The sequence below is a fragment of the Rattus norvegicus genome, chromosome 2 (assembly GCF_036323735.1).
Source record: "Rattus norvegicus strain BN/NHsdMcwi chromosome 2, GRCr8, whole genome shotgun sequence".
Taxonomy (NCBI): Eukaryota; Metazoa; Chordata; class Mammalia; order Rodentia; family Muridae; genus Rattus; species Rattus norvegicus.
In genome coordinates this window covers 57,238,001-57,300,151 of record NC_086020.1, presented here as the reverse complement: position 1 = coordinate 57,300,151, position 62,151 = coordinate 57,238,001, and the positions used below count along the sequence as shown (strand labels likewise).

The 62,151-nt window shown below is 41.7% G+C and overlaps 1 protein-coding gene across 6 annotated transcripts; it reads right to left on the bottom strand.

Annotated features, from left to right (window-relative positions):
- Positions 1-5,258: 5,258 nt before the first annotated feature.
- Dab2 (DAB adaptor protein 2) lies at positions 5,259-58,205 on the bottom strand. 6 transcript variants are annotated; one of them, XM_039103192.2, is made up of 15 exons: positions 57,823-58,205; positions 27,756-27,944; positions 26,681-26,820; positions 25,280-25,378; positions 22,186-22,317; positions 21,597-21,677; positions 20,813-20,839; positions 20,513-20,566; positions 20,057-20,119; positions 14,880-15,533; positions 13,720-13,879; positions 8,965-9,600; positions 8,382-8,488; positions 7,821-7,892; positions 5,259-7,193 (listed from the first exon to the last, which is right to left on the bottom strand). In XM_039103192.2, the coding sequence occupies exons 2-14, from the start codon at positions 27,844-27,846 to the stop codon at positions 7,830-7,832; spliced, it is 2,307 nt and encodes a 768-aa protein (XP_038959120.1). In that variant the 5' UTR covers positions 27,847-27,944; positions 57,823-58,205; the 3' UTR covers positions 5,259-7,193; positions 7,821-7,829. The 6 variants fall into 6 exon arrangements, with proteins under 6 accessions (XP_038959120.1, XP_038959121.1, XP_063138679.1 ...); XM_039103193.2 differs by lacking the exon at positions 14,880-15,533; XM_063282609.1 differs by lacking the exon at positions 14,880-15,533 and having other exon boundaries at positions 58,084-58,205.
- Between the last annotated feature and the right edge of the window lie 3,946 nt (positions 58,206-62,151).

The window sequence follows — 62,151 nt, the reverse complement described above, 5'->3', positions numbered from 1 at the left end:
CTTAGGTGGGGACATATGTATCTTTTTTATATGTATATTCTTCTGAAAAATACAAAGTAAGTGCCACAAGGCTTTAGCAATAGCTACCAAAAAGGTAGGAATTTCCCTGCCACGAAGAATGCTGCTTGCCGGACATCTCCACATTTTCCAGGGCCTTGGAGAGGGAGAGGTTCTGGAAGCACTGAAGAATGTGGACCATGCGACCTTTCTGAGAACATTGGTTGCACCAGAGAATGACCTGTGGATGTTGCAAACATGGAAGTCTTTCACTTTCTATCTCACTCAAATTTAACGGGCGGGGCTTCTCAAATCTTTCCATGTGTGGCCAGGGTTGGGACTTAGCATACACAATGGGGTGGGGGGTGGGGAGAGCAGAGAGGTGGGTAATGTTTTATGACTTTATGATGTCTCATGACACTACTCTTATTTATTGTGTTGTTTGTCTGGGGCAGGGTCCGACAAGGCAGTTCAGGCTAGCCTGAAACTTGCTGCAGCCCTTCTGCCTAAACCCAATTACTGCAGTTACAGGTATGAATGCACATCCGGCCATTCCTAACAGTTTTGTTTCGTGGAGACAGGTTTGCCTCAGACCTTCCCATGGCACAGCTGAGAATGACGATGAACTCCGGGTTGGTCTGCATTTCCCAAGGGCAGAGATCTCAGGCTTTCAACACTGCATGGCTTCACAGCACAGTTCTTACAAGATATTCACAGAAAATTATTAATTACAACAGAGCAAATCCCAAACGTTAGCAAAGGTAAAACAGATGTCTGGTTGGTGAGATGACAGAGCTGTTTGGTTAGTTTAGGACCATATTACCCGTGCCACTGATGTTAAAGTCTCTAATCTCCGCCTTTTCTTAATACTCTTCCTTTTCCCATGCAAAGCTTGAGAACTAGTTGAACTAATTCCACTGACTTCTCGGCTTGTTGTGGAGACCACGGGCTTGCTTGACATTTAAGCCATACAGAATCATCAGGTAATGAGACTGATTCTTAAAAGTCACAGCTATGTCATTGAGGGAATCCATGCCACAGGGACACTTTCCATTCACCTTAGATAGTGACATGTGAGTGGCATCTGGACTCAGTCCAGTTCTGCCGGCTTTGTCACAGTACATGCGAGACTCTTCTTTGGTCTCTGTGGATACTCTCAGGATGTCTTTGGACCCAAGGACATGAACTAAGTTAGCACGGGACACTGTTTTATGTTACTGAGATGATGATAGTTGATTAGGCTGTGAGTCTTTCATTTGGTAAGTTGTCACAATTGGACATGGCAGAATCACCTTTCTCCTGGGAGACTGTCTTGAGGAGTGGAGGGAAGGACATTTTAGTTGGGATGGGAGGATATTCTAAATTGCTACTTAATTTAATCATCAGGCTACACAATGCAACAGTATGAATAGAATATAATAACAGTTCTACAAGTTGATACTGTATACTCTATAATGTATACACTCTATGAATAACATGGCTTTTACTTTTACCCTGTCTTTAACTCTTCTAGGCTCCTGACTTCTATCATGTATCTGACACGTTTGCAAGTGAGGCTTGTGCTTTGTGTGTATCTTGGAGAAAGAGAGGGTGAGGATGAATTAAGCTGGAGGAGCAAAAACAGCATCTTTATTGGGATAACACACAAAAGCCACCAGAGGTGAAAGTGGGAACTTTACAACATGCCGGCTCCTCTGTAGAGGCCAAAACATTTAATTCTCGATGGCTCTATCACGGAGCTGAAGAAATGCTGGATATGGAGGTCTACTATCTGCTCATCCCATCCAAGCGTGAGGCGCGTAGTGTGTAGGTTTTCCCACCACTCTTTTGAGTGCTGCCGTTAATATTTTAATCAGCTCATGCTGTTTCCGTGGTGCTCTGTGTAGCTGACTACCCCATCTGCTCGCTCTAGCACAGGACCCCAGTGGAAGGCAGCAAACTGGCCCATTCTTAGTTCTAGGGGTTTCTGCCTTGAAGACACCTCTTGGTTTTCTATCAGTAAAAATTTACTTTTTCTTTTTCTTAAATCTCATGTTGCTGAATTATACTTTCACATAATAATATAACACCTTTCCTTTGCCCATTTGGAATGGTAGAGACTCTGACCAGGAGCATGAAGAGGTTTTGTTCTTGTTCTTGTTTCGTTTTTCTTTTGTTGTTGTGTTTTTCCTAATGTGGAAAAAAAGAATGTGGTTCAGGGTCATTTCCATTTGGTACTTTTAAGGGTATATAAGACAGTTCTTTTCAAAGAACTTTTTATTGGTAATAATGGGCTCTCTTGAATGCCCAGGAATCTCAGGTTGGGGATCCTTGGTTCATTCTAAAGCTTCTCCTCAGCGACCCCCCTCACTGACCTCTCAAACTCTTCTCCTTCCCTTGCAGCACTTGCCTGGGATAAGGTGGGGTGGATCAAATCACTGAATACAGAGAACCTGGGGCCACCATGAAGTTCAGGTTTTAGGTACGCCTGTGTGTTGTGGTTCTCAAGGCCTAACAAATGTAGCACACCTGTGAGCAACAGGAATTAACAGATGAATGAACGACTACAGAGCCATAGGGCTGCATTTTGTACATTAAAGTCAGCTTCCCTCAACTCTGTCCGTCAAGAACTGCATTCTGTTCCTTTGTTGTCGGTTCATCTTCCCTTATTATCACACAGACGCTCACACTTCAGCGAGCCGGCTTGTTCTCGCTAATTATTTTATTTTCTCTTAAGAATGTTCATTCCTTCAGATGAAGGCATCTCAGAGTGTGGCACATTGAACCCCCTTTCCCAGAATCTGCTTCTTATTTTAAAGATAGATCCTTCAAAGTGGCAACTGATTATATACATACATTCACACAGGTGTGTGTGTGTATGTGTGTGTGTGTGTGTGTTTGCCTGTGTGTATGCATGTGTGTATGTGCATTTGTGTGTTTACATGTGTGTGGGGGTGTGTGTGAAAATTACTTTCCCCCTTGACGACCCTGGCCCTGAGGTCAAGATGCTATTCCTGTAGCTTCTGTGCACTTTTCCATTCCTGTAGCCCGTCATCCCCGATGGAGGTTGAGAATTGCCACCCAGCTCCCAGAGTGTTTACTCTCTTATTAAAACAGATATCTTCTCCAGTTTCTAGCTTTGTCATGTCCTACCCACTTGTGTCCCAAACCAATCTCTTAGGTCAGTGAAGGAAGCAGGAGGCAACTGTCAGGTCTACCTCTCCAGTCTCTTCCTTTCCCTCCCTTTTATCTCCTATGTCTAATACCCTCACCTCCCAGACTGTAAGTGAAAATGTCCGTAGTACTCAGGAAATAAAAGGGACAGAGGTACTTAAACATACTCTAAACATCTCTGTGACTCTACTCCAGCGGACTTGGGTTACCCTTTACCCTATTCTTCTTAAAACAACAACAGCAACAACAACAACAAGAAGCTAAGCTAATAACTGAAGTCAACCATTGTAAATACTTGACCTGAGGGAGGATTGATATACACCTATATAAACAGCCCTATAAGGAAAATATAGTCATGAAGACTTTCATAATTTGTCTTTTGTTTGTTTGTTTCCCCTTTACCTATTGCAAGCTTCTTGGTTACTGAGAAGCCCACAGTGTGTTCTCTGTAGAGACGAGTCCTCGTGACTTCTGTCTAAGGTGGAAGTTTGTTTGTAACTGGGCATACTACTCCAGCAAGGCAAGGTCAAACTATCTGGGGTACTCGTGAAGTAAGATGACAAGTGGTTGGCCCGGGTCCATCGGTGTCACTGTAATGAGGACATGTTAACAGATCTGCTGCTAGTGTATGGCTTTGTTCATATCCATGTGTGTCAGATAGATTTAGGACATGAGTTCTGGTTATTTTTAGTGGAAAAGAATTAGTTAAAAACATGCCATTTCCCAGAACACATTAGGGGATCTGTTGTTGAGCAATCTCATTAAATGGTGATAGCTTAAATATTTACCAGGCACTTGTGGGCAACCCCCATCTTTCAGCCAAAGACTTTATTTTGAGCAAATGCCAGGCACTGGGGTCAGAGTCCTCACTCATCAGGTAATTCCAGGGTCAGCCACATTCCTGAGTTGGCTATGCCCAGTCATTTCCCACCCTGCTTTCAGCACAGGAAGACAGAGCAACGCTGCTGGCTTGATGGGAGGGTCTGAAGTTGAGGGAGAAGAGACTGAAGTACAGCAGTAGGAAAACACACCACATTTTAAAACCTGGAGACCAACCTCACATGAGCGGTGATGGTTACTGAGTTCTCTCATTGGGTTATATAGAGCGGAACTATTGTTTTCTAACTACTTCCCCAAAGAGAGGTGTTACCTTAAGAAAACCCTCACCTTTTCTCTTTCTGTTGCATTCGTGTAAGAAACCTTAGGGTTGTCTGGCTGCTAACATTCAACTCTTTGCTTAGATACATTTGATGCTTAAATGAAGCTCTAGGGTTCTCACAAAATATAAAACTTTCGGGATAGGTAGAAATACCATGTCTACTAAAGAGTGTATGGGATAGATTTATTCCCACTTTTTAGGGCTACTTCAGTAAGCACACACCTTTTTGTCCCACAGCGGTTCTTACTGCATCTACATGATGACTTCTTAGACATGAGCAGTAGTTAACCCTCCGCACGTGCTTACATATTGAGCCACACGGAAAGAGAACCAAACATCTCATGACAGTGTGCACCAAAAAAGATGGCTCCTCCCCGGTAGCTTATCTTTAGAGTTGTTAGGTTTGACATTCAGTCTTTTGTATTTTCTAGAACCTGCTTTAGGATTTGTCCCAGGCCTTGTTGAAATGAGATTCCCAAATGTAAACAAGAGTACTATGACAGAGAGTGTATTTAGCTGACCACTGACGTGCCTGTGTGTCACTGAAGGTCCTTGAAGTGGCTAGTACCCACCCAGACTGACCCCCTACATGTTTGTTGTGTGGGGTCAAAACATGACTGAATAAGAGAAGCAAAAGACAAAAGGCATGAACCAATACCGTCCAGTGGCCATCATCTGACAGGATCTGGAGCAACTCCTATCTACCAAGTCCTTTAAAGTCACAGACAGGGAATGTGTGCTATGGGCATGAGAGGGACTGACATTGAAAGAGGCTGGACATTAACTTGTGTTTTTATATCACAGATTTCCACTTTCTCTTATCATTGTGACAACCCAAGACGTGTATCATTAGCAGTTTCTCTCCTTCTACCTGATGCATTTTATACCTTGCAATAATCAATTCAAAAGCAGGAGTCAAATATGAGAATGAGCTAACAGCGACACGAGATTTTTGTCATTCCAGTTTATTGAATGAGTAAATTTCTAGCTTTATTCGCATACAGAAAAGTGCACAAGAAGACAAGTACGTACAAAACAGTCGTGTGGCTGATCATCACTTTCAAAAATTCGACTATTTTTTTCAATAGAAGAGTTACCTCCAGTTTAGCACATCTTTAGGCATTTGGAATTTTAAAGTATGATTTCAAGTCTGTGTTTATAATGACTGAGTAGGAAGTCAGACAGGAAAAAGAAACATATATCATAGATAATTAACGATTATCATTAAACAGAAGCCCACATTACTTCAGCTTGGATTACTTGGGGCTAATCAACAGAGGCTCAGAAGGCTAGCTCCTTGTTTACAACCTGAGCAGTCATTCTCTTCAGCGAAAGGTAAGATTGTACTAACACCCATGAGAACCTGAGCATTTTGGGTCAAGAGATAACATTAAAAAAATACTCAACAGAAGCTAAAGAAAACACAACTTGTCAGGAACAAACCCTTCAGTCCTGTACAGCAAAAGGCCTGAAAATGAAAATGTACTGCGTAGGCTTCCAAGGTTATGAGGAAAATATTGCAGATTTTTCAATGATAACTCCAAATACTTGTCCATGATTGTGGCTTCAAGAAAGTTTTCCAGTTGCTTGATAAAGGCCTGGCATGACATCCAGTAAGGACCCAGTGCGTTTGGCAGTCATATTTAGCTTTCAGAATATAGTCCTTCATTGCTGAGCAGAGTCCAGTTCCTCTACTGTGTTAAATTGCTCTATGAAACTTCAGTCTGAGAGAATGGTCCCCCAAGCCATAGGGAGGATGAAGATAGTGCACCTTCCAGAAGTCTGACCCCTGGACTAATAATGCTTGGAGTGGGTGTGTGCCCTTCAGATTTGTGAGTCACTGTGAAAAAATCTGTTCCTGGTAAAAGGGACGTATTGTTTATATAATCCCAGGAGCAAAATGGACTGAAAGAGAAAGACAGGAAGAGATAAACAATGCTTTCCCCTCGTTTAAAATAGCCAGCAAGAGATTAAAAATGGGATAGCCTAGGTCCTGGGAGAAATAACCAGAATAAAGAGAAATTATACTTTTCTTTCTTTTTTTTGTTTGTTTGTTTAGTAATGCACACAATAATCATCTTTATTGAGAAAAAAGAATCACATGAAATAAAATCAGAATCTTCAAGGAAAATGTAGGGCATAATATCATCAGGGTCAAACAGCTGCAAAGTGTCTGGAATGAAAACAATGTGGGGCCCCAGGGAGAAATTGTTTTATTAGCTTTGAATAATGCCTTATGTTTTGAGTTAGACCTTTCTCCTTTTCAAGTCAAATGTAAACACCACTTGGAGTAGGATTGGTAAATGATGCAATTAGCTGAGAAAGACCATCTCGAAATGGTCCTTGGGTGGATTCGAGAAGTTAGTCTTGCTTTCATTTTATCATAAAAAAACTTGTCTGAGTGGGAATGGGAAGCAAGGTGTCTTGCTTTCCTATTAATGTTAATATTAATGTTTAGATTTATGATGCACACCAGGAATCACAAATGACCTTGAGAGCTACAAGGATTTGGACATTTACTCAAGGCAGTGTGATATTAAGGGTAAAGGTGGCCACACCTCCCAAATTGAGGGTAAAACGGAGAATATTCTGGAAGGTTCTAGGAGCACGACAGACAAGGATTTGGTAGGGAAGCTACTTCATTTATATTGGAGCTAGAGAGCTTAGGAGTTTAATTTATGTAAAGCCATTGTTTCAGTGTAGCTTTAGCCTAGAGAGAGTGAAAGGCTTTTTACAAGTACATGAGGCAAAGACAAGTAGGGTAACAGGTAATACATCAAAGCTGGAGCAAGGACAGAGGTCAGCACGTTTCTGGCTATCTGCTTAATCCTTGACCAAAGCCAGCCTTTTGCTCATCTGGATAGTCAGTCAGCATTACAACTTCCTAGAGAAACATGGAAAAGAATGATTAGAATTTTGGGGTTGACTATCAATCTTTGACACATTAAACTATTATTTTCAGACCTTAGTGATACTATATCCCAGAGCTGATCTGAAGATTGAACGAGGCAGTAATATACACCAGCTATGATAGCACCTATTGATGACCTCAACATTCAGAAGGCCTGGACTACAGAAAACAGGGTATGGTGGTCCAGGTCTGTAATCCTAGCACTTAGGAGGTGGAGGGAGGAAGATCAGAACAAGGTCGTTCCCCATTACAGAGAGAACTTGAGGCCAATTACAGATAAGTGAAACCTTGTCACAAAAATTAAAACAAACAAACAGACAAAAACCCTAAAAGGTTAAAAATATGTGTTGTATTGAATTTGTTTCCATATAGAACTGAAGTATCAACAACACAAGCTAAAAATTTATATATTCTAGCTAGACTATTGTTTGTAAAAATTAGTTTTTAAATAATTTATTATTAAATTATCAGAGTATTGATTTCCATGTCTATTGCTCTTAAATTACACATACTTAGCCTCTTCAAAAATCCTAAACATAAAATCTCACACTTTCCCTTCTCCATCACCATCTCTCACCATCCACCCACTCTTCCACTTACAGAAAGAAGTTAGGCAAAAGGATTTCCAAAAGGGCTCCTGTGGGCATCAGAAGATGCAGGCTGAGAGACCACCTAAGAGATGAAGCCAATAGAACAAACACTATTACAGCCATAACAGTACACATGATAGAACTTCAGTTTCCTTTAAGCATCAGATGATGAGTCAATCAGACAAACACTGTTTGTTCAAAGTCAAGGCTTGGGAGAATTGCATTTGTCACCCTCAACTTGAAAGAATTGTTTTCGATGAACGATCAATGGGAGATTAAGACAGTTTTTAGGAGACTATTTTGATTCAGTTTCTCCCATTGTGTTTCCATAAGACAGAGTAAGTGGAGCACAAAGGAATGGTTTTGATGGTATTATTCCTCAAGTTCAGGGGGTGACAGTGCCTGTGAAACATAATCTCACCCCAGCTTGATGGGATGTCTACTCTGTGAAGTTTCCTAAGAACACATCATACCCAAACAGGCACTCTCATCAAAGAATTAATGTATAGCAAAGGTAGATTCAGGAAGCTATAAGTGGATGTGGCGTGTGCTTCTAGGATTTGATACTTACGGAGGGGTTTGTTGAGCTGAACCCTTTAGAGAAAGGGTTCTCGAGTGAATTGTCAGCAGATTTGGTACCCGAGAGGACACCTTGTCTGGGGGCTGGCTTTGGTGGTTCTGGAAGGCAAAGATCCCAAGTAGTTAGTAGACAAGCTTCGCTTGCATGTGGCACATGTTCCCTGGCAGGCTTAGCTTTGAAACCTAGTTTTTTACACCAGTGAGCTAGCACTCACCACATATACCTGGATTCTGTCTATTCATTACAGAACAGAAAGCTTTATCTGAAATGGAAGATGCTCACAAGTCTTTCCTTGTATATGGGTTAGATTATCATTCAACACTCCAGAAGTCACAATCCATGCTTCTGTAGCTCTTGGAGGCCCTTTTGAGAATAGCCACTAGAGGGCAGTATTGGGCCAGTCCCTGGGATTGACTAAGGGCTCTAAGGTGAATGGTTAAATTATCTCCCTGGTCCTGAATGCCAGAAGCAGCAGGAGATAAGACTATTGATGAACATAGAAGGTTCCTCTGAGCTCCCCAAGCGACTGTATGAAGGCTGAAATGTTAATTGGCAGGTAATTGAGCAAACTTACCATTAATCTTGTTCAACAGTTGATTGGCATCAAAATCATCATGGTCTACATGCTCCTGAGGAATGCCAACTTTATTGTTGAAGTAACTGGAGAAGGCGCTTGAGGTCCCAGAGGAAGGTGTCTCCCCCTTCCTCGAGGGTACAAGAGGTGGCTGCCGCAGCTGGAAGTCCTTAAACATTTCTTTCACTTCCTTGACCTCTTTATCCCCAAGTGGGTCTAAGCCAGTGAAGGCATCACTAAGAGTGTCCTTTAGTGGGCCATTTCGGGGAGGTGGTTGGGGAGGTGTGACCAGAACAGAGGACATCATAGGCTGAGGAAAGGACTGAGTGGATATGGTGGAAGGTGGAAAGATATTACTACTCTGAAAAGGATTCCCCAGGGGACTTGTGGATGACCAAGTGTTGGGTGCCACAGATGTGGTAGGACACCAAACTGCCGGGGGTGGAGGGGAAGCTGCAGTTGCAAATGATGAAGGCTGATTCCAAACTTGCACTGCTGGGGTTGTACCAAAGACGAGTGGCTGACCAAAACCGGAAGGCTGGCCACTTATTATGGCTCCTGGGACCACAGTTGTAGAAGGAGTGAAGACAACAGGTGTCCAAGGTCCTGCTTGGGGGGGTGTTACTGGGACAGTACCTGAAGGAAGGGGGAGAAAGAAGTTATCAGGAGACAAGTTGGAAGAGGATTCTTTTTTATTTTTATGATAACGAGCTAATTGTATAAAATAATGGGTTTAATTGTGGCATTTTCAAAGATCCGTATAACATACTTGGGCTGTATTCACCTCTTTGACAAGGATTCTTAAATTCTCAAAAAAGCATGATTTTCTAGGCGTATTTGTAGAGCACTCCAAAGGCAAAACACTTTATGAAGGTTTGGAGCTGGCTAAGAAACATTAAATCCCTCAGAAGCTGAACTCCTCAGCAGTGTCTAGCTAGCCTTCAAATGCCTGGTGCATATTCTTTCTTCCAGTCCTTTTTACTTTCCTTCTTAAGAAGAGTAACACCCCCCATAAGGTCCCAATCATGAAAGACAAAAATATTTATCAAACATGTATTGATGTGCCCTGAATAGAATTTGCAAAGTGGACTAGGACCTGCCCAGAGCAAGAACTGATTTGTCAAGCGGACAGATTTAAATATGCAAATTACAATGACTATTAAGTAGTCAATTAAGATAATCCCCTATGCCCAGTCTTTATTTTGTATTTACATTTAACAGCTGGTTCCTGCTGAGGACTTATGGAAACCAGCTGTCATGGATGGACATGGGGGCCTCCAAAAAAGCATCTCTCCTGTTTCCAAGACTTCCCACTTTTTAACACTACCAGAGCTGACACAGCTATATAAAGGAAAGATGAAATTTAGTTGAGGCTAGTGGTTTTAGCCTTTTACATATAAAAATGGAGGAAAGGCTATTATCCTGGAAGCACTGTTTCAAATAAAAGTGCTTCCTGCTGTGTGTCGCTCACTATGCTTTGCCAGAAGTTAGGGCAGAGCAGTTATAAGAAATGTGGAGGAGAAAAAGCAGCAGAAAGCAGAGCCCGTTCCTGGGGAATGGTGACCCGAGTCAGGGAATATTATCTCCAGGGCTTGCCTCCCTGTCATGATCTCCAGGACGTAGATACTTTGTGAGAACCAGGCCTCTCCCACCTCTGTTCTTTAGACAGATTCACAGCGCGCATCCTGTTCTGACACACAGGACATTCTCTCTGCTCTCTCTACCCAAGTGCATTAACGAATCAGTGAAACATCACCATGCAGCAAGACCAAAGCACAAAGCATCCCTCGAACCAAACCGAACCGCAGTCCAGCCCCGTCCTCAGTCACGGAGGCTGCTGTTGTGCTCTTGAAACCTCCTTGTTCTGAGGGTTAAAGCACTGCATTCATTCAAGATCCATTTCAACTTCTTCAATGAGAAAAGGCTTCAAACTGGGGATAGGAGAGATTGGTTGCTGTGGGTTCACTTTTTATTTTCCAGAATGAGGAGAACTTTAAAGTGGGGTTTAGGAGATCTCTCTCTCTCTCTCTCTCTCTCTCTCTCTCTCTCTCTCTCTCTCTCTCTCAATCTTTTGGCAATTGATTCTTTTACTGTCATGAATTGCTGGCAACTAGCTAGAAACACATTTGCTCCATTCACACAGAAGGGGTGCCTCCCTTGCTCAACATGTCTGTTTCTCAGTGAGGGAACTGAATCAAGAACATAATCAAATCGGGAAGCCCCCAGTCCATGCCTAGAGAGGCAAACTCATGCACCTTGGCCCTGACTCTGGCACCTTATTCTCCCATTTTGACTTCTTCATAGCAAGGCTCAAGACACGTTACTGTGTGAGGATAAGTTAATCCACATCCTAACTACACAGACACAGGAGCCAGGACTTGTTTGCAATACAGAGTACAGTCATAAAGACCAAGACATGGCTTCATTTTCTAAGAGAAGCCTTAAAAGTGGGTTTCATTTGTTTCAAAAACAAATTAATATTGTAACTGGAAGGAAGGGTCATTCACGAATAAGTTCAGCCATTTAGATGTAAATAAATACATAAGCTGGGCAGTGGTGGCTCACGCCTTTAGTCTCAGTGCTTATGAGGCAGAGGCAGGAAGTTCTCTGGGAGTCTGAGGCCAGCCTGGGCTACAGAGTGAGTTCCAGGACAGCCAGGGCTACACACAGAAACCTTGTCTCAAAAATAATAAGATAAAATACTATAATAAATAAGAGGAAACACTCATTCATCATCCTTCACCCTGAACTGCTCGCCTTTCCTTGTGAAACCTTGCTTAAGTTTAGACATAGATCATGTCAACGGGAGTGCCACTCTGACTAAAGAAAAATATTACATTTGCCAGGAAGTAAGTGTTTGGCCAATCTGCATTTTTGCCAGCCTTCATTCCCATCTCCCAGACTCAACCCATTATGCTACTAAGACATTTATGGCCCAGCTAGAGAAAGTACGGGCAAAGCCTGAGGGAAAGGGGAGTATGGGCATACAGCACTGATTTTACTACCTTCTGACGCTGGATCAAAACACAGGGTACAAGTCAAAGCCGAGGGCTCAGCTTCCTGTAAGCCTTTTACCCACCCCCACGATCTCCAGAGGAGACAGTTCCCCAGCTGGGTCCAGCGGAAGCCAGACCTACAACCTTCCATGGTTTGGCTGAGGATCACTGCCAATGGACAGGGGCTACACTGTGGGGCTCAGTTTGACTTCCATGTCCAAACTTGGAAGAATCATCAGTATTCTGCAGTTGTATACCCCAAGGCCTCAACAGGGGCACCTCGCCAAAAAGCTTCACTTCGTCTGAATAAATTAACAGTTATAAGGTCCAGCTGTATCTTCAGGCTGACTTGTTAAATATTGGCTGTAAGAATTTTTCAAGGCATTGCTGTTAGACTATAAAGCTCTGGGATGCGGTCTAGTCACAGGCCCTGCATGCAAGTCCTCTGCCTTTCTATGAAGGAAAGATACTAGCTGTTTCACTGTGGGTATGGGGAAAAGAACAGTGCCCAAAAAGAGACCTCCAAAAGGTTCAAAGCATTTAAAGAAGAGTCTCCTGGTGCTGTGGCATCCAGAAGAAGCCTGCAATCTACTGGCTTCTCACCTGGATTTCAGTCACTCAGCAGTTGTAACATCTCCTTATCCCTACTCCTGACATGATTAGACAGACTTATTCTGGCAAATAGAAAGAAACTGCCCTCCTTTGCGGAAAAATAGCAGAGAGAACAAAAGAAATAAAGGAAGAGAAAAGATCATGGCGACTGATTGTGTAGAGCCCATGGAAAGCTGTGATCTCCATTCCAATTTTACCAAAGAGCCAGAGAGTCCGTCTTAATCTATGGTCCCCCACCTCCCAAGTCGGATTCTGTTTGAGGTTGCACAGGTGCCAAGAAGCCAGCAAACAAAGGGAATCCCCAGCAGGATGGCAGAGACTGTTGTTAGGGTTTCTGAAAACTGAACTACAGGGCCTGAAAAGAGCCAGAGGCTGTGGAGAAAGAGTAACAGGACCAGACTTCAATCAATGTTCCTTCCTCAGTATCCTGAGGCAGAGGCTCAGTGGCTCTGGCAAGCCGGAAATAACACGTCAAACCCAGCACATCCCATTGTCTAATAAAACTCTACCTAGGCTCCTTCTAGATTTAGTTTCTTTTTCTAGTACTTTACCTTCTATCTCTACATAGATGCTCTTCTAGAAAAATTATTGGTTATTGCTAAGATACAAGTATTCAAAGCCAGATAGGCTTACTCAGACCTAGGCAGGGAGCAGAGCCCAGAAGTCAGACGGACTTTTTCCTTTATGACTTAGCCTTGCTTCAAGCTTAACCGACACCCACTCTGGGGCTCATAAGAGGGTCTGAGAGGAGACAAACCTTTATCTATCGTGACAAATGGCATAGAAAGTATAGATATTCCTACGTTTGCTACTCAGACATCCCCCAAGGCTCTCTCAGTTTATCTCCTTTTCACCACTGAAGCCAGACAAACTTCAGAATTCTTTACAAACTGTCCTCTGAAAGCCACTGCCAACTGTTCGGGGACACGCAATACTGAGAATGGACTTGCTGGCACATGGCAGCTCAGAGAGCTGGATTTCAGCAGGAACAACACAGGGCGTGTAGGCTGCGCAGGTATCAAAGTGAGGGGTATTGCTCGACCTCTCCCATGTTTGCCCACCAACATAGGAAGTGCCTTCCTCCCCTGCATCATCACTATGGGTGACGGTAGGAGCATCACGTTGAATTCCAACCCTAGGAACATACCTAGACCTACGAGGGGCCCCGACCCCATTGGGGCAGGAGCACTGGTTTTGAAGAGATCCATAAAGTTCGCCTGTGGGACTGCAGGTTGTCCTGTGGGGGACATCTGGCCTGGAGGTTCTGAGGCAAAGATATCTGAAGCAAGCAGGTCGTTTGCTGAAGACTGACAAAAGGAAGGAGGGAGAAGAGTTATTCAGCAAGAGGGAAAACACAGCTTCTGTCTCACTCCTACTAACAACCCAAAGCTAACAGCCATGGAAAGGAAAACCTTCTGCTCTCACTGGCAGGTGATTACTTCTATCAAAGTAAATAGCAGACCAAAGGTGAGGTGGGGGTTGGGGGTGAGAGGGATCAAGACACATGGCCGCAGTGGGTAGCCTAGTGGATACCACCTTGGACTTGCAGAATGAAATCTATTTTTCTCATTTTATCCTTTTGTGTCAGTCTGGTCTCCGTATGGGCTAAAACTTGAAGCTAGGAAAGAAAGGGCATCGTAAGCTTCCTAAATAATTTCAATCGTTCCATTCGATCAGTTTCAATAGAGAGGACACTCCCTTCATCATTAGGGAAATCTGCACATTCCTATGAGAGCTTTTAAAAATCTCCGACAGATGCTGCGCTTGGAGTCACTTTTTTGAATGAAGTTGGTAATAGTGGTCGTGTAAGTTCCTAAGTCAATGGGTTGGTTATTCGGTCGACATTTACGTTTAAAAGAGGAGACAGACTTGCGAATTTTACACCACCACCATGGACATCAGTGATGAGGGGTGTGTGGGACGTGTGTTAGTGTGGGGACAGGACCAAGGGAATCACGAGAACTCTTACCCTCCCATCCCGAGACGTGACAATTAAACTTACCAGAGGAACAGAAGCATAGCAGCATTAACAATGGAAAAAAAAACAAAACAACAACTTGTGTTTAGTTTAGTATTAAGTGACAAGACATGCAAACGGAAAGCAGGTGTGGCAAACGCTGCTTGGAAGCTTAGGAAGAATGTTGGCTAGAGGGGCATAGCTCTGAAGGATCGTTGTGCCTCATCCCACCTTCTACTTCACAGCCACACAGGAAACTAAAAAAGCAGCAAGGAAGAGCGCTCACGTCACACCGCCCTTTGGTACCGAGCATGCACTCTGCTAATGGATATGTGGAAAAGACACTTCACCTTAGCGGTCCTCCTGCCTCTTCCTGGTTTGGTACTTTGTGGAGGTGGGATAATGGCTATGGAGTCATGCGCTGAGGACTGGACAGAGCTTTCCAAGTCCTGCTTTACGCCATTCGGTACCGATAGTCCTTTGGGAGGGCTTCCCACAAAAGGGTTCGGGGAAGATTTGATATGGAAGCCGTTCTGTTCTTTTTCAGATACCCCATTTTGAGTTCTCACTGCTTGCTGGGTTTGCGAACTTGGATAGGGCCATGGGCCTCCCTGAGCTTCCTGTTTGCCAGTCCGGTTAGAGATCTGGTCAAATTGCTGACCAAAGTAATCAGTATCACCGTTCAAGGGCCCTTTACTCTGTGGAGTAGACAAGCTACCCGGATTCGCTTTCTTCTGATCTGCAGATGTGAGAGAATGAAACGAAGAGGGTGCCGATTGGTCTGGCTGTGCGAAAGGATCATCACGGAAAGGATCAGGATTAGGGGTGGGAAAGAAGTTGAGATTGGCAGAAAAGGCACTTTCAGGCAAGAAGGATGCCTGAGGCTTTGGTCGAGGGAGAGAACAGGAGGTGACTCCATTTGTTAAGAATGGATTTTCTCTTAAAGAGTTCTGATTGGTGTCGATTTCAGAGTTTAGATCCACTAACAGGATATCTCTGCTTTCCTAGCACATTCGGGGGAAAAAAAGAGAGAAAGAGAGAGAAAGCGTTAGTCCATGTTATAATTCAAATGAGAAAACTACATCAAAATGACAAGGATTACCGGGTTTCCTATTAGAATTTGGAACTATTACCATCTCCCATCAACTCCCTACGTATTTACTAGCTGAGTTAGTGTCTCAGTCAGCTTGCGAGATGTAAGTTTCCATGGGCCTGCCCTTCCTTGATGAAATCGTGTTAAATTCATGTTCTTTTTAGTTCATACGTTCAAATGGGTTGGGCTCATTATCCACATTGGTCCACCTGATATCTTTGAATTAATTAAGATTTGCGCTAAATGGTATGAATACACTGTTTGGAGATATGAACTGACATCAGAATCCTAGTCCAGCTTCCTACCTGAGACACACAGTACACAGTTCTTTGGGTTGCACTTCCAGAAGTCTCTAACTGGTTAATACTCACATGTACATCGTGTGTGTATGTGTATGGTGCTGGGAATTGAACCCAGGGCTTTGAATATGCTAGGTAAGCATTCTACCACTGAATTATATTTCAGAGTTCTAGAGTTCATAGTTATGGTTGGGATGAAATTTAAAGTCAGGTGTCTTTCCTTCCTCTTCGAGAAAACAAGATTCTCCATTTTTATCTTGGTCTGTAGGTCTGACTCTCTGAATAGACAAATACCTTACTAAAGGTACTAGCCAAGTTGGACCTCACATGTTTACTATCCTCATTTGGTCTTGGACATACCTGTTCTTCTGAACATGACAGTCAAAATAGGGATCACATCCAATCAATCACACACTAACCTCACATTGTTGTGCATATTTTTAATACATAGCTCCTGTTTCCTCAGTTGTGGCAATGGTCTCACCTGGTTAGCATTAAAGCCAGCTAATAACTAAGAAAAAATAATGGTGTTAGGGTGGAATCTTCAAAGCATGCAAAATGCATAACTGGACTAATTCTATTTCTTCTCTATTACACGAGAAGAATATCGATGTTAATTATTTGGTTTCTCCATTTGTCCTATGAAAATTGTTAGCATCAAAGCTACCAATTTAATCAATTTGACATGTTTTTATTCCAATTCATAACTAATTACCACTTAGCCTGGGAAAGACCTTTTCGACTGACTTTGATCCATTAAATACTTAACCATGTCAGCCATAGATTATAAACAATAAACCATGTCCAGCTGGAAAGGAAGCTCAAGGAAGACATCTAGCATTAACCTGGGTGGAGCACTATTTTGATCACTGGGACAAGAACAACTTAAAAGAAATCAGAACCTTTTAAACTAATAAGGACAAAAAAGGGTTCAAAAGTCTCTGTCTTTTAAACAAAGAAAATGTTCCATTTCTTTTTTGTGACCATAGAAGAGGCAACAAAATCAGTCCCAAATCATTGTCTCTCCTTTTAATCAATTTGACTTTCTTTACTGGAAAATATAAAATCAGTTTTTCTTTCCATTTTTTTTTTAAAGCTGGTTTCCGTTTTACAACTAACTAGAAGAATTCATCAGAAGAAAGAGCTTAAATTTAAAAGCTTTTAATCAAACGAATGGGAGACTTCTTAATGAGGGGATTTTTAAGCAATCAAAAGGTGGGAGAAGATGCATTCGGGAAGCTTGATTTCAGTATTTATTTGTTTTGAGCCACCTCTCAGTTAGCACAGTTGGGTTTTCACAGCTGGCAGAGTTCTCCTTTCCAGATACTTCAGAAGAAGTTCTTAGAACACCAAACAGGAGCCACAATGTTAGACTTCTGAATAGTCACCCTACAAGCAAAATGTATAAGGCTCTCCTCAGGTTAGGGCTGTTGTCAATCCAAATTTAAGAGTCTAATTAAAAGACTAGAGTGGATGGACAGAAGACTCTTTTGTCTATTCCTGAGGTCAGAGCTTCATCAGGGTTTCCTTGGACTGTCTGGACCTTTGGCACGCTTGGCTACCATGGAGTACCTTTGGACAGCTGTGAAAGTGAATCAAGTCACTTCTGCAAGGGGGTCTGAAGGGGATAGCTAGCTTCCCAGAAATGGTTATTAGCCCAGGCCTCAACCCCACTGTTGGCTTTCTGTATTCCTTATGCAAATTAAAACCAGCTTCTCAAGATGGTTTTTTCAGACTGCTACATGGTAGGACCCCACTTGCTTTTACCCTAGATACTACATCGTGTCCTGTATACTTAAATCACCCAGCTCAAATTCACATTTTTCTTTATGCTTTTCTTATTGATACTTCTATTTCTGGTATAGCTGTGTCTACCTCCATGCCATGTTATGGGGGTATACAACATGTATTTCGATATCCTATTTACAATTTTACCCTAATCGAATCCTCTCATGTCACGTTTAATCTCTGTGATGATGGATTATTTCTTGTAGTCTTTGAAGTGGTCAGGTTTTTAAAGTTCAAGATCAAACACCTTCTATCTTTCTGCTCTCCCTCCTTACTCTTTGCCTGTCTTTGTGTCTCTGTGCCGTCTTCTCTATCTCTTAAACAGCATGAAACATAATGCTTCCCTCACTTTACAAAAAAGTTATGTTCTAAGGGATGCCCAGCACATCATTAATTTGGGAGGAACTGCAGCCTCTTTGGATAACAAATGGAGTCTAAGTAATTTAGTTTTTTCTCTTACACTTGACATTTTTCAGAGCAGTTGTAAGAATTGAAAAAATTCTGGGGCATGCTAGTTTTACTAGAGGAACATCTATTTTGTGACCTCTACGTATGGAGTCAATGTGAAAGAACACATTGCCAAAATCTAACCAGCACATAATTAGCCCTGTTAGCTTAAAACAACAATGACAACAACAGCAACAGCAGCAACAACAACAATGACAAAACTTATCAGATATTACCTACTCTGATTAAATTTATTATTTTAACTTATTTTTAAACTAAAACTTGAATTTCTACAAATCAAAAACATTTTTAGTTTGAAATGAATGGAATATGAAAATATGGTTTCTCCGAGCTATTTTTCACTGGTGGAATGCTTCAGAAGTGCACAAAAGCCAATTAAGCAGTTAGCGCCTCCTTGCTTCTTCCTCTGAAATTCCACTCATGTCTTGAGAACCTTCCTCTCTCTTGGAGTGTCTGTTTCAGAGTGACATTTGGGAAATAGACTCCCACAGATATCGATTTCCTTCAAGGAGCTAATAAAGAATTGCCAAGACTGTTTATGAAATCTAAAAAAGCCCAGAGCTAGGATGGTCCTTCCAGTATCAGCTAACCTAACATGCCAAAAATCTTACCCTGAAAACAGTTAAGAAGCATTATAAAAAAAATGAAAGGACAAGTAAGGAAGGACTCACTATTTGAAAGACTATACAGTAGTTCTAACTCCTCTATTGTAGGCTCTGTAAGGACTTTGAGATGCCACCACACAGTGCAATTCCCACACCAGTATACAGAGAAAAATGAATAGTCCACACTTCAGTTGACTTGTGGGTTTATGCAGTTAGGTTCTGCCTGCCGTACTACTCTGCAGCACTGTGGGAGGGGAGAATCTTTCCCAGTCTCTCTCTGACTTACTTCAGTTCCTGAGATCATTTTCACATCACGGAGACCTACTTGATGATCTTTTGATGTGGAAGTCTTAGCCAGCCATGTCCCCCATCATTGTATGTGTACTAATCCTCTCCCCCATTGTTGTATATGTACTAATCATCTCCCCCATTGTTGTATATGTACTCTCTACTCATCCAGTTATTGCCTTGTCATCTTTGAGGAGCTCCCTTCCTCAGAAGCAGCATCTGAATCTGCAAACTAGGTGAACATACTGAAATTAGCATCATTCAGGTGGCTCTGTCACTAGTCTTAGCATGCTCCTTGCTAGTCAGAATGGTTGATGATAACACCAGTGTATGTCTTGATTGCTGCTATGTCTTGCCAATAGCAGGTGCTCAGGAAACTAGGAAATAAATAGTAGAAGTTGATGGAAGTCATTCAAAATGACATGAATAATTCTGTCTGAGGTCTGTCTCATAGAAGATCTGAAGAATAAGTCAAGGATTCATCAATCCTTGCTATATCATAATGCTGTACAATGATGTTCACTTTTCTAAAACAAAGACTTTTGTTAACCATCAAATGACTCAGTTAACTATTAATGTCAAACTCATGCTGCTAAATTGGAAAAAAAGAAAGGCAGAAAAAATGAAGAAGCTAAGACAATTTAGGATTTATCATTTAACAAACATACTTCCTACAAATTGCCTTATGTCAAGAATTAGAATTCAGCATCTCCTTCTGATCCCAAGATATTACCAAGAAGGATTACATTGGCGGTATAGTAGCACGGATTTAACCTCTATGCTATACTAATGTATCTGAATTAGTAATAGTAGGTTCTACGGTCACTTAAGATCCAAATTATTTTTCTAGTAATCACTTTCATTTCATGAGCAAAAATCAAGACATTCAAAGTTTTCATGAAATGCTCAAGCTCTCTGGTTAATTGTAAATTTGGATTATAGATGTTATTTCACTTATATTGCAAATTTAAAAATGAAACACTTACTGTTGGATTATTTAGGTCAGGAGGTGTAGACATGTCCCCAAACAAATCCATCTGGTCAACACCCTTAAAAAAGTATTTGGATTAGATTCAGATGTGTCTACTAAAAAACAATTACTTTGTCTATCACTGTAATTGTTTGTGTCCTAAAATATAGACAATAGTTGTCACGATCGGATTGTAGTTGATTTCATACAGATTTGATACTAAGCTCCTTATGTCAAGAAGTGTTAGGCTTGTTCCCAAGCATATTGCTCTGCTCGACACCTTAAAGTACTGTATTAGATTCTGGTGACCTACTGAGAATACTATGTTGTAGATTAATATAGATATTACATGAAAACAGCATCCCAATTGAATTTTCCTATGGATTCAATATAGGTCCAGTATTAGCCACATCTACAGGAGGTAGAAACTCATGTTCAAATGAGTAAGAATCACAAAACATCACAAACATACCAGCTTCAGTTTGTTAGCTTGATCATCAAGGGTCATTAGGGCCTCACTCCCATTCTGAAAATAAAAGGCAAATATTAAAGGATTTAGTTAATGACGAAGCCCCATAGAATTTATTTCCTTGCCTGATTACCCCCCATTAAGCTGTTACAACGTGGTCCCAAATAATGTAACTATTTATCTTCTGTGAAAAGACTGGCCCCTAGCCCAGAGGATCAAGTCAGGAAGGGAATGCGCTCTTGTAGATAGCAAACATGGCCTCTACACATCACACTCATCACAAGAAGTAAGAGGCAGCTTTACCTCTTCCGCTTTGTTGGCTTCTTCAACCTAAAAGGAAAGATGCAGATTCAGTGAGCTTGGGAAGAGAGTTGACAAAGAAACAACACGTCCTGATTCATAGGTAAAAGGAAAAAACTCTTGTATATGTTACGCTGTGTTTCCCCTCCCCCTTTGACATAGATAGTGGATTTGAACTCTTTCTAGAATTAAGCTAGGTTTCTATGGTGGTTTGAACAGGAATGGCCCCCAAAGACTCATGTGTATGAATGCTTGGCCCATAGAGAGTAGCACTATTAGGAGATGTGGCTTTTGGAGTAGGTGTGGCCTTCTTAGAGGAAGTATGTCACTGGAGGTGGGTTCTGAGGTCTCATATATTCAAGTCTGGCCAGTGTGACAGTCTCCTTCTGCTGCCTGCCAACCAAGATGGCTCCTTCAGCACCATGTCTGCCTGCAGAGCACTAAGTTTTCTGTCACGATGATAATGGACTAAACCTCTGAAACTGTAAGCCAGCCCCCAATTAACTTTTTTGTAAGAGCTGCAGTGCTCATGACGTCTCTTCGCAGCAATAGAAACTCTAACTAAGACACTTGCTTTGTGAAGTCCTGAAACTACTCTGAATATTGTAAGGAGCCAGAGACAGCAAATCAGATACTCCTAATACAATTACCATTGTCCTACTAAGAACAACAGACAATTCTAGACTTGAAGGAGAGAAACCGGACTCTTCAGACATGGCACACAACATTAAATGTGGCCCTGAGTATAGTTTTCAATCCAGTAGAACGCCTATCAAACAGTACTTGCCTTTTTCTTTTCTTCTTCCTTTTTCTTTACATTATAGATAACTTGAAAAAGGTCTTTAAGATCGACGACTAATGGTTCAGCCTAAGACAATAGAAAGCATTAACAACATTTTGTTCTTATCTTCTTTCCTTGCCCGTATTCAGTTGCCATTAATATTTTTTTATTTCCACTTGAGATTGCTTACAGCCCTCCCCTGATTCACAGAGAATTGCTACCCTCAGATAACTAAAGAACACAGGGTTAATAAATGTTTCATTAATGTTAAGAACATAGTTACCACAATAGAATATTTCAAGTACTCAGACAAAACAAGAGGTACCATGCATTTTTTGGAGTTCCTTCAAGGTTCCTGGGAACTCATTACTGTTCTAAATTCATTAGGAGCATTAATAGAAAGTCATTCTCATGATTCTTTTGCCACACATGCATATCAGTAACATTTTAAATAGATTCTTAGGCAAAAGTCATTTTCTGAATGATGACTAAAGGGTAAGTGTTGGCCTAAGGAATTGTTTCCAGTAAATACTGTTGAAATAATAAACACCTCTATTCCCAACAGAGGACCAGTCCTCAAGGGTATAGAGCTTACCTGTTGCCCTGTTTTTATAGCAAAAAATTGATGCTGGCCTTCTCCTCCACACACATAACCAAATGCTCTATTGTCTGTCACATCACGAGCAATGAAGGAAATCTTATTTACTGGATGTTCATGCTCTATTACCTTAAAAGGGAACATAGAAAAACAACAATGAGTAATAAAGAACGGACTTGTTGGCCATCAGAAACAATTGTAAAGGGATAGACAAAGAGTTTAATGCTTTGGAAAATTTTTTTTAGTCTTTGGTTCAAGGCTAGATCTAGATTTATTTTTGATAGAAAAGGCTCCAATGGGCTGGAGAGATGGCTCAGTGATTAAGAGCACTGGCTGCTCTTCTAAATGTCATGAGTTCAATTCCCAGCAACCACATGGTGGCGCACAACCATCTGTAATTGGATCTGGTGCCCTCTTCTGGTGTGTCAAGGACAATGTAGTCATATACATAAAATAATTAAACCTTAAAAAAAAAAAGGCTCCAAATATAGAAAACAAAAGTAGGAAAACATCCAAACATTCTTTTTAACAATATAAGTACTTGACAAATTCTCATTTATATTCTCTCTCTCTCTCTCTCTCTCTCTCTCTCTCTCTCTCTCTCTCTCTCTCTCTCTCTCTCCTGCAAGGAAGGATAGAGGGGAGGTTCAATAGTTTGTGAAGTTAAGGAGGAGAAGGCAACCCTTGAACCAGAGTTGAGCTGGGTGTGATGTGGCCTTTATAGTCCCTGGGAATTTGAGGCAGGGCATTAGTCTACCTTATGACTCCAAGACCAAATCAGGCAATACAACAAGGTAGTATCTCAAACCAGCTGACCAGCCGAACAACCACCTGAGCAAATGCCCAAATGAGAGCCGCTCCCCGCAATAAAAGACTGACAAGAAAATCCAAAATAAAACAAAACCTAAATAGGCCTATCTTCCTAAGTAAATGACAAACTTAAATGAACAGTCTAAGCTGGTCGATTGTCCATAGGACTCTTAGACAACAACCAAAGACCCATCGTGTCTTTTCATTGAAATGACAAAACCCAGTAAATTCTAGAGGTATGAAACACTGACATAAGCATATTTAACCTGTCCTAGAAGGACCATGTTCTTAGAAGTCAAATAGACAAGAGACTCTATTGGTTTATTTCCTCTTTCCCCCAACCACCCTCTCTCTCTTGATTCTTTCCAGCACACATCAGGGTTTAACTCTTCAAAGATATCTGTAGGTGGCAAAAGGTGTCTTGAATTTTATTTCCAATGCCTGTGATCACTGAAAAGGTAAGTCACGTGATACTTCTGAAGTGCTGAGTTCCAGTTAATAACCACCCTTTAGTCTACAAGACATTTGGAGCTGTCAAGTGAAGATTTTTGCAAAGCAAAATTATAATGTTATATGGTTTCCTATAGGTGTTATGAATCCATATTACCATCTTCTGTGTATACTAGAACTAACTTATTATAAAGGGGTTATATTTGGAGAAGAAAGGAATAATGCTCATTATGAGAGAAACCTGTCACCATTCTCTGGAAGACATGAGGTAAAAAGTTATCAAGGGCTGAAAGATAATAAGACCAGCAAGCTGAATTGGCAGTTGCCATGGTGCCCTGTCCCTAAGTCTTGCAGACATTTTGCATTCTAGATAATGGGTTAGAAAGGCATCTTGTACAGATGATCAAAATGTGAATGGTTCACTCCTTCTTTAAAAGGGGAACAAGAAGGGTTGGGGATTTAGCTCAGCGGTAGAGCGCTTGCCTAGCGAGCGCAAGGCCCTGGGTTCGGTCCCCAGCTCCGAAAAAAAGAAAAAAGAAAAAAGAAAAAAAAAGGGGGGTGGGGGAACAAGAATACCCTTGGCAGGGAAGAGAGAGGCAAAGATTAAAACAGAGACTGAAGGAACACCCATTCAGAGTCTGCCCCACATGTGGCCCATGCATATACAGCCATCCAATTAGACAAGATGGATGAAGCAAAGAAGTGCAGACTGACAGGAGCCGGATGTAGATCGCTCCTGAGAGACACAGCCAGAATACAGCAAATACAGAGGCGAATACCAGCAGCAAACCACTGAACTGAGAATAGGACCCCCGTTGATGGAATCAGAGAAAGAACTGGAAGAGCTTGAAGGGGCTCGAGACCCCATATGTACAACAATGCCAAGCAACCAGAGCTTCCAGGGACTAAGCCACTACCCAAAGACTATACATGGACTGACCCTGGACTCTGACCCCATAGGTAGCAATGAATATCCTAGTAAGAGCACCAGTGGAAGGGGAAGCCCTGGGTCCTGCTAAGACTGAACCCCCAGTGAACTAGACTGTTGGGGGGAGGGGGACAATGGGGGGAGGGTGGGGAGGGGAACACCGATAAGAAAGGGGAGGGGGGAGGGGGATGTTTGCCCGGAAACTGGGAAAGGGAATAACACTCGAAATGTATATAAGAAATACTCAAGTTAATAATAAAAAAAAAAAAAAGAAAGGCATCTTGTCATAGTGTCTTGCTATGAATATAGCAGAGTTACTAATGACACTGTAAGTGAATGATTCCTACCATGTTCTATAGAATAAAGGAAAAGTGCCACAGAAAATTTGGAATACTATAGCTGTCATATGCTGATCAGAGTAGACAAACAATACAGAAGCAACACTGATTCTGTGATAGAACAATCCCTACCACAAGTAGAAAAGAGAAAAAAAAACCCACCTAAAACAACAGTCAAGAAAGAAAGCTACACCTGCAGGTTGGGACGGATGGGGATAAAAATTATTCTAAAGGTTTTGAACCAACTGCCAAATTCACATATGACTAACACATTAAAATAAGCTAGATATTAAGATTAACCTAGTGTAGTCTCAAGGTCAAAGCAAATACCATGCAACAGTGGTAGCACCCTTGTGTTTAGGGTCTCATCTGTGTCTCTCATAGGAAATGAAGTTCCAAATGGGATACCTTGCCTTCCTTCTCTGTTTTTATTGTCTATTTCGGAGAAGTAGTGCACGGTATTTTTCTTTTCCCTACTCTGAGGAAGAAAAGGAAGTTTCCCACTGGAAATCAACTATGGTCAGACTTAGGTGGTCACCCATTGCCAGCAAGCACACATTCTTACCCCGGTTTTCTCATCAATAATTTTTATGCCAGACAGGGAAATGTTGACCCAGATCCTTTGCTTGTGCTGTCCCTGAGAGCGACCAGCTGCTGCCATTCCCTGGTGAGATTGGAAAATAAAAGAAATGTATTTAAAGTATTCTAGAATACTTCTGATGACAAAACTTAGACAAACTGCTTTGTTTTAGCTTGTATGGCACCTGTGGAGGGATTAAGCACCTTTCCTCAACGGTGATTGGATGGTGTAGAAGAGATACGTATTTTTTCTAGGGATAGGAATGGAGCTCAGTGACAGTGTGCTTGCCCAATATGTACAAGAGCATGCATTTAATATCTCTAACACACACGCACATTGAAGCTGGCTCAACTAAATCTTGTATTGTTTTATTGGGTCCACATGGTAACATAGTATAGAAATTTAAATCCTGAAGCACTGGGCCTGGAGAGATAGCTAAGTTGGTAAAGTATTTGTCGTACAAGCAAGAACATTCACGTTTGATTCTCCAAGAACCCACATAAAAAGTACAAGCACTGTGGGGTACACCAGGAATCTCAGTGCTGGGAAGGCAGAGACTGTAGTATCCCTTGACCTTGCTGGGCAACCACTTTAATCAAATGGTAAGCTCCAGGTTCCATGAGATACTGCCTCAAATAGTAAGGTGAAGGATAATTAGGGCAGGCATTCATTGTCAACCTCTATCCACACTCATGTGCACACATTCACAAACAAATCCACAAGTAGAGTCCTGTATTTTACCTACATACTTTCTCAGTCAATAGTCAGACACATAGGTCATATGTGTGTATGCATGTGACTTCTTTTAAAATTTTTATTTAGTTTTTATTACTTTGGAATATGTATAAGTGTACAGTATACACGTGTGTGGAGGTCAGGGGATGATGATGAACATCTTTCTTGATTGCTCTCTGGTTTCTATACTGAGGCACGATCTCTTACTTGAGCACAGAGCTCATTGATTTCTCTGGTCTAATCCAGCTTGTCATTGAGGATAGTGTCTCTGCCTCTAGAATGTGTCCTAGTCCCTATTCTGTGTCTTCCTTGCAGAAGATCAATCACTTACAACTGTCCACAATGTTTAAAATCATTTCAGGATAGAAAATTTAGGGATGGATATTTGCTCATCCGAGTACTGAGTCTACCCACATGAAAAGGTTCCCAGAATCTTGCTATCCTTGATGAAAGAGGGATTCGAGAACAGGACTCAAAAGATGCAGATTAACCCTAGCTTCTCTGACAAGAAAACACTGGAGGATCGATATGTGGATAGAATCAATGTGAATAGAAAATCTTTTCCAGTCACATAGATGGGAGTGGGTGAGAACTCATAGATCCCCTCTTTCCAACCCTTGGTTGAGGCAGACAATGATTTCTTCCCTTTACCTTGAGTTTCATCATAGAATCCTGACTCATTTTGTCTCCCCTCGCATCAGGCACATCATCAATACCGATTAGCTTGGCCTTGTATTTTACACCATCACCTTTGAACCTGGCCAACAGATACTCATCTGTCTTTTCAGAACCTAAGAAGTAAAAGGAAGTACATGATACAGCTTATATTTGAATGTCACCCTTAGGTATGATCATAGGTGTTCCCCTCCAAACGGAATACTGTAAATCTTGATTATACCACAGTTGATCATACAAGGGATTTCCACTGTCTTATTCTTCTGAGCAAAATCATGTTTCATAATGTCAACTGTAGAATTAAGATTAAAAGGAGGAAAAAATAAAAGCAAACACAAAACACTTTCTCAAGACACAAAAAGTCATGAGAAATTTGTGACAATGCAGGAATTGGGAGTTGAGAAACAATTCCCGGTTCTTCACTGAAACATTGTTTTGAAGGAAGTTTAGAAAAATGTTATATTCTGTTTAGTGAAAGAAAAAAAATTAAGCCCCAAACCACTTTCTGATATTTTGAACCACCAAATAAAACAAAAGGAACTGGCAATAAATTGCCAAGGCTACAACTGGAAATTATCCTTTCTTTGTGTTTACTTTTCTCCTCTCGAATGTTCTGTGCAGTCTCATTCCTAGAGCTGAAGGACCAGTCAAAGCTAAGAGAAAGGTCATGGCATATTCTCCAGCTCTGGCAGGCTAAGACTTGAAGGCTATCTATCAGTAGTTAAGGCCAAAACTACCTAATAAAGTCCAAAATTTGATTTTTCAAAAACAGTGATGTTTGTAAAACAAAGTTGTAAATGAATTACTGAAAGATAGTTATACAATAGTTGTGATTGTACGATTAATCATTTATCTAAATGAAATCACTATTAAAAAGACATTTGATTAAACAAAATGCTATGAAAATTTCCTAATTGGACCTAAGTTGGTACAATCAGAGATGGCGAAACAAGTCTACACGAGGCAAACCAGTCAATTGTGCCAAAAAGAAAGAACTTGAGACTAAACTCCTATGATAGCCAGACAACAGACAAGAGCCATTTGCCCATACCTTTCTTCTTTTCCTTCTTTGATGGTGCTTTCGGTGCAGCCTGTTGGTCAGGCTGACCATTGGTTGTGCTTGTCTCTACTTCATTAGACATGACAGGAATGCAAGCAGAAATCCCAGCAGCAGACACTCACAGATATCAGGCAATCCCCGATGGGCAGGTCTCAAATGAACATAACCCACGATGCACACCTGAGGGCAAAGGAAAGGGATGGTGATGTAAAAATAGAACAAACTTAAACCCCAACCCCCCATGTCCACGGGGGCTAGTCTGTTGTCAGTGTACGCTTCTTAACTGCACACATTTGCCAATCCTTCTCTATTTATTAGATGGGGACTCGGAAAGGACTTCCCTTTGAAGCTCCCAGAATGGGAAAAGATTGTTTGGTAAATTTTTCTTCAAGCACTTGATTTCTGGTAGCATTTAATGATTACCTAGTTCAACAACTTGCATTAGAGCTTTGGCATAAGAATCTATAATCAAAGATAGGGATCACAAACTGGTTAGGTTTCATAGCAAAATAGAAACTAACCTCCTGGGCTCGATAAGATGGTAACTGATGTTACTGATTGAAATGGATGTTAGGAGTTTCCCTATCTACAAAATTGCTCAGATAGCCGGTTGTGCTCTAGGGGTATAGAGGACTTGCCGCCTGGCTTGCATCCCCAGTACTCCTCAAAGTAGAAAAGAGCAGAGTTATTACTTTACTGATAGATTGAAGAATCTGTTATTAGGATTCTACTCATGACATCCAGCACTGTATAAGCACTGTGATTTAAATACCTTCATGGCTGTGTGCGGGGAGGGGGACAGTAGTGCTGGGAATCAACTTGTTAAGCAACGTAAATCCGATTCAGAAAGGTAATCGTTGCATGTTCTCTCTCATAGGTGGGTAGGACATATTAGCAGAATGGAACTTGTTTGGGGAAGGAAGAGAGGGGGAAACAACAGAAGGACATGTGAAGGGAGAAAGAGAAAATATCAAATATTTCTTTCTTATGTGGAGTCCAGCTTTAAACATATATATATGTGTGTGTGTGTCATATATGTGTATGCATGTGTGTATATACATGTATATATGGATATATGACATATACTATGCATATGTAGCATGAATGCATAAAGAGGAAGAGGAAGGGGAGTAGCTTATAGGAGGAGTTTGGGAAGGAGAAGGTAGTGAGAGTAACTGTGAGCAAAATGCAATGATCTATACGTGTAAAACTGCCTCAGTGAAACATTAGTTCAGATGCTATTTGAAAAATTGGTAACATAAATGACTTCCATTTCTTTCCATCAATATTGTTCATCTGAGAATTTATGGGTATTTCTTATACAATTCATTGACTATATTAATAAATGCCTTTATGCTATTAGTCAGCACCAGCAACTTCCAAACAGTTGCTTCACAGGCTCTTCAGAAGGCCTCCCCATCTATTACAGTAGAGAAAAACAGCCATTGCCAAGCACACAGGGGTAAACTAATGTTCCAAAGGTTCTTTTACCACATGGTATTCTGTTTCTTCACAATCTAGAGGACCTTGAAAGGGTGAGCATTCTAAAACTATAGGTCAGTGGTAGAGAAGAGACTCTATTTGGTTTAGAAACTTACTGTAAAACTGTCTTTGGTCTGTGACACTTCCTTACTACAGAAGCCTTCTTCATTCTGTACTATGTCCCACATGTGGGACAACACCATTGACCAAACCTACGACATGGGAATACCTGCTGTTTTGCAGTCATGGAAGATTTAAAAAAAAAAAAAAAGGCTTGAATTTTTCTTCTTTAACTCTTAAAAATTCTCAACATCCCTGCATTATAGGATTAATTCATCTTCCCAAGGCACAGAAGTTTCACTACCTGCCAAGTAGCAGAACCAGTTTCTATCCTACACAGTATGGCTCAGAGTTAGAATCCCTTGACATACCATCAATGGATCTTATCTTAGAAATCACATTCTTGTTACAAAAGGCGTTTTATTGTATACACGTGGTGGCCTTTAAATGTAGTTCCCCGAGTCTTAGATTGTCCTGGATTTGGGAAGGGATCTAAATCCAATGATTCACACCCTTCTTGCTAAAAGGGAGAGAAAGGTTTGAGGGAGAGACTCACAAAGCAGGTGGGAGCATGAATCCGAAAGAGGGGCTTGATTTGAAGTATCTGCCAACCAAGGAAAGCCAAGTGACAGCTAATGCTCACCTCAAGCTGGGAGCATAAACTCAGAATGGGTTCTACCTCAAAGCTTCCATAAACAACCAAGTATGTCATGTCCTGATTTTGGACTTCTTGCCTTCAGAAGCACTGTGGCAATCACTCTTTCTCTTGCATTAAGCCACTCATCCATTTTTAATAATTTGATGAAGCAGCCACGGGTGATGCCTATGACACCTGTATTATTTTGTGCTTTCATTGGTCTCTGTTTTTCTTGGTGACACAATAAGTGATTCTCTTAGTTATATCTATCCCTGAAGCTCTTTTCTTCATCTCAGAGGATTTACTACAACTAAGCAGGGGTTGAACTAAGTTCCTCCCTAAGGAAACACACCGATGCTCATTCTCCCACATGGTCCCCTTTTCTCCAATGGGTCCCCAACCCTGTTCAGACACCAGGTTATAAATAAATACTTTAGTGCAACCTAGTCATCATGATTATTTTCTTGTGATGAAAAGATTGCTACTTTGTGTCTTTTCCCCATTTTCCACCACCCTCAAAGAACTGTTTGTCTCAACTCTCCTTTCGAAGTCACTTTGTTGCCGGTCTCCTGACACACCCATTACTTTGCTTTCCACACCCATTACTTTGCTTTCCAACTATTTGAGTAGTCCTACTGTACGCATCACACAGGTCTATGCCTTTCTTTCTTTCTTTCTTTTTTTTCTTTTCTTTTCTCTTTTCTTCTTTTTTTTCCCGGAGCTGGGGACTGAACCCAGGGCCTTGCGCTTCCTAGGCAAGCGCTCTACCACTGAGCTAAATCCCCAACCCCTGGATTGTTTTTAAATGATAAATTTTCACTACATTTTAAAAAAGTGGGAAAACTTCCTGTGGGAGTGCCCCTATGAATTTACGCAAAGATTTGCTATTTTTGCTTCCTATGTAATGCTCTTAAATATTTCACTCCTGATCACCTTCACATCTGGATGCAAGCTCCAAGCTCACTGTTTCTTTGTGAATGGCTTTTGGTTTAGATCCTTACATTTCCTCATTTCCTGAGGTGCCTCTGGCTCTATATCCTTGGGTACCTATTTGTCCTTTCTAAAGCTCTCCCCACTCCCTTCTAAATACTCATGGTGATCACACACTCTCAAACAGTTCAACTTTATGCTTGTCTATCAAATCCTTAGGACCAGAATCTCCTTGAATGAGAAGATTCATCTGGCATGTGGGAACCATTCATGTGGATGGCAACCTGGGTTGTTGGAGCAGTGTAACTTGTCCTCCTTGCCCATGTGTGTGAATTTGTATGTATTTCCAACCTCTAAGTTCTCACAACTCTCTATGGTCCCTGCAGTAAATCTGGGTTTGGTGTCAGAAATGTAATGAGAAATTTGGTCTGCAGGGTGATGTGACTAAATTCCAGAGGTGAGTTAACATAGCTCAAAGATACAAACTGTCTTTCAGGAATAGATGTGATGTCCATTGGGACTTCGTAGCTTTCCTTTGTGCAGTGAGGTGAGAACCTCTTCCCTTGTGTGAAGAGATTTCATCTCGTAAGATGGAAACGCCTGCTGTATTGCAGTGAGCAGTTAAAACATGTAGAAGCATCCGTGCAGATGGTGACTGGGCAAAGGGGTAGCCTCTACCAGTCATTAAGGTGTTGCAGCTTCAAAACCTCCCTCTTCCATCGGACTTCACAGTGTGTGGCTCACCCGGTGGCACATGACCTCAGCATGCTAGAGGGAGGTTGTCAAGCTGAAAGAGAGGGCCAAATCTAGCTTTCTGACCTTCTTGGACTTGCATATCTAGCTTCATCATGCTCCTCTTAGTTGTGCCAGCCTCAGCCTTCTCTACTCTCTTTAGCTTCATGGTCTGAGGTACTCAGAGCACAGGACTTCAACACTAGCCGAGGATCCTCTCTTCTCAGAGGTCTGAGAGTTCCAGAACATATAAGTTCATGTTTGCTTAATCAGCTTAGGGTCCTGTCTGTTTTCTGCAATTTGCTTTCTGAATGAGATTTGGTGTGTCCTACCTTTATCATCTCATTTATCCAGAAAATAACTTTATACCTGGCTTATACCTTAACATTAAGTCCTTTTAACATGGCAGATGTGGGCTGGACTCCAACTTTTTCTCGATTTTTATGGCTGTAAAACTATGATTTGAGGAGATCTCAAAAGTGACAGAGTTTAGCTTTAGTACCCATAGGTATACACTTTAAAAAATGGTATTGCTTGGGGTTTGTGGGCTATATCTGTATTTTAATATGGATGTCTGTATTTAATATACTTTTAATTTCCTAGGCCAAGAATATGAGCCCTAGGAATGTTCTCCAAAATAGAATGCACGTTTGTCTGTTTGTGGGAGGCACCTGGAGCACCTGTGGGCTTTCCCAATCTGCCTTCCTCAGGCCAGTGTGGACAGCGGAAGTAAGAGATTCAAACTAGGTGGAGTCAAAGGCTGAGAAGCTACTACAGGTATCAGAGTTCATTGTCACATCTTCCCACAGGATTTGTTTCTGACAAGGAAAGACTTATTTAACCTAACATTATTTTTAAAAGACTTAGCTTATTCAATTTAGCAATTTTGACTCTAATGTTTTACTATTTTAAAGAAAACTAAGAAGTAACACAAAGCTCTCTGATACATCTAAGAAGGAGGGGATGGTGGCTTGGCATGTGGGTTTAGTCATAACATACAAGACATACCAGGATATACACAGGGCCAGTGACCCTATCAAGGGTTGGCTTCCTGGGTCAAATTAGAAAGGGCAGAAGCTGAGCAGAATTACACGTCATGTATTTTTATAAACAATGCCTTTGCTTCAGACACCCAAGACAACTATTTGTGTGGAGGAAACACCAAAGATTACCCTGCATACACCAGGAAAGTCCTCTGCTGGTACTTGGTCCTTGCTTTCTTATTCTTTTGACTGTAGTATTTTTGGCCCAAGTCTCACTAAGTCGACCAGGCTGGCTTCAAACACACTGTGGGCTTTGAAACTGTCACATCCGGCTTCAGCTTTCCAAGTGTTGAGTGGTTTGTGCCACCACGCTTAGATAAGGCACAACTTTGATGGCATTGTTACTGTTCGAAAAGTACTTGGCTTCCTTTGATTATATACCCTTTACTGTTTAGGGCTGAACAGTTACAGTAACAAAGAGAAAAATAGGAATGAAAAACTCTGTTATGAACTTCTGAAAGAAAATGGATTTATATGTTGAATTATAGATAGTCTTTCATTTACTGCATGATTCCATGGTTCTTATGTTTAAGGAGGGAAGAAATTATCTAGGAATTACACACAATAGCAAAAGAAAAGGATTAGATATGAATTCTCCAAGATACATACAAGGCTTCTCTCTAAGCAGAGGTGTTTTTTTTTCCCTAGTTTTCTAGAGCAGGAGGTTTCCCTCATTAGAAGATTGAAAAGAGAAGTAAGATCACATATCTGTAGGAATAAAAATTGAAGAATAGAAAGTTAACTTATATCCTGGTCTCCTTAAGGCATCATGTAAAACAGAAAACAGTAAGAATGAAACTTTAAGAGTCAGTAAGATTAGCTTCCACTCGAGTGTAGACGTCTAAGTTTCTGGACTCCAGACAAATCTCCCTGTAACATGAAAATGGCCTCCTTGCATGACACTGGAGTCAGATGATTTTGGAGCTTGCAACATTTTTCTTGGTTTCTGAGAAGCTCAACGAGATGTACAACGGAAGGATGCATGAGTCATCTTTGAATGACTATGTCGTTTGCACTAATAAAAGTCAGCTATAGTTTGTTTTGTCCTTAAGGTGACTCATAGTATTTTGCAACCTGGAAAAGCCAACACAGCGGACAATAGTTAGTCTAGGCTTTATAAGGGGGAAAAAAAAACCCTGACACCTTAAAATCGTTTGCTTTTCCTTCCCATCAGGAGAACTGGAACTGGTGTCTCAGGGGTACTCCTCAATATCTTGGAGGTTCTGAAGTGACATTATGACACAATTTGGTAGGTCCTCCGACCTGAACCTCTAACCTACCTCTTATTCCAGTTATACAGAACAGGGAGGAATTTGGTCAGTCTCAAGATGCTTGAGTAACTTTGAGCTAGAATAACAAGGTAAGGACTTGACAGTAGCCCCTTTCTACACATAGTAGAGAATCTTATTTCAAAGTTTAGGGTAATATGGTATAAACACCTAATCCAGTCAGCATCCCCTATTCAAATGCTCTACATCTGTGAGTTCAAAAACATGCTGATCAAAAATAGGCCGAAGAAAATCAACCGTACTGAATATGTACAGATATTTTAAAAAATTACTTTTCCCTAATATAACTTTTCCCTAATAGTATAAAACTATTTGCCTAGCATTTACATTACATGAGCTATCTTATTAATTCTCTAAAGATCATTTGAAATACACTGAAGAAACATAGCAGATGGTTTGAAGTGAACCATGCACATATCGTTTTTGAACATCAAAGAATGTTTAGAATTGTGGGGGAGGGGAAGGATACTTGTCTCAACCCATTGTGGACATAGGGGAATTTTCATACACCAAGATCCTAAAACCTTTATTCTGAAAACCATACAAAAAGTGCTTTTATTTTAGGAATAATAAATGCACCGAACCACACGAAACATAACTGTGGTAAGGTGTTCAGGTCGAAACTGAATTTGTTTTCCTCCTTCGAATGTGTTTTTCTTTTGTCATTTGCTCACCCAAATCTCACCAACCTTTAACCTATATTTTCAAAAGTTCACAAGCCCAAGGACAGTTTAACATACCAGTTACAGTACTCAGAGAGAACTCCATGGAATAGACATGCTGGAGCGAATTAAGGCGACTTAAGAAAGCGCTGCAAGCATCTTTGCTCTGAGTGCCCAACACTTTGTCCTGGACAGGGAACATGCTTCCCTGTCCGCCATCACGCTCTGCCTGCTCCATCTCCAGTACATGACAGGTCATGTGAAATCTTAACCCATAAGCCAGACCTCAGGACGGGTGGCAACAAATACCTGTCCCACTGTCTATGAAGTAACCTCTGAGGAAACGCATTGAGAGGAGGCTCTAAGTCTCTCACAAGTCGAATGACTTCCTCACCTAACTGCTTCTGTCTTTATGATTCTAATGTGACAGTCTTTTCTGCAAAGGCCAATTGAGCAGGCAGCAAGACTTCTGTAGATCAGAAAGATGGCTCAGCGAAAGGCAGTTACTCGAAAACCTGGTGACCTCAATTCATCCCTGGAACTCACAGAAAAGTAGAAAGAGAAAAATGACTCCATAGAGTTGGTCTTTGATACCACACACTGTTTGGCACACATACAAACACACACACACACACACACACACACACACACACACACACACACACACACAAAATAACAAAAGATTTTTGCATCTTGTTGATTTGGGTAATTAGACTATGTTAATGTATACTCAAAAAGAGTCCTGGGGGGGCTGGAGAGATGGCTCAGTGATTAAGAACTGTTCATCCAGAGGTCCTGAGTTCAAGTCCCAGCAACCACATGGTGGCTCACAACCATCTATAATGGGATCCAATGCCCTCTTCTGGTGTGCATGAAGACAGCTACAGCATCCGCATAAATAAATAAACCTTTAAAAAAAATAGTCCTGGGAAGACATTCTTGTAAGTATTGACTACTGGGGGTATCTCATACCTGAGTAATATACATTAGGCATTTCCATGCAGGCTATGCATTGGCAGCGAGCATTCACTGGGAGAGCTGATGGTGCAAGAGTAAGAAGCCTTTCCACATATTTAGAAGTAAGTCAAACTAGAATTCCCCAGACAGTCATAGAGAAGGCATTTCAGGTGAGCGTTTAACATTGAAAGTCTCATCTACCTAGGGATCTGGTGGGTTTTTTGTTTGTTTTGTTTTGTTTTTGTTTTTGTTTTTGTTTTGTTTTAAACTGAGGCAGAAGGATTACTGTGAGTTTGGGGTCATCCTGGGCTACATGGTGAAAACTGGGACAATCAGAGGTATATAGGACTCTAGAAAAACTAGTAAAGAAAATTAAAAAAGAAAACAAGCCAATGTTTAACGAAGGCAGTGAATGGTTAAGGTACAGCCTGGTGTCCAGATGTCACGTGTTATACTGCGTGGTAGTCAACAGCCTTCCACGGCAGGTATTTCAATGGTCAGTAACTTAAAACACAGAGAGAAGTGTGTTAGTTGGGGGAAAGGGTTAGAGGGTATACCAAAAGTGCCAGCTAGCCACTCCTGCCTCACTCTGGGTGTTATGGTGGGATACTAGGACAGCAGTTATCCTGATAACTCCCACCTAGCTGGTTTCTTTTCTTTTCTCTTTTTTTTCTTTTTTTTAATAATTAGGAACCTGGGGTCAAAGAAAACATAAGCATTAAAAGCCGGCCGGGGCTGGGTACAGCTAGTACTAGGAGAAATCTAGTTCCTAGAGAAATCTAGAATGAGGCACGATTGGACTATTCCTAGAGTGTACGTGTCTGTTTTTAAAGGCTGTATTTTAAGGCAGACTATACAAAGCTCATTACATGGAGGCTCTACCAAGAACTCTTGTGGGACTAGAGGTGTAATGTATCTCAGCCAGAGAATGCCGCTAGTCTTCCCTAGGGTCCACTGCCTGTACCACTAAACCAAACCAAGCCAAGCCAAACCAAATCAAACCAATTTGCTTGATAGGCATTGCAAGGAAAAAGGAAGAAAACAACTTATCCAAGTGTTTTATAGTCTTCTCTGAACCAAAGCAGAAAAAGGTTAAGGGTTTTGCACCATCTCGTTCTGCACGGTAATTGGATTCTTTCCCATCCCCCACCCTCCACCCCCGCCCAAATAGCAGACATCATATTTGGCCTTTGGATCTGGCTGTTTTGGCTAGGTCTGAGACACATCTCACAGATCAAAGACTTTAAATTTAGTTCTTAGTTCAGTACACTCTCTACTATGTAGTACCTTGGCCTTTTGTCTTCTCTCTCTCTTTCTCTCTCTCTCCCTCCTTCCCTTCCTCCCTCCCTCAGCATGCTAAAAAGTCTTAAACTGATAACTTTTAATGTTTTTGATTCATTTTGACCTTTCCTGACTTTGTGCCTACCCCCCCCCCCCAGCCTTTTTCATTTTAAAAACAGTTTTGCATTAGGGACATCACCCTTCAGAGTCAAAGGAAATAATCAACATAATTGGTGTTTGGGGGTGGTAGTGTTAACTTTTAAAGGAGCTCTGTGTACCCCTATTAAGGCCCATTCTCTTAGCCTAGCCACTCCACCCAACTCACTTGGAGTGTCTGAAACATGTTCTCAACTTAGACCTAACTCTCAAGTTTGTGGTTACCTTTCTGCTGTAATTTTAGTCATTTGTTTCAGTGCCCTGATTGCTGTTGACACACTCAACCTTTTGTCTCCATTAAGCAGGGAAAAGCCAGAACAGTAGTTTTGCTAACTACAGGCTACAGTCCTTGGGGAAACCTGGATACGATAATACAACTATATGAATAAACCAAGCAAGCAGGGATGCTCCCCATGCTGAGATTCTAGGAAGAAAGGGGTGCTGGGATATTCCTCTGGTTTTTGGCTCACGTGCAATGCTTTTTAGTATGGACGTGAGGCTTTTAAGTTCAATGTTATAAAGTATATCTACAGCCAGGTGTTGTAGACCTGCCTATTATCCTGGCACATGCCCAGTTAAGATAGATCACTTTGAGTTTAAAGCCAACCTGAGCTATACAGTGAGACCTTGCCTCAAAAAACAAAAGAAAACCAAACAAAAACAACAACTAAAGCAAAACCACCCAACATGCATGCGTCTTGACTTCGCTGTGGGAGCCAACACTCTACCCTCCTAAGTATGACCTCCCGTAGCTTAGGTGAAACAGGAAAACCAGAATCCAGCCTTGTCCTGTAATTCAATTCTACAAGGAGAAGGAAGTGGCATTGAAATTTTGGCTTACAGGAATCAGGGAGCTTCAGAAATTACCTTTGTCTTTGCCTCACGTTGTTAACACTGATTGTTTGTCCCCACACCCGGGCTGTGGGCCATGTACCTTGCATACTTCAAGGGAGAGCATGCTGGGGCTCCATCTAGTGAATAGTATACTGTACCAGAGCTCTGTGTTTAGGATTATTGGGCACAGATTTCCTTTACAAGGCAGTGTTTATTCTCCTGTATGCTTTTTGCACTGTATTCCTCTGCACTGTGTTTCAGAGCTATGCAGGAAGAAGGTCAATAAAGTGGCCACTGTGTCTTCCTTGCTCAGGAGCACAGTACTGAGACCCATCCTAAGCTACGCCAGTTCCTTATTAGCTCTTGTCTTCCATTTAGACATATGTAATCTCACTCATGGGGCAAGCCCTGAGTGATTTCTTTGAATTCTGAGGAAAGGGTCATAAGAAAGACTTCTATGATTCTGGGAGAAAGGAGAACATGGCTTTCTGGGGAGGTGGGAGATTTGCTTGACACAGACTGCTCTTCCAAGGGTATTGTGAACTCTGCATCTCAAAAGTGCCTGGGAACTTGAAGAGCAAGTTTGTACCTTGAACCAAAGCATTTCTGGGAAGAAGCCAATGGATTAAAGTAGTTTGATTCAGGTAGGGGATAGAGAAGGACGAGTTCCTTTGCAGAGGACGGGGACCAGTGAAGAGCTGGCTCAAATGTCAGGCTTCCTTCTCTCTAACCCCTGAGAAATGAGACTTTAGTACTTTGGGCCTCTAATAATAGTCGCTAGTGGGTAAGAAGCCCAGTGTGAATGATTTTTGACCAGAAAGTCCATGAGAATGTGCCAGAATGGTCCTGGGTCCTTCTCCTCCACCCTGTGAAGCTGTTGCTCAACCAGCAACAGTAAAGCCACCTCTGTCACTTGAATGCTTTCTTCAGGGAATACAAACTTAGTCATGTCACTTATAATTGGTAGCTGTGATAGAAATCAAAACACTATGCCACAGCAACTGCTGTTGAAGTGGATACTGACCTGATTTGAGAAGAAGATTTTAAAAAGCATTTGCCAGATGTGGTTGGCTCACACCTGTTAGTCCCAGCACTCAGGAGTTGGAATAGCCAAGGCTACACAGAGAAACCCTGTCTCAAAAAAACCCAACCAACTAACCAACCAGTCAAACAAAGCAAACAAAACATCCTAGAAAATTAGGGTGTGTAAGTTAAATAAACAAACCTAGAAATATTGATTTAGAACAAATCTATTTTGTGGGAGGCTGAGACAGAGGCTTTTGAGTTTGAAGCTAGCCTGGGCTACAAAGTGAAACTCCATCTCAAGGTAAAACAGCAGCATCAGCAGCAGTAGCAGGAACAATAACCTTAACAGAAAAACTCCATCTTCTATTATCAGATGGTGATATTATATTTCTTTCTGGGTCTTCCTCATCCTAAATCCTGGCAGAAAGTTTTTAAAGAATGAACAACTAAGAAGATTTTTAATGTTTGCTTACTTTAAAAAAAAATGTAACTACAGACGTTACTAGAATCAATCACAGGGCTTTGGGGCAGTAATTTGAATAAAAGTCTCATGGATCAGGTACAGAACCATGGGGAACACATAAAACACACATTGCATTAGGCATCTAGATGTAGCAAGGATATTATTTTTTGCAAGAAACTTTGCAAGAGTTCTCTTTGCAACAGAGACTACTACAAAAGCCACAGCCTCTCAAAATGCAGGGTTGTGGAGCTCAGTCCCAAAAGGTACAGCTACAAAACACCCCAACATCTAAGGCTCAGGAAACACTGGGGAAGAGGGGGCAGAAAGAGTTGAAAGATCTAGGAGATTTGCATCTTCCGCTAACATCAGAAGTTATACATATAAAGTGTCAGCAACATGACGGCCCAAACCTGAGCTGAACAAGGACAGCAATAAACATATCAAACTTCAGAGCATTGTGTTGGGGGGAGCCCATAAGGCCTCAATCCTACACAAAGAACTACAGGGAACCAAGTAAAGCTGAGAGCTGGAGAAGCAGTCTTCTCTAGCAAGGAGCACACCAATTTGCTTTCTAGTGCCAAATGGTCATATTAAGTAACATTATATGGGCTCAACGGGATGTATTCATAAATATGTATGCATACACTAATACTTATAGGGATGCAATAACAATTGAAAGAGACCACGAATAGGAAAGCAAATAGACCAGTATATGGGAAGAAAAGAAGGGAATTAAATTATAATTTCAAAAATTCAACAAAACAAACAAAACTGGAGTCAGATGAGGGGAAAAAAAAGACTCAGCCACATAAGCATGAATTTCTGGGAAGAAGTAAGAGTATTTGTTCCAAACCTCTCATATACCAAGCATTTTCCTGCTTCAATGGCTATCCTTTAAGTTAGGTGAGATGCTTTACCAAAGCTAATTTTCCTAGGGCTCAGCTAGGTTTTTTTTTTTTAATAAAATCATATTTATAAATTTTGGTGGTTTGTTTTCAAGGCTAGCCAAGTTGTATTTGTCTGTTCCCATTGGAAATAACCCCAAAGGAAGTATTGCCTGTCTGTGTGGATTTAAAGACACAGTCAATACCCACCTCTCTGGCTGTTCTCCTATGGCGTGTGTACACAGTCCTAGTAAACACATTTCACTCTCTATTCCGGTACCATTAGCCACCTTAAAACTCACATGATGTTCCGAGTGAAAGAGAGCATGCTGTTTATAAGGTTCTGCATTTGAAACTTTGGGCTATAAATGCAGAGCCACACACCCCAGCAGAATTATGTTATGATCTTATAACCACACTAGGGTGCTTTAAAAGAGGAACGTAATCTTAAGCTTTTCCTCTCCCACAAACCACTGCAAGAAATACTGCCTGGTATTTGGTTTCTTTCCGGCTGAATAATATAAGCCCCAATGAGATTTCCCTTCCCAGACAGAGCCCCACCTTCACGTAATCCAGAAAACCAATGCTTCAGTGTGGCCCCACCTTTCTGCCACTCAGGTTTCAGACACATGCTGAGTTTCTAAGAGTTTTAGGAAGGAGGACCCAGCTGCCTTGTCACATCAGTGCAGAACAGTCAAACCGGGGTGTGTGAAACAATTGTTTATAGTCACTGCGACTAACTTGTATGTCTGCCGCTATATTTCTATGTCTAGACGAGACTTCAGGAAGAAGGCAGCATTTAGATTTCATAGACTCAACCCAAGCCTGGTTTGAGTGCTGTAATTCTGAAATGCTGTCTCTAGATTCTAGGCTGCCTTTCTGGTAGAATACGCCCTTTGTTTTGGTGCTCAGTCTACCCTTAGGGCTGGCAACAACCATGAGAACCCTACTGGCCCACATTTCCTTGATACAATCTATTTTGCCAACAGGAACATTTCTGGGTCAGAGTTTTTGACTGTGGGATGGCAGCCCTATCATTCCTCTTGATGTCCTTCCTGTCTTTCTACTGGAGGTGATTCTACAAGTCTTCTCTCCCTACTCTAGGACATTTCATCTAAGGGCCCAGAGAGTCTTGGTGGGGAGGTGGGTATAAACATCCTCATGTAGATGGGGATGGGGAAGCATGGGATGTAGAACAGGCAGAGGGCGAACTGGGGAGGGGGATAAAATCTGGACTGTAAAAAAAGATTAAATAAAAGTAAATTTAAAAAGCAGTCATTAGGGGCTGGGGATTTAGTTCAGTGGTAGAGCGCTTACCGAGGAAGCGCAAGGCCCTGGGTTCGGTCCCCAGCTCCGGAAAAAAAAAAAAAAAAAAAAAAAGCAGTCATTAATTTTTTTTTCCAACAAGGCATCGAGCTTCATCTCCAAGAATCCTGGTGACTGTTCTAATTTTAAAGGCTAATTCTTTTTAAAATTAGTCCACTGTTTACTGTCATCTCCTGTGTTCTGAATATTAAATATCACTTTAAAGATTGTTCTTAATGGTTCAGGTGACTTTGTTTTGAGCAGATTCTATTGCTCTTAAATACAATGAAATATAAATAAAGAGGTCATTATAATATCTAGGAGCTGAGGGTGTTGGTGTACATCCTCAGTTCCTGCTAATTTGGGGGTCAAGACAAGATTATTTGAGCCCAAAAGTTAGAGATCAGCTTGGGCAATGAAGAGAGTTCATCTCAACAAAACAAAAGAAAACAAAGCAAAACAAAAATAACATGGGACTGTCTATTTGTTGAATGTTAGGTTTATAGAGGAACCAGGGACCTGAGAACCAATCCTTTCTCCTACTATATCAATACTCATGCCCTAGCATACTGAAGGTTAGAACACTTCCACACTATTATCTAAAAAGCCAGGAGAACTTTCCCTGAAAAAATAAGAACGTGTAGGCTCATTTAATATATCTTGACTGCTGGGCAAACTAGATAGGTCACTAGATAAGAAATGCCTGGTAATTTAGGTTCTGTTATAGGATTTGGAATAGAAACTGGCTTCTTGAGGTAATATCCTAGTATTACCCCAGTCTTGAAATTTTAGGATATATGATCCAAAAATATCCTGAAAAAGATAATCTATTTACCTTCAAATTGTGTTTATGATTATCTAAAAACAATGACATCAACAATACACACACACACACACACACACACACACACACACACACACACACACACACCTACTGCAAATTGAATACAAGTCAAATACAAGGCAGCATATAAGCACAAATACCAACTGTGGAAAGATAATTCAAAGGACCTATGAGGACTGATTTCAGGACAGAGCCATACCTGTGAGGTTCTAATCATTAAAACAATGTGCTTCAACTAAATTAGCCTTCCGGGATCCAATTTCTGTGTCACCCTAAGCAAAACGATTGCATAATCTCAACAAGAAAGAGGGAAGTGGATGAAAGTGTTTCAGAGAACTAAGACTTCCTAGGAAATAAAGACAGAGCCCACTGGCTTTCTTTACTGACTGTAAATTTCTAAGAATGTTAAGAATTACTTTATTCTGTATTGTTTCAAAAAGTTTGCTCCAGAGTTAAAAAATGGACTATACAAATATACATATACATATATGTATGACTTAACATGTGACAATATATTGACTTAAGAGGACTCTGTCTATCTATCATCTATCCATCTGTCTGTCTTCTAGAATATAATTGTTTCAGAGTTACAGAGGAAAGAGAATGTTGTTAACCAGTTGTACAAAAAAAAAAGTTTATCTGCTGGACATAGTAGCAAATGCCTTTAATCCAATAATTGAAAGACAGACCTCAAATGCCTGATGTAGGCCAGTCATGGCTACACAGAGAGTCTCTCTCTAAATTAAACAAAATAAAATGAGCAAGTCAACAAAAGAACACACACACACACACACACACACACACACACACACACACACACACAATATCCTGGTTATTTCACGAGACAACAGTTCAGCAGCTCAATTCTTAAATATTAATTTTGCTGTGTGCTTGTTTATTGCTTTTAAACAAAAACTCTTGAGACCATATTAACCAAATAGCTTTAAGATCCTATTAAAATGTGCTTTCTTTTCCTCCCTGTTCATCTAATCAGCACTCTTCAAATTAAAGTGACTAGTGCAGACCAGGTTAGGCTGGGACTTGCCAGAGACCTACCTACTTCTGCCTCCCAAGTGCTGGGATTAACGTACTTTGCCACATACAATGTGATTCATGTCTTAGCTTTGCCAAAATAAAGAATACCCACAAAACATGTGGTTTCTTATAGACCTTATACCGCTGGCCCGTTAGGTCATGTAGCATCAAGGGATTGCTACTTCCAAAGTGCTTAGCACTCTTGAAATGTTAAATGTGTGCATTAAATCCATTCCTGTAGTTTCCTAAACTTATGTCTTATTTAAAACTTATTGTTTTAAAATGTGCTATTCAAAGTCACCATCAATCAGAGTTTCAAAGACTTACTATCTAACGGAGATTGAGAACAAAGCCCTAGAAGATATATAACATTTTCTAGGTACTAAATATTATGTTGTGTACTAAATTATGTTGTGTACTTTTCCTTTTATATTAAGCTGTTATTTCTAAAACTTTCAAGCATTCAAATGTTTTAAATGATAAAAGCTTGACTTTAACTATGGCAAAAGAATCATCAATAACCTGACTTGAGCTAGGCTTGTTTAAGTCAGCTTAACAAGGGGGAGGGCTGTGAGGCCGGCCTCCTTAATCTAGTGAGTTCCAGGACAGCCAGTCTACAGAGAGAGACCTTGTCTCAATACGGACAAGCACACACCACACACCACACACCAGAGAGAGAGAGAGAGAGAGAGAGAGAGAGAGAGAGAGAGAGAGAGAGAGAGAGACTGACTTTGCTCTAAGTGCTTTTCTACAATAAGCAGATAGGATGAGGTGCTTCTTTTTCTGACCAGGTTTGTTACCTTGGGATGCCAGGGACAAGCCATGGGGAAGTTTACTTAGTATGTAGTTCCAGCACAAGATGAGTTGATCAGAAGGCCACTTGGTTGGGCTTCAACTGAGAGCAATCAGGCCATTGGTGATCTAAATATTACTGTTGATATTAAACTAAAAGGGTTTCTGATTGGAATACACAGGAACAACAACCTCAGTGAGTCACTTTTAATGGATATTTCCTTGGTTAGTGAAAAATGCAGCGTTTAAATAAACACTCATCCTTAGCCTGAATGCCCTTCCAGAGCACTGTCCTCTGCTCCTTGCATTTCTAAGGACCTGTTTTGAGATTCTGTACCTGGTAAGCAAATGGCACTTTAATAGTCACCAGAAACATGGGGTGAGGTGTAATCCTGGATTAGGCTGGGGTTTCTTCATGGTTCGTTTTAAACTCATCAATTCAAAGCAACTTGAGTTGACTCTGCAAGCACTAGGCGGAGTCCCTTCAAGGTAGCAACTGATTTTACTCATATTTTGCAGGCACTTTTAGTATCAAAGAATGCAATTCCATGATTTGTTTCCTTAGCTGAACTCTATAGCCCTATTCAAAATCTCTTTTTTTTTTTTTTGAAAGCCATTATTAAGTCCCTAATCCAATCTTTATTAAAAAGGCTCAAAGTTGTAGACTGGGAAGTTAAGGCAGATCCTCAAAGGTTGTGATGGAACTCTTCCAAGCTCTACAGAGACTTTGAGGGACATCTGAAATTTGGTGAATGTCTACAGTTGCTGTGTTAGCTAGCAATGTCTTCTGTAAGCAGCCTTTTGCAGAAGCCTGCAAACAGTTAGGTCCACCAGGAAAAAACTGATGGGGAGAGCAGACTTGAAAGAAAAACATCCTTGTTCCTGATGCTTTTCCTAAACTTCTGCTATGGAGCAACACTGGCAAAGAAAACGAGTCTTTAAAAAAAAAAAAAGTTTTTGAAGGTAGATGTAATTTGCACAGCCAGAAAATCTATCTGGGAAAGAAAACTTCCTAGCAAGGAATAAAGAGTGTTTCTATCAGCTGAGCAAGGATATAGGACTGGGGCTCCTGATGCTGGGGGAAAGGTTGAGAGTCGGGTCAAGCTGGATTACAGCGAGTTTACGGTACTCTATTTTGTCTAGACAGTACTGGGGAGACTTTGAGGTTGAGTGATGGCGTGGAGGTTGGGGTAGCGACAAATCCCCGTACATGCAGGAAGGCATCAAAGAGTCCGATAGCTTTGTAGTAGGATAGCTACGTGGACTTGCCACTTTGAGCGATTCGATGCTGCCCGTTTCTTTTATTTTAAAAATACTTGACTAATCTTCTGGAAGCAAAGCCTTTTAATCAAAATGTTAAGGTCCAATCATCTCAAATGTCAGATTCAAGGTTTTTCCTTCTAGACAGGCAGTGATGCCAGTGACTCTCAAACTTCAAATAAACTGCGCCCTAAATATGGCTTTTCAGAAAAGCTAAAGGCCATTGTATAGTAAACCATTTATTCTGTGATCCGTCTTATCTTTAAAAAGAAGCGTCCTTTAATGCCATTTATCAGTGAAATGACAATTCGAAGTGTCAACCTAGGAAACAGGAAAGTCTTTTGTCAAAGGGAGGAATTGACTAAATTAAGCGCGCCGCTCTGACTTACTTGAAGCAGCAGCTCGTTTTCCCATTTAGTGTTTCTTATATAACCATTGAAAATCCAGAAACATCAGTGCTGAGAAAAGGCCGGTATGGAAGGCAGTACAGTTAGGATGTGACATCGGGGCCATGCGTGCTTTGATTTCTAAAACTAAACTCCCTGGAGATGTGTTAATATATCAGAGAGCAGTATTTAAAATTCAGGTAGAACTTGCAAAGATGGGGCAGGTGCCTAGGGTGTCAGCATGTGTGCGGGCTGGGCTTGATCTTTAGCACCCACCAAAGGGAATTAGGTCAGTCTCTTAGGACCCAGTAACACCTCCAGAGAATACCTGAAGGTATCTAGAAAGGCGTCTATAGCCAGCCTGCAGCGTATTGGTCACCATCTAATGGATGCCTATGTAAAGCTGCTGGGGAAAAATCTCCTGATAAATTCAAAATTCAAGCCACAGGGTGGTGGCACACACCTTTAATCCCAGGACTGGTTTGAGGTCACCATGGTCTACAGAACGAGTCCCAGGACATCCAGGACTACACACAGAGAGAAACTCCGTATCAAAAAACTGAAAGGAAAAAAGAATCAATTCAATAATAAGGGTGTTTTTAAATCTATTTCATTATGATTTATTTGTGTGTCTTATGTGTGTATGTTTGAACATGTGTGTGCAAATGCCCGGGGAGACCAGGAGACACATAGGATTGATTCCTGGTAACTAGAATTACCGGTGTTTATGAGGTACATGGCTGCCAGGATCTGGACTTCAGCTGAATAAGCAAGCAGCTTAATCACTGAGCAGTAAGTTTTGAATCAAATAATTAAACTTTGAAAAATTGCTTTGATGGTGGGATTTTGAAGCTGGCTAGGCCGTGGCCGACTCTGGGTTTCCAGCTATGTTCTTGGACACACTGGGGGCAATGCAGAGAGGAATGAGTTGGCAGTCTAATGCCATCAGCATTTTAGAAAGGCTAGTGGAAATTACATCTTAAATCACAACCCAGCTGCACAAGCAAATTTAAAAAAAAAAATAAGTTTCTCACTGGGTGTGGTGGCTCACGGCTACAATTTCTCCACTGTTGCGGTGTGGGGCCAGCTAAGCCAGGAAGAGCTCAGCTTGGGCTACAGAGGCTGCTCTGGCTACAGTGTTAGACCCTATCTCAGAAATGCAGAGCAAAACAAAATAAAAACATTTAAGTTTCTCTCATTTGGGCAGAGATCAGGTTAAATCAAAGCAATATCAGCCCTGATGGTTGGGTCCTCTGTACGCACAATTTCGATGGATATATGTAAGGGTCAAAGGAAGAATAAAAATCTGTCCTTGGATGTAATGGCAACCATGGAGTGGAACTGCTATTAGCCAGGTGGTTACATCCACCGGGTGATGCAGACCTTGAGTGCTGATGGATTGGAGTTTAACTCCCATGGCAGAAGTTAAGCCAATGACTTAGGACCACCGTATCATCTGGAGAATTTTAGTAACACCTTGTCTGTATTTCTCTGGACCTGAGCAGATGTGAACCATAGGAATGTGTGGATATTGCTCATTATAAATTACTTAAAAGTTAGGACAGGGTTCAGAAATGTTTTACTAATAGCTAAAGGGAAGCTCAAGTTTTCTCTTTTCACCTATTCTACAGAAAGTTACAAGTCAAAAATGAGAGTGGCTTGAGTTACTTATCCACCTGGCCATTGGCTGTTTATTAAATACCTACTATGGGCCAAGCACTGTATTAGGCTGTGTATACAATGACAAAGAAGACATGGTCTTTACCCTTAAGGTACCTGTTGCATAGGACAAGAAAATGTTGACTAATGTTGACGCTAAGTGATTTGGAGGAGATGTTTCTAGTTAGCATGAAAACCATCTTTGCGATCAACATTTAGTAAGTAAAAAAAATTAGCACTACATCAAGGAACTCTATATGAACAATGGTATAAGACCATCACAATGTATAGACTATCTGTCCAACAATTTTTAAAATCTATAGCCATACTGTAATCTCAAGGAACACCTTTGTGGCAGTGACCACAAAGGAAGTATTGTGCAAGACAGTGTCATTAAAGAATACCAGTGCTATTTTCTGTAAAGTTAACTTAAAATTCAAGGTTCTGATTCGTCACTAGCTTCATAAACACCGGAAGAAAACATTACATACATCTGGCAATCAGTTTCAACCAACAGAAAAGTTGCCACAGAGGACATGTCAATGCCTACATCCTAGCACCAAATGTGCTAGCTGATCCTAAAATGTCAAGAAAGTCATTTTCAGAATGAGGCAAACCCCTGACCTGAAATCTAAATAAAACAGCTATCAGGAAAATGTAACCATTTCTCCCTCTCTTTCCCTCCACCTAGCTTTGGTTACAGTGTACTACCTACTTACAAAAGCATTAGCCTCCTGTTAGGACAGTCTTCTCAAGAAAGTAGTCTACAGTGGCACCTCATAGAAGCTTCCACAGACGCTGGCTGCTGGAAGCCTCTGCATCCAGACTTTCAAACAGAACATGACTGCATCTGTTATTCTGCAAAAGAGTTCTCACATCAGGAGCTGAGCATTAGTGTCACTGCAGATGGACTCGGAAGAGGCTTGATAGGATACATTCTGTACCTGTCTGTACCCACAGAATCTGTGAGAGTATTGTCTGTAGCTTGGAGTGAAGCTGAGATTTTATCCTAAATTGTTCAGGCATCTACTGAACCTAGCAAAGCTGCGACTCACTGTTGTTTGCAGTTGTCCCTGAGTGTCGTGTTTCTCATCCTCCCACGTTTCTTACACTTTACTGAGTCCCAGCATTCCTCCCCAGCCGTACCTCATTGTCACATTGCTTCTTATGTGTGTCTGGCTCATGACCTATGTATGTTTCCTCTTCTACACAGATACTATGCTATTCCTTAACATACTTAAAAATACAAAAGTCAAAAGATGCAATCATTGAATACTTTCCATGCTTGTAAAGAATCCCAATGATAACACAAGTTTTAAGGGATTCTAGTTGTATCAGGTCAACTTCTATGGAGAAGTTATTATATAGAAGAGCTTACTGGATTAGACTTCCTAATTTTTGTATTAATCAAGTGTCAGTGCTCAGTACCTACATTTGTACTTGAGCTGAGCTTCAAAGTCCTTAACCAGGCTGCAGACATGGATTCATGGCTACTGGCTCTCTAGAGAAGCCATTTTTTTTTTCTCTTTCCCCAAACAGAGATATGGATGTGCCACACCTCCCATGCTTCTAATGCTGCTGTCCCAGCCTGAATCCCTGTTGGCCTTCCCATTTAAATCCCAACCTGTCACTCAAAATCTGTTGAAGCTGTCTGATCTCAGAGACATCTCTTACTGTATCATTCCTTCACAATGATCATGACCTATTGCTGCTCTCTGACTCATGGAGAATTCTTCCCTTAACTCAATAAAGCCTTTGTGGTGAGGGAATTAGTTACTCTACTTTTCTAGGCTTTATACAGTCTGGTAAAGAGCACAGAACTTTAAAACTTTAAGACTAATGCACAGGGAGGTAGTGATGCTTGCTTGTGATTCCAGCACTGGAGGGTCTGGAGAAGCTCAATGGTTGGAGGATTTGTTGAGTTTGATCCAGTTCAAATTGGGCAGTGAACTGGTGGCTAGCTAGCCTGAGCTACATAGCAAGAACATAGACAAATCAAACTAAATATAGCATAGCAATACCTGTTTCCCCTTAGTTCCTTAATATTAAATAAAGGAAAGCTTTGCCCTACTTTGCTGGTAGGATTTTCTTTCAACTGCTAAGCAATCCTTGCCCAGATCCATCTTGCTAGCTTAGGCAGGTTAACTGTTCTGAGTCAACATGTTTTTCTGCTTAAATGAAACAGAAAAACTCTTAGCAAAACTCTAACTTCCCTGAACTCTGTCTTTCATGGTTTCCTTCTACACATTATCATCTCTTAGCTCTATCTGCACCTGTACACTCTTGGTCAGAGTGGCCAGAGTTACTAGAGCATACCCTGTTCTTTCCAACCTACATGATTCCCTTGCTTATTTCTTCCTACGATGTCTTTTCTCATTTTACCTTCGCATATTTGACTTCCTCTAGTTGGTCTCTTAAAGGCCAACTCCATTATCCGCCACTGACTTTTTGTCTTCACTTGGACTTGCAAATTCCCTACACCACTCAACTGAAACAAATTCTGCTAGTGGCTACTCATTTTCTCTAAATTTCTTTTACTTTGTCAAGACAGGGATTTCACTATGTTACCCAGGTTGGCCTTGAACTCAAGCTCTTCTTACCTCTGTTTCCTTAGTGTTGGGACCATAAGCATGTGCCACCATATAGGTTCGTTCTCTCTGTCTCTGTCTCTGTCTCTGTCTCTGTCTCTCTCTCTCTCTCTCTCTCTCTCTCTCTCTCTCTCTCTCATCTTTGTATATAGCCCTGGCTCTCTCTTAGAACTACTATATAGACAAGGCTGCCCTAAAACTCACATAGATCTTTCTGTCTACACCTCCCAGTGCTGTGATTAAAGGTGTGTGTCTCTATACCCAGCTAAATTTTTTGGATGATAATTAGCATATTTCAGCTATCATGCATAACACAAATAACTGCATCCAATTTTGAATTTCAACCAATGTTTAATTATTATAATTCCAGACAGCTAAATAAATCAGAATTGCATTCCCTCAACATGTTTTCAGGCAATTAATTAAACATTTTTGCATATTATACTTCAAAAGACAATTTAGATACTAAGTAAAATTAGTTATCATTCCAATTCAAATCTATCTATCTATCTATCTATCTATCTATCATCTATCAATATGTTTTCTGAAGAATCCTATCTATAGTTCAACCTTTGCTTTGCCAGAAATCAATATTGAATATTGAATATCGTTAACTATTAATGCTTAATATTAATGAAAGAACCATGTTTGTCAGTTCTACATTTGTTTTCTACTTCAAAAATGGGGTTGTATTTATAGTATTTAATTTTGGAGGGGATGGGGGAACAAACACATGTGAAGACAGCAGTAGCAACAAAGTCAGTAGTGCTGTAACTAAAGCACACCTAGGACTTCCCCCTAAAGCACAGATATGGGAAGGCCTCGTGTATACACCCATTGTGATTTCTGATCCTGACTCAGAGAACTTTACTATCGCAGCCCAAAGCCAAACAGGTCCAGCATTCTTCGCCAAACTGTTTAATGCCTCTGTCATAGTTGCAAACACATTTGGCTTATTTCTACAACACTGAAAAGATAATGTAAAGGCTTATTAACTTCTGAATTATGTATCACAGAAATCAGAACAGATTGGCCATAAACAAAACAGCGAAAACCTAAAATGTGAAAATTGAATGTGATGGTGCACACCTATGGAATCTGTGGGAGGCACCAGTAGAAGGGCCAGAGGTTTGATGCCAGCTTGGGCTACTGAGTGAGACCCTGTCTCATAAAGGAAAGTAGGGAGAAAAGGAAGGAATGAAGGGATGACGGGAGGGAGAGAGAAGTAGAGGGAAGGAGGGAGGGAGGCAGATTATGTAGGAAAGTAGCTATGCCTGACATAGCAAGGAAAAAAGGTAACTTTTCATGATTCAGATCTTAAGATACAGATCAACTCTAGACTTTAAATTAAAGACTGTATTGTCTTGACCAGACCAAAGTGGAACCATGAAAGTTAGCATTTGTAGGTCTCAACCAGTTTATGGACTATTGCCATATTCTACTGCTTGACCCCCATGTTTAATGGATTCAACATCTGAAGGAAAGCTGGTCTAATTCTCAGCCTCGATGTGTTCAGCGTCAGAATTCAGCTCATTTAAAATTCACCAAGAGCAAGAATAAAAATATTTCCCAACATCAACCCAACTCTGGCACTGGGAATGGCAGTTTGAGAAGAGTCACTCATCTGTGTCAGCAGGCACTCTTGGGCACCTTCCGTTTCCTTATAGGAGTCACTTTGAGTCAACTCATTTTACTGAGAGGAAAAATAAAATTCAAATGTGATACCTCTTGTGTTATGGCAAAGCTGGGCTGTGGACATGGACATTTGTAGGTGCTTTGAACCATTAACCTCAACCACCTCACAACTGGAGTTCTCCAATCCACTTCTGGACGACACCAGTACATACATACTTCAGTTCCAGGTGGCATTTCCACTCACATCAATCATTCTCATGACTGTTTTGTGATAACTAAAAGTTAGGGGCACTGAACCACCATTTTTTTTTTAAAGAAACAGCTAGGAATCAAATCCTGGGTCTTGTACATGCTCAGTAGGATCTTTATCAATGAGCCACATGCCTGGCTTTTAGTAGTGTTTCTGAGAAATGCCAGGAGCTGCCATTCCACTGAAGGTTGGCAGAACTCTGGAGTCTGTGTGTAGGGCTTCACCTGATGTAGACTTCTTCCTTAACTGCTACTCTCTAGGGTTGTTTCTTTATTTCCAACCCAGCATCACACAACACATAGGTTCTTCATAAATATTAGAGAAACACTAAAACTTCACCGTTCGGAGACAATGTGGAGCAAGCTGATCAAACTGGAGGTAAGAAATGGAGACATCTTTTTCTGAGACAGTAGGTAACCCATACTGGCCTCAAACTCAGTGTATAACGCCGATGCCCTTTAACTTTGGATCGTCCCTGCCTCCACTTCCCCAATGCTGAATTACTGGTATGAGCAGTGGGGCCTGAACCCAGGGCCTTGTGCATGCATGCTGGGTAAGCACTCTAGCAACTGAGCTATATCCAAAGCCCAGGATTTTTTTATTTTCCTTTTATTACAAGTTATATACAAGTTGATCCTGCCTAAGACACACAGCTCTCTCAAACTCAGGTGCGGTAGATTTATTTACAGTGGAGGCTCTTGTCTGCACCCCAGGACATGGCATAGAAAGTAAATGTGAAAGCAATGAGCTAGAGAAAGCCATCTGGTTTAAGGGTAATGCTGTAGTTTACTGAAGTCTTAAAAAAAGAGATGTTGGCTGAAATGGTCTCCTAATAAGTGAGATTAATTATAGTCTTTAAAGAACCTCAGTCCAGGTGAAAGGATTTAGAAGTGCGGCATCAAGAGAGCAATGTTGGGATACTGGGTAAAATGTAGGTATATGCTGTGTCATCTCTTTGCAACCCAAGATGCATAACCTAAACATACCTAAATAACTTCCCTTCACTACGTCCATGACAGTAGGAGTTGAGGTACACTGTTATGCTCTCCACTGAATGACTGCATCATGAAGCTGAGCTATAAATGTTACTCTTCGATCAAAGGAGAGGTGTGTGTAGAATGCAGAGGGCTGAGCCCTCCTGCCAACTTCAGCCCATCTGGAGTCTGCCTCAGAAGAGCTCTCTCTAGCTGTAAAACACACCCCAAGTGTTCAGTCTTGTACGGGTGACTTCATTTGTTACACATCAGCTTACAAGTGGGCAGTTTAGATGATAACCTCTGCGGAGACCAGGGTTTTTTCAGCCTAATGTGTTACATCCCATCACTGTGGTAAAACAGACTAGCTTTGCTGTCTATCAAGGCTTAAAATTAACTTTTCACTCAAGTTTCTTCCAGATTTAATAGCATTTTAACTTTTTTTTCCTTGTCTGTAGTATTGGGGGTTGAACCCAGGGTTTTATACACATAGGCACATTCTCCACAGTTGCAACAACCCTTAGCTCTTACAATATTATAGACCCGACATTCTAAAAGTCTTACTTCCTATTTTTCCCTTACCCTTTCCTCTGATTATTTCTTGAAAATCTGAGATGTTCTTCATACTTTGTGCTTCCTGGTAAGTTCCCTAGAACTAAACCTTAAATTGGCACGTCCCATTACTGAGAATTCCTACCTGCTTACATCAGCCATGGGTCACTTGCCTCCGGCTAGGTTGTGCGGGTTATAAGAGGAGACAGAAACTGCCAGGCAACTTCTGTGCTGAAGTAATAACTGAAATTTTATAAGCTGTCTTGTGTTGTTGTCTAGATGATATGGGAGCTAGCAAAGATTAGAAAGCTTATACTGGAATTAAAATAAGTTTGAGGGGTGAGGGAAGGGCCATCCGAGTGGAGAAAGATTCTACTTCACTTAGTAACTTCCATTTTTAGACCAGGAAGCAATTTGTTCAGATTCTGCTTGCATTGGAGAAGGCAAGTTTCCTTCCAGGGTGGTGGAAAGATGCAGGAAGGGGAATAACCATGGCAACCTGCCCAGCTATGTGGACCAAGATAGTATTGGGGCCCCCATGTCCTGGCCTAGTCACTAGCTTAGTCAGGGTGGTCCCTCCCTTTCCCACTTCCTTGGCTAGAATGCTGACTTCAGGAGAAGGGCCATTCTTTCTCTGTAGGGAGTCTGAGAGAGTGTGGGGAAGATTTAAAAGAGACCAGAGGTCATTCTGACCAAACCAAATAGCAGTCCTCCACACTGAGAACAGAGAGTAACTGTCTGTTCTAGCGTGCACACAAGCAAACACACAGGCTTTTTTAGTATTGAATACTTGAAAGATTACCATTTTTTCAGACAGGTGGGTGGTACTCCGCTCTGATTAAGAAACTCTCCACTTGCTTTCAGCGGCCAAAAACAAAGACACTTAATTCAATAGTTCACAGGGCAGAAACAAATAGACAACCTGAAGGAATAAAGCATTCTAAGGATATAGATTAACTTACCTTCCCAGCAGCCCTAAGTGCTATTCTTCCCCGGATAAGAAAACAGAATTACCGAGGTTATTCTGTGTGTCCAAGGTCATTTTACTAACAGTTATGTCAATGGTTTCGACCACCACCGGGCTAGGCGGTGTTGGCAGAAGGACGGACAGCAGCTAGCATATGAACAGAGGAACTGTAAGCCTTTAAGGTATCCAGCACCATTTGTACCCGGAAGGAGGAATTTGTTTGGACTTTGCCTCTAGCAGGAGACCTGGTCATTTGTTTCCCTTCTGATGGCTGGGATTAACCCACTACGATTACCTTACCAGAATTTAGCTTTCTCTTAAACACGCTTATCTGATGTGAATACTGTGTCATCTTAATGAGACTTGGTTGGGACAGCCTCTCCAATTCAGTACTTCAACTTTCTTACAACTCCAGGGAGAAAGAAGAGGGAACAAAACCAAACCAAACCAAACTGCCACATCCTGCTACTCAGGTGTTTTATATGGCTAATCTGGTTCCCATTCTAATTCTGCCCACTGTAGGAAGCTTTAAAGGGTAGAGCAGTTACCCTTGCAAGTCTTCAGCTGGGGGAACTTATGCCTAGTGAACTCCCTTCAGCTCTCTTCACACATTCCAGCATCTCTGTCTCCAAGAAAAGGAATGAAACCCCAACAGAGAGAGGAGGCGAAGGAACACACAGTGCTTCCAAGTCTGCCTCATCAAAGTGGTGGTAGGCTTAGGCCAGGAGAGAAATGAAGAAGCAACTTCCTCATGGTCTCACCAAGAGCACAGTTTCCCACAAAACTTCCTGGTGGCCATAAGCCACCCAGCAAGCCCTGTTTTCCTGCTCTTTTAATTTTTAGGTAACAGAAGTATGGCTGAGCAATTCAGACCAGTTGGTCCGCAACTCCGGGAGGCTCTATCTAGCACCATCGAAAAGTGAGCTAAACTCCACGTAGCTTGTGGAGGAAGACAAGAAATATGCCTAAAGACAGGAATTTAGACTTAGTTTAACCTTGAAAATTTTTAAGTCTTTAGCAGAAATGCAAGCTCTGAGCTGGGTGTGGTGGTGCTTTCCCAGAATTCCAGGATTCTGAAGGCTGACTGGGAGTTCAAGGTCCACCTGAGAAGAGAGATATGCGTTGGGACTCAGTGTCAAAAAACACTGAGAGAAAAAGGAGGAGGGGGGAGGGGAGAAGGGAAGAAGAGAAATCTAACCTCTGGATTGTGTTCCCAAGTCAGCAAGGCCTAACTAAAAGCAATGCTGTGGTTATCTTCCCAGCCTCCTTTACCTCCTCAGGTGGAGACAAAATAGAATCAGCATCATCAACTCTATAAATACATGTGTGTGCGCTAGAGGGCAAAGGCAGAAGAAGACATTCCTCTCATTCCTCCACAATCTCTCTCTTCTGCCATAGTGAAAAGAGGCCAGCTTAGCCAGGCCACCACCTTCAATCCTAGCACTCCTGAGGCAGAGGCAGGAGGATGATGAGTTTAAGTCGAGACTCGGGTACAGAGTAAGACTGTCTAACTCGGAATTAGAGAAGCAGCTCGTTGGCTTGCCAAGCATACTCAAGGTCCTGGGTTCCTTCTCTAGGGCACAGATGGAGCGTAGTAGCCTGGGGTGGTGGGGGTGGGGGTGGGGGAGGTTCTAGGCTCGTGGTTGGACAAAAGGGCTTGCATACATGTTGGAGACCACCACACCTTTCCGGTGGTTTCTCAAGGGGTCTCGCTAATCTCACCTTGAGTTGTGTTCGTTCTAGCATTGCTGTGTCTAGATACCCAGCTGTTTTCCCTCTGGAAATCTTGAATCCCCAACTCGCTTGAATCCTCAAGCCAGTAAACTTCTTTTAGCACTGCTGTGCCCTGCCTCAGTTCAAGGGAGTGGAGAGAGATAGAGGCCTCCGTGGGTGGGGTACCTAACTAGATAGACTAGGGCAGCCTAATCCAGGACAAGATAGCACAAGGAAAAGCCATTTGATAGCAGCTGCTCTGGAGTCCTGGCTAGTCCCTCCTTCCTGAACACCCAGTCACAGCTTCCGCACGTAGAACCCAGTCCCCGAGACTGTAAAATAGGTAGATTATATTCGTGCCATCAGAACCATTCCTGGAGCCTTATCGGCTATCTCCAAGGGATTTTGGCAAATTATCTGCTGTTACTTAGGTAGGAGTTATAGCTCCCTACACACACACACACACACACACACACACACACACACACACACACTCCCTCCCGCTTTGCCTGATTAGAGCCAGGATTTTTTTTTTTTTCATCCAGTCACTTTATGGAGCAACGGCAACATTTACTATTCATGAAGTTGCCCCTCTAATTTTTAAAGCTTTCCATGTGTCTGGAAGCTCGTTTCTGCTCTTCTCGGTTTACAGAGTGGCTCCCTTTCTTCCAAACACAGGCGAAGAAGAAAGGGGAAAGGGTGGGAGTTGGGGAGGGGGTGCCTGGGGTGGTGATAACATCCATTTTCTTTAACTGTTTTTATTCCGGCTAAATTCCCCTTCAGATTCAAGCAGCTCCCATCTGAAACTACAGAGCTGAATTCCAGACTGAATTAAGTGGAGGGGAGCAGGCAGAGAGAAATAACAGTCAGCTCTGTGCTGCAAAGAGAAGAGAGCCGCTATGCTGACAGGGGCGCCAAGGTTTTAAACACATTTTAGTCCCTCTCCTTGAATTCTTACTTAATCCTTCCGACTAGTTTACAACAATCCAGAAAACAGCATTCGAATGCTCCGGGATTTAAAACAAGTTTGTTAAGTCGCTTGGCCAGAGATACTTTCCTAGGAATGTTGGTATAAGACAAAGTTCACGTTTTTAATGCCCTGTTCTGTCAGTCAGCAGAAAATAGCTCCTCGGAGGCACAGACCACGTCCCCAGCCTTAGTCGCACAGCAAAACTGAACGTCCTTCAGGAGTTAATTAGGTGGTCAGCAGCCACACTGCGTCTTCCCTGGGGTGTCCCCAAAGCCCTGAAGCACTAGGGCGGGTGTACACAACACACGCGCGCGCGCGCGCGCACACACACACACACACACACACACACACACACACACACACACGGAGGGGCTCCTTAAAAATCACAGAATGGCAGGGTGGGCCCCTTGAGTCCGACCCCAAAGGTAAAACACATTCTTTGGAAGCATTCCACAGATGTCAGGCCACAAAACCCGCTGCTTTCCCCGGAGTACACTGTCTCATTTGTAAGATTCCCCAGCGCCCAAGGTCTGCAGCCAAGACAGGGATGGTAAAAGAGGAGCCAGCAACGGAGAGAAGTAGGTCGCAAAAAAAGAAAAGGAAAGGAAAGAAAAAAGAAAGGAAGAAAGGAAGGAAAGAATAAAGAATAAAGAAAAGGAACCGAAGGGAAGGGGGATGGCAGAGCTACTCACGGACTAGCTAGTGCCTCTGCGGAGCCAGCATGACTTCCCCGCGCCGGGAGCCTCCAGGCTGCAGCGCCGAGGACGCGGACAGCCCCGCTTAAATAGCTGCCGGCCGGGAGCCTCGGAGCCGCGGGGCCACTCCCGGGTAGAGATATGGTTCTAATCAGATGCTGGCTCTGAGGACTCTCCAGGAATGTGGCGGCGGGATGTTTTGCTGCCTGGGCTTGGTAACTCCCCCTCAACGTGTCTGCGGAGTCTTCAAAACTTAACTGTTTATTAACTCGAGCTTGAGTCAGAGACCGGCGCCTCCTGCGCTCCGTGAGCCCCGCCAGCTGGGGGCGATCGCAGAGACCCGGAGAAAGGAGCGAGCACACAGCCCGGCCTGGAGCCCCACACTGCCTCGGGCCAGAAAGGGTGCACTTAAGGACAGGAAAAGGGAAACTCTGGAGGAAAGGGATGGGATCCTCTGAGCTGCGTTTCACAGATCCGTTCCCTGGATTGCCACTTGGAGTGGCGTGGCACGCGAACTCTTCCTAAACCGCCTGCGGCCTTTTGAACAAAGACTTGCCTTTACTCCTGATTTGGGAAGATGGGTCTTAGGTCCAGTCTGTCCTTTCTAAAGCTGAGCATGTGGCTGGATAGTTACCTTTAAAGAAAGTCACTATTCTTTAATTATAAATGTGAATGTGCTTAAGTCGGAGGGAAATCTACGCGTGTCCGTGTAAAAAGATGCACTTATATTGAAATTTAATACCACACATGAGCATATTCTCTCTGTTAAACTGGCTTAAACAAGTTAGCATTCATGCAACTCATATAAATGATCTACGTTTGTGATCATTTCATCATTTCAGTGTATATCCACCCACACGTAGATAGCGTGACCTTGTCTGCTAGTTTCTACAGCATTTCTTATCCTTTCATGAAAATATTGAGATATGAGAATAAGTATTGGAAACTGTTCCATCGATGCTCAGCTGTGGATGGCCCGGCAGAGCAGACCTCGGAAATCGTATAGAATCTCACAATTCCTTCTCTGCATATTTTAAAGTCAGGGGCAATTGTTAATTATCCACAGAAGCTGTGGTGCCTTTTAAAGACTTAAGAAATTAAGCTTTGGGAAGATCCTCCTCCCCCACTTCCTCCTTTCCCCTCCCCCCTCTTCTCTTCCTCCTTTCCCTCCCCCTTCCGCCTCTTCCTCCTCCTCCACTTTCTTATTTTATCTAGTCCTTCTTTCTTATCCCTCTTCTTGTCTGTCTTTCTTTCTGCTCCTTTTCTCCCTCCCTCCCCCTCCCTCTCTCTCCTGGCCCCCTTCCCCGTTGGAAGCAGAATGTACTGACTATGAAAATGACAAATTGTGACTGGGAAAAAAACGGGTTATTGATTTTATTGAGTAAGCAACACAATGAATTTTCATTTTACAACCAAGAACCAAGGGTTCAAAATCAGGCTTATGGTGCACCAAGGATGCATTTTGTGGTCCATGCCTAGCCTCAGCTGCAAAGCCACTGTAATTTGAGGTAGTTCAATGTGAGTGGTAATTTCTGCCTGCAAGTAGGTCAGGCTTGAAACAGCACTTATGCAGGGAGAGCAAAGGACACAGAACAGCATAACTGGTCAGGATGCTGCCACTTCTGACCTCTGGATTCCCTCCACACCTGGGTGTTCAGAGTGGAGGCAAATGTGTGTGTGTGTGTGTGTGTGTGTGTGTGTGTGTGTGTGTGTGTGTGCCTCCAATATTCCTCTGAGGTAATCTTCTATGATTGAAAAAAAAAAAGATCTTCTGTGAATGACAACAGGTCTACTTTTCAGTTCTAAGAAGGCAAAAGACATAGGTGCGAACTTTAATTTTGTTAGCTCTGAGAACATCACACTTTGATTGTCAAATCCAGAAGCCTAGAGAAATGGTGTCATTTCAAAAGGTTCAAAAATTAGAAAAAAAGAAAAGGTAGCTCATTCAAGCAAGCAAGGACTTTGATAATACAAAAGAAACAAGTCTAAAAACAAACACGTATTGTTTCCCAACTCGGAAGCACCCACTCAGGCTTCTGTCTTTATCTATATAGTTGAAAGATTAGTATCAAGGTATGTTAACTTGTTCTCAGTAGATGAAAGGGATTTGCCTTAGAAACCAGAGGGAGAAAATGATTTCATCTGCTGTGAACTGCAGTGCAAAGAGAAGATGTGGACCCGAAGAGCTCATTTGCGAGCAGCGAGCTCAAAGTGGCCGCTTAGAACGAACACCCTTGTTTTATACAGAAATCTAAAGAACCCACAGTAGAGAGTTCTGGTTTTGAATTGTATTTTTATACCTCTAGGGTGCTGATATTGGTCTTGGCAGCAGCTCAATGTCCTGCTCACATTATGTAGGGGGAAAATAAAAGAAATAAAAATAAATTTAACTCTTTTTATCCCAGGAGGTGCTGTTTCCTGCCATATCTGAGTTGTCGACTTTTCAGTAAGTCTAAAATGAACACCTCCACATAAGAAAAAAATAAAAACACACAAAAGCCCACCCCGATGTTTATCACCACCAAAATTTGTTTAGAAAATTAAGGTAGGAAAAAAATTAAATGCAGTGTTTTAAAAACCACAGTCCTCACATAACGACGACAGTCTTTTGCACAAAACCTGCCTGTGGTGGAGTGGGGTGGAGTCTGGACTGTGCTCCCAGCATAGAAAGGGGTAGTTAATCCCGTGACAGCTTGCTGAAGAATGCATGGTTTATTATTAAAGTAATCTCTTAAGATTGTCCTGGAATGTGCTGTTGCAGCAGCTCCTGCCTATGCAGGCTATCCGATGTATGCCTTTTCTTCCATGATTAAACTGTTGACTCTTAGCTCAAAAGTCTGGTCCTTTCCCTCCTATATCTCACGCCTGCCCCTTCCTCCGCTGCTTAGGCCTTCCTTAAACTGCCCGTTTTGATTCGTGCTATTTCCCGTGAACTACGAATCGTATTCTGGTATTGACCTTTAAGGAAACTGTCCACTTCCATGCTTGTTGGACATGTGGAGATGTTCAAACCAAACAAAGCGAACATGGCAGGATGGGGTACTTCTGTAGTCCTGCCTATTCTGCAGGCTGAGGCAGGAGGATAATTAAGTCCGAGAAGGTAAAAAATATCAAAGAAGAATTGATTGAGATTCATCTGGTAAGATCCCTCTTTCTTCGTTTCCTTTTTTTTTTTTTTTTTTAAATAAAGGCTGTCAAGGGAGGGAGGGAAAGAAAGAAAAGAAAACCAAAAAGCAAACAAACAAGCAAAAAGGTTGATGATTCTGCCAAAAAGTCCCTTGCCCTCCACTAATCCTACATATTTAACACACTGAAGAAAAACAGATCCCATCAGATTCAGCTGCTGACAGGGATAACCAAATATTGGAAATTGATCTTTGTTTTTGTTATCCATTCATCTCCAGCCATCTCTGCTCTCTCTCTTCCTCCCTCCCTCCACATTCTCTCTCCCTCCCCCTCTCCTCCTCCTTCCCCCACCCCTGACTCTCTGTGTCTGTCTGTCTCTCTCTCTCAGATATTTTCTGAACCTTGGCAGATGGGTTGTTTTTGTTCGTCTTTTTGGTTTCTGGTATTTGTTTTCTTCTTCCACCCCTTATGATGCCACAGGATTCAATCTTTTTGCACGTGACATGTAGTCACAGTGAGATTCTGATTCACAGTGAGTCGAACCCTAGAATACATGGGGAAACTGAAACACCATGAAATGAAAGACATTTAAAATTCAATATTGGACCAGCAAGATGATGTTTGAGAAGCCTGACAACTGGAGTCACAGGATAGGAAAGAGCTGACTCCTAAAGGCGGTGTTCTTGGTTCCATATACATGTGCACGCGCACACACACACATGCACACACACACACACACACACACACACACACACACACACACACACGTACAATTGACTATCATATAGTTATACAACCAATAACACTTTACTACCTATATACTTATATATAATGATGAGTAACACAGGGAGTATTTTAATATGAATTATCGCTCAAATAATATTGTTTTATTTAGCCAGCAAGCTACTGTGAGTTATTAAAAATAGAAATGTACTTAACATTGCAAATAAAATGATACAGTGCACACAATCCTGCAAGAAAATTGATAGCAACCAGTTAACCAGATTTCTATCTTATGAAGAAGAACCAGGCAGAAAGCAAGCCTAATATACAAGGATGCCGATTGCTTTATAGAAATATGAGGCTGAGAACAAATTATGTATGTCAGCGGGAAGGAATTACGTTACGATTCACACACAGTGTTGAGTCACACGCCACCTTTTTAAAAGAGCAAATTGAAGTTGAATCTTAGAGTTTAGA

What these genes read in the sequence shown, in the direction of transcription:
- Dab2 (XM_039103192.2), bottom strand. Translation starts at nt 27,846, where the DNA reads ATGTCTAATGAAGTAGAGACAAGCACAACCAATGGTCAGCCTGACCAA. An exon ending in AAGCCAACAAAGCGGAAGAG is followed by an intron (nt 20,567 to 20,812) that starts GTAAAGCTGCCT and finishes TTTTATTTTCAG; the next exon opens with AATGGGAGTGAGGCCCTAAT. An exon ending in ACTGTTGAACAAGATTAATG is followed by an intron (nt 8,489 to 8,964) that starts GTAAGTTTGCTC and finishes TTTGCCTTCCAG; the next exon opens with AACCACCAAAGCCAGCCCCC.